This window comes from Narcine bancroftii, chromosome 2, assembly GCF_036971445.1.
Source record: "Narcine bancroftii isolate sNarBan1 chromosome 2, sNarBan1.hap1, whole genome shotgun sequence".
In the NCBI taxonomy this organism is placed as follows: Eukaryota; Metazoa; Chordata; class Chondrichthyes; order Torpediniformes; family Narcinidae; genus Narcine; species Narcine bancroftii.
In genome coordinates, this window is record NC_091470.1 from 46,350,572 (window position 1) to 46,422,660 (window position 72,089).

The following is a 72,089-nucleotide window of genomic DNA, read 5'->3' on the forward strand; positions in this document are numbered from 1 at the left end:
AGAGCTGCTCATTCACGTTAGAAAAACATTACGAAGCAGCTTCGATCAATGTCACTAGAGTGTAGGAGGAATCAGTTAGGTTTTGTATTTTCCTCTTTTCTAAATTTGTAATTAGTAGACTGCAAAAATGCATTTTGATTACATGATTATTTTTATATTATGCTAATTTTATAACATAAATTATGCTGGTCAGTTTGGATATATTTTTTATATCTTGAGATCGACATAATTTGTGTCTAATGTAATTTTAAAATTTCATCTTTTCATGGTAATTTCTCCTAGATTTCCAATAAATACTTGAAATAAGCATTTAATCTTTGCATCAATGTTCATTATAATCAAATGATACTTTATATGACTCAACAGCTTTCAAAAATGGAGATTTCAGTTGTGAAATATTAAGACAGCAGATTTCTCATTCCAAGATTGTGGAATGGCATAATAATTCTTAACTCACCCTTTCCATCTCATACTGGTTTGTGTCCATGAGCAAGAGAAGCTGGATCAAAAGCAGAAAGCAGAATCAGGCAGCATCTGTGAAGAGAGAAAGGAATTATTGTTTCTGGTTAACAAATATGTACTATGATGGAAGAGCTTATTTTACTCTTGCTTGCAGACATATATAGCTAATTTTAAGGAAACAGTTTAAATTTTAACTCATTAAAACTTATGAAATTTATCATCTTGCATTTCAAATCTTTGGCTTGGCTTCGCGGACGAAGATTTATGGAGGGGGTAAAAAGTCCACGTCAGCTGCAGGCTCGTTTGTGGCTGACAAGTCCGATGCGGGACAGGCTAACACGATTGCAGCAGTTGCAAGGGAAAATTGGTTGGTTGGGGTTGGGTGTTGGGTTTTTCCTCCTTAGCCTTTTGTCAGTGAGGTGGGCTCTGCGGTCTTCTTCAAAGGAGGTTGCTGCCCGCCAAACTGTGAGGCGCCAAGATGCACGGTTTGAGGCGTTATCAGCCCACTGGCGGTGGTCAATGTGGCAGGCACCAAGAGATTTCTTTAGGCAGTCCTTGTACCTTTTCTTTGGTGCACCTCTGTCACGGTGGCCAGTGGAGAGCTCGCCATATAACACGATCTTGGGAAGGCGATGGTCCTCCATTCTGGAGACGTGACCCATCCAGCGCAGCTGGATCTTCAGCAGCGTGGACTCGATGCTGTCGACCTCTGCCATCTCGAGTACTTCGACGTTAGGGGTGTAAGCGCTCCAATGGATGTTGAGGATGGAGCGGAGACAACGCTGGTGGAAGCGTTCTAGGAGCCGTAGGTGGTGCCGGTAGAGGACCCATGATTCGGAGCCGAACAGGAGTATGGGTATGACAACGGCTCTGTATACGCTTATCTTTGTGAGGTTTTTCAGTTGGTTGTTTTTCCAGACTCTTTTGTGTAGTCTTCCAAAGGCGCTATGAAGCAATTCCTCTGGGTACAAAGATGTAGGAGCTTTCAAAATATCCCATCAGTACAATTGCTTGAATGGTATTGAGGCATCCTGGGAAAAAAAGAACATTATAAATGGTCAGACTGCATGATTCAAATTCAATTACATCTCAAAGCTTTTAGTCATTTTAGGAAAAACTTCAATGTAGGCATTAAAATTAATCTAACAGGTAAATGATATCATTCTGAATGATGCTATTTTTAACTTACAAATTAAAAACCAACGCTTCAAATCAAAACCCTTTATCCCAACCCCTTTAATCACTCAACTCCAAACGTTGACCATTATTTTGCTTCCATTTGATGCTGCTAATTTGCGGATTTTTGAACCTCAGATTCACCTGAGTGCAACCACTCAAACATATTGGCATTAAATTCCTCTTTTACTCTTCCTTCAAACACTCCCACCACCACCTCCCCCCACCCCAACCCCTACTCTTTCCTGGCTCTCCACATCTCATTTTAAAAGACATTTTCATCAAATATCTCTTACAGACAGCAAGAAGACCCTTGGGGAAAGGGTTTCCCAAACTTAATTGTACAAGTTTGGAAGTGTAGCACTTAAACTTGCAAACAAAATCAAAATCCCTTCTTGATAAACTTCAATGTTCACCCTACTTCTGCATTGAAAGGAAGATTTATCACTGAGCATAATCTTGCAAGTTAAAATAACCATGTAAGGTACATACTCTGGTCCCACTGCCTTCCTTTGGTTACTAAATTGTCTTTGGGTGGCTAAGTGGAACATTCATTTGAAGACAATGGCCCATTGCTTCTCTAAACATGGAGGCAGGCTTCAAATTGGATCTTCAATGTTTCTCTGGAAATTTTAAACCAAGGTCTAAGCCACAGAGCCTTCCCCACCAGAATGATCCCGATAATAAGAGCAGGAGTAAGCTATATGGCCCATTGATCCTGCCCTGCTATTCAATAAGATCATGCCTGATCTAATCATGGAATCTCTCGAACTGTGTCTTAAATACATTTAATGAGCCAGCTTCTACTGATTCTTCTTTCTTCTTTGGCTTGGCTTCCCGGACGAAGATTTATGGAGGGATATGTCCATGTCAGCTGCAGGATCATTGGTGACTGACAAGTCCGATGCGGGACGGGCAGGCACGGTTGCAGTGGTTGCAAGGGAAAATTGGTTGGTTGGGGTTGGGTTTTTCCTCCTTTGTCTTTTGTCAGTGAATCTACTGATTCATTGAGCAGAGAATTCCACAGATTCATTAGTCTCTGGTTAGGAGAAGCAGTTCCTCCTTGTCTCTGACTTTAATCTATTCCACCAAATCAAGGCTACTTTCCCTAGTTCTGATCTCACTGACCCGTGGAAACCACCTCCCTGCTTCTATCTTATCTATTTCTTTCATAATTTTATATATCTCTACAGGATCCTCCCTCCACCTTCTAAACTCTAGAGCACACATGTCAAACTCTGGCCCGCGGGCCAAATTTGGCCCGCGATATAATTATATTTGGCCCGCAAGATCATTTCAAAAATGTATTAGAGGTGGCCCGCCCTGCAGCGAGAGCCGATGCTGTTTTTTGGTAATGTCACCCCCACCATCCTCCCCCTTCATTGCACATCCTTTCCCATTGTAACACGAGAAATTGTAACACGAGAAGTCTGTCGATGTCATCAGCCGGCAAGCCAGTTGGAAGGCTCCCCGCACAACCAGTCACTTCTCCCACCTGTCGAGCAGTGCGGCGGATGGGCGAGAGCCTGTGATTTCCTGTCGGCGCGACGGGCATGGCAGGCTGTGCACGGCCCCCGGGCAGCGCGAGCCCCACGCGACTGGCACTGGACGGCCCTTCCACAGCGCGAGCGCACTTCTCCCGGTCGCCACGGCCTTCAGCGCTTGCACCTGCACAGACCCCAGGGTCGGCTGGTTCGGCTCTGCAAGTGAAGAGAGATGGTGGCTGTCCGCAAAGGCTGATCGGCAGCACGCTGGGCCTGAGTGGGTGGGTAAGCAGGGGTGGGCAGAGGGTGTAGGTGAGGAGTAATGGGCAGGGGAAGTTATGGTGGTGTGAGGGGCAGTTAGAGGGAGGGATGAGTAGAAGGAGGGGTGGATAAGGAAGAAGTAAAAGGGGAGGGGCAGGGCAAGTAGGAGAGGGGTGATTAGAGGGTGAGAGACAGGTAGACGGAGGAACAGGTTGAGGGGAGAGGCAGTAGAGGGGCGTGTATAGGATGGGGTGGGTAAAGGCAGAGCGAGTGGAGTGAGGGGTGAGTAGAGGTTGGGTAAAGGACTGGTCAGGTGGTGGGTCGAGGGTGAATAGAGGCCTAGAGCCTGAGGAGTGAGCAGGAAATGCTGAGTCCTGATGCAGGCCAAAATGGACACAGCCTGTGAATGCTGACTACATCTCCACAGGGACCAAATATGTTTCCCTCAGGTCAAGCAAAGGGTGAACTTGAGCTACCTACTCCTGACCTGTAACATTATCCTCCTAAAGTTATATCCTAAAGTTTAACATTACATATGTTGAAAGAAGAGAAAACATGCAGATGTTGTTGAAAATTTTCAATAAATATTTAGTTTGGCCCTCGACTTAGTCCAAGTTTTTAATTTTGGCCCTCCGTGAATTTGAGTTTGACACCCCTGCTCTAGAGCGTATAGTCCCACTCTACTCAATCTCGCCTCTGAAACTAGCTCCTTCACTTCCTGAAGTGTCCCTTAATGAAAAGCCAATTTAAATGTTTTCAGTTTTTTTGTATGTCAGAGAAGGCAGGAATGTTTCTCTCAGCTAGCATTTGAGCAGACGTTTGATCATTCTCTGCCATGGAATTCTCTGGATTTCCAATGATAACAATACAGATCTCCTTCCAGGGACACGTCTCATCACAATAAAGTGGGGCACTGATGCTAAGATGACTGAAGCTTGGAAGTTAAGATTTCACTTTCAAGTAGATTGGTTTTGCTGGTTTTTCTTTTCAGAACTCATCTCTGTGACTTTGATCAGGAATTACAATTCAGACTGTGGAGTTCAAACTTCAGTATAGTGTTATGATGGACAAGTTTCTCTTGTGTCTTGGTGTGAGCATGCAGGCGCCTCAGATTGAAGAGACTGCCATCCGTGCGGTACCGGATGTAAACAGCGTCTTCATTGTTGGGGTCTTTCATGGCTTGGTTCAGCATCATGCTGAAGAAGATTGAAAAGAGGGTTGGTGCGAGAACACAGCCTTGCTTCACGCCATTGTTAATGGAGAAGGGTTCAGAGAGCTCATTGCTGTATCTGACCCGACCTTGTTGGTTTTCGTGCAGTTGGATAATCATGTTGAGGAACTTTGGGGGACATCCGATGCGCTCTAGTATTTGCCAAAGCCCTTTCCTGCTCACGGTGTCGAAGGCTTTGGTGAGGTCAACAAAGGTGATGTAGAGTCCTTTGTTTTGTTCTCTGCACTTTTCTTGGAGCTGTCTGAGGGCAAAGACCATGTCAGTAGTTCCTCTGTTTGCGTGAAAGCCGCACTGTGATTCTGGGAGAATATTCTCGGCGACACTAGGTATTATTCTATTTAGTAGAATCCTAGCAAAGATTTTGCCTGCAATGGAGAGCAGCGTGATTCCCCTGTAGTTTGAGCAGTCTGGTTTCTCGCCTTTGTTTTTGTACAGGGTGATGATGGTGGCATCACGAAGATCCTGAGGCAGTTTTCCTTGGTCCCAACAAAGCTTGAAAAACTCATGCAGTGCAGACAATGCCGCTTTAGTTGCCCATTCAGAGCCAGCTCTTCAGCGCTTGACGTCCTGCTTTGCGGAAACTGCCAAAATGTTTGGCCTGGAACTCAGCCTGAAGAAAACTGAGGTCCTCCATCAGCCAGCTCCCCACCATGACTACCAGCCCCCCCACATCTCCATCGGGCACACAAAACTCAAAACGGTCAACCAGTTTACCTATCTCGGCTGCACCATTTCATCAGATGCAAGGATCGACAATGAGATAGACAACAGACTCGCCAAGGCAAATAGCGCCTTTGGAAGACTACACAAAAGAGTCTGGAAAAACAACCAACTGAAAAACCTCACAAAGATAAGCGTATACAGAGCCGTTGTCATACCTACACTCCTGTTCGGCTCTGAATCATGGGTCCTCTACCGGCATCACCTACGGCTCCTAGAACGCTTCCACTAGCGTTGTCTCCGCTCCATCCTCAACATCCATTGGAGCGCTTTCATCCCTAACGTCGAAGTACTTGAGATGGCAGAGGTCGACAGCATCGAGTCCACGCTGCTGAAGATCCAGCTGCGCTGGGTGGGTCACGTCTCCAGAATGGAGGACCATCGCCTTCCCAAGATCGTGTTATATGGCGAGCTCTCCACTGGCCACCGTGACAGAGGTGCACCAAAGAAGAGGTACAAGGACTGCCTAAAGAAATCTCTTGGTGCCTGCCACATTGACCACCGCCAGTGGGCTGATATCACCTCAAACCGTGCATCTTGGCGCCTCACAGTTTGGCGGGCAGCAACCTATTTTGAAGAAGACCGCAGAGCCCACCTCACTGACAAAAGGCAAAGGAGGAAAAACCCAACACCCAACCCCAACCAACCAGTTTTCCCCTGCAGCCACTGCAACCGTGTCTGCCTGTCCTGCATCGGACTTGTCAGCCACAAACGAGCCTGCAGCTGACGTGGACTTTTACCCCCTCCATAAATCTTCGTCCGCGAAGCCAAGCCAAAGATAGTGTTATGATACATGTATGATTTTTCTTTATTGCTTTCATCTTATTTGTCAAACTGATTGGAAAGTAAATAAACAAAAGATGCATTTCCTTAAATATATTTTCAGTTCAGTCTCTGTTTAGCCTGTGTTTAATGCTGTGCAATGGTAGAAAGTGTTTGTCCAGTTGTTATATTAAAGAATGCCTCTTTAGCTTTTCCTCCATTCCATCTGTAACATTCAAACTGAATTGCAAACAGCAAGATTGCATCATTCTTTATAAAGTGCAGAGTCCTTTACTGCCAATTTTAGCCCAGCCCTTGGTGTTTATCTCAAGTGGCATAATGCCAATCTTTGGCATCTTTTTTCCAATCAGCTGAGAACGACACTTAATGACGTCTTGGTTTAATAGTATTTTGCAATTGCTGCGGATGAAGGACGAAGTTGGAAGTCGAGTGAAAGTCTTCGATTCTGGCCCATCTTTACAGGGAAAATAAACTGATCAGGCTGTGCATTATGAATGACAGGTAGGACTAAATGGAACAATATAACTTTAAACTTGGGTTTGTTTTGGCTGTTAACACCAATAGGGAGATAATCTTCTGACAAGACTCAGTCAGACCAATGTCCACAAATTTGATTTAACTTTTCCTGAACGAGAATCAAAAAACACAAACGCTCTATAAATTGTTGACCCCGGAAGCGTAATTAATTATACAAATTTTTGTAGATTTGTTGAACTGCAGTTACTGCTCTGAGATTCTGCAAGAAACACACTGCCACTCTATATCGAGGATATTAATTTGAGTGTAGCATATATTTCCAGAGCCCTTGTGAAAAGATCAAGAATCTCATCCTGTTGTGTTTTCTTTCAAGTAGCAGAATAATTCCAGTGCCATTGTTTGAGATGTTCCTGAAAATACCTCTCTATAGATGCATTTAACGTGGCTATTGTCATTGTTTAAACTAATATGAAAAATAACAATTTAATCTTCTTATTTACAGTTTTATTTAGGATTCCACTTTATTCACGGAGAACAGTGGGAAAGTAGAAGCAGAATTGCTGATTACACTAAATGTTAAAGCATTAACGATAACATAAGAGTGCTGTGTTTATTTTAAGTGCCTGATTGTTTCCATGTTCTCTTTCTCAACCTGAACTTTAACCTGCAAACTCTATCTCATCTGACGAACCATAACTCACAAAATGCCTACGTTGTTATCAACTTTCAGAGGATTTCCCTGTCTGGGAATACTTTGCAAATCTTCAGCTTCACCTTAAATTCCTCCATGACCTCATTCTGCCCTGTTTGAGTCTTGAGTCAATTTGCAGATGCCCATGCACTCAGTTACTAATCTCATTGATATGCGATTATTGCTTCAGAAATTGTGTCTTGTACTTGGACTTAACTACCAATGTTTGACCGCTTTAAAAATAATTAGCCTCTAGGATTTCTTAGACATTTGATCTCACCCATCTGAAATTTCAGTTGGCCATGCCTTTCTCATCTTTAATGCAGCTTTGAGTAAACACAGAAGGCTTAACTGTTAAAAATGTCTTTCTTATTGATTGACCAATATAGTCCTCAATCTATGAAAATAGTTTACTTCAATGTCTGTATATATTCTTTTCCATCTTCCCCTCCACGCTCCAAAACATTGTTTCTTTGGCTATGACAGAGGTTCTCAACCTTTTCTTTCCACTCACAACCTATGCCAGAGGTGCTCTGTGGTTAGTAAGGGATTACATAAGTTGGTATGAGACTGGAAAAAGAAAGGTTGATAATCACTGGACTAGAGAATAAAAAATGTAAAGGCAATGATCCAGACAGAGAGTGTACTAATATATGTTGCCAGCAAGTAAAATTAGAGAAAATCTTTTAACAGCTTAGTAAGAGCTTGGCATATTGCTCATTTCATTTGGTAATGATAAATAAACTAGTGTGGTGGCATGCCACTAGGCAGGCAAACCGGCCCCGCTTGTAATCCACACGGCGGAGCAGCCGGCCAAAATGGCGCCGTCGGGGGGGGATGGTTCCCCTTCTTCTCAGCACCGAGCTCAGAGGCCCACGCTGGGGGACCACGTGATGCCCGAGTGACGTCGGCGCCCCCCAGCGCGGTTCTCAGCCAGATTCGGGCTGGGAGTACAAGTCCAGCCCGGCAGCCAGCAATAAACCAGTTTTTTTTCTGCTCACTGAGCTCAACCCATCTGGTTGTGTGTTCCTTCAGTAGCAGTGTAGCTGCCGCTAAAATTAGTGACCCCGACTGGTTCAAATGTCTTTGAACCCAACATGAGCGAACATGGGATCAGTGCTATAGCGACTTTTGGGTTCAGGAGCCGGAGACCTGGTTCGGTCACGCGGAAGCTCAGTTTAATCTCCGCCAGATTTCGTCCAACACGACCAAATTCTACCATGTGGTTGCCACACTGGACCAGGCCATCACCAAATGTGTGCTGAACCTCGTTCAGCAGCCGCCCGCCGAAGACAAATATGGGACCATCAAGCGAGTGCTCACCGGATCCCTCAGACTATCCAGGCATCAGCATCCTGCTCAGATGCTGCACCTTGACGCCTTGGGGGACAGGTCCCTGGTGGAGCTGATGGACGAGATGCTCGCGCTCATGGGTGATCACAGCAACTGCCCACTCTTTGAGCGAATTTTCCTCGACCATCTGCCTGACGATATCCGGCCGTTACTGGCCCAAGAGAGCTTTACCGACCTGAGGAAGGTTGCTCAGAAGGCCCAAGTGCTATGGCTCAAGTGATTCCAGGAGGGCTCAGTGGTACAGCAGGTCACGAGGCACGGGCATGACCATGCCAAGCCTGCCCCTAGCGCCGCGGTAGAACACCTGGCCCCTACAGGTCCCACCAAGAGCATAACCAGGGGGCACAGCATCCACTCCGGGCCTCTGCTGCTACCACCAGCAATGGGGATCCAAGGCTCGGAACTATCATCAGCCCTGCTTGTTCCATGGAAACGAGCAGGCCAGCTGCTGTTAATGGTTGCGGCAGCTGGCCAAGGACACAGCCTCCTCTACCTGTGGGACTCAGTCAGTGGCCGGTGCTTCCTTGTCAATACTGGGGCCCAGATCAGCGTCATCCCAGCAACGGCCATCCAGTCCAGGAACCAACCTCGTGGACCTCCCCTCCGTGTGGTCAACACAACAGAGATCTGGACATATGGGAAGAAAGCGGTCCACTTCCAGATCAGCCGCCAAAAATTCTTGTGGAGGTTCACTGTCTCGTCCCTTCCAACCGCCATCCTGGATGCAGACTTCCTCATCGCCCATGGCCTCCTGGTGGACATTTGAGGTAGGTGCCTTTCCAGGCCATTCGCCTCGACGCCTCCCGCATAGAGTAGCCGCAGATGGTCACGATTAGCAAAGCCAGAGATGAGTTCCGGCGAATCCTGAATGAGTTCCCGGCCCTCCTCGGGCCACAGTTCTCCGCTGCCTCACCATGCCACGGGGTGTTCCATCACATTCCCAGGGTCCACTGGTTCACGCCAAGGCATGCCAGCTCCTACCTGACAAGCTCCAGGTTGCAAAGGAAGAGTTTTTGCATCTGCTGGAGCTGGGGATCATTTGGTGCTCCGACAGCCCGTGGACCTTGCTGCTCCACCTGGTCCCAAAAGCCTCCGGTAGCTGGTGCCCCTGCAGAGACTATCAACAGCTCAATGAGGTGACAATTCCTGACCATTACCCCTTCCCTCACATCCAGGACTTTACAGCCAACCTGCATGGTGCGAGGGTTTTCTCCAAGGTTGACCTGGTGCGCGGGTATCACCAAATCCCGGTGCACCTTGAGAACATACCCAAGACGGCCATCATCACCCCCTTCGGCTTGTTTGAATTCCTTCGCATTCCGTTTGGGCTAAAGAACGCCACTCAGACCCTCCAGTGCCTCATGGACTCAATGGGCAGGGACCTGGATTTCATCTTCATTTACTTGGATGACATCCTCATTCCCAGCAGGGATCGGGCATTACGCAAGGCCCACCTGTGTGCCCTCTTCTCCCAGCTGGCCGATTTCGGCCTTACCATCAACCCAGCCAAGTGGCAGTTTGGGAAAGAGTCATTGCAGTTCCTGGGCCATACCATCACGGCCGAAGGAGCCAAGCCCACCGCTACAAAGGTAACGCCGCTATCAAGGCGTTCCCATGCCTGGACAACCTCAAGGGGCTGCAGGAGTTCGTGGGTATGGTCACCTTATATAACCGATTCATCTCAGGAGCTGTGCACATCATGCAGCTGCTATTCACCCTCATCACAGCCAAGCACAAAACGCTCACGGACCCCAGAGGCCTGCAGTGCATTCGAGGCCACCAAGGACGCCCTCCCGGGCTACCATGCTTGCCCACCCGCACACCGACCTGCATATGGCGCTCTCCGTCGATGCCTCTGCCACAGTCATTGGCGGCGCCCTGGAGCAGCAGGTGAATGGACAATAGGAGCTGCTGGCATTCTTCAGCCAGCTTCTACACCCACCAGAGCACAACTATAGCACCTTTGACCATGAGGTACTGGGCATGTACCGGGCGGTGCGGCATTTCCTCTATTTCTTGGAGGGGAGGACTTTTACCATTTTCACTGACCATAAACCCTTCACTCAGGTGCTCACGATGGCAAAGGATCCCTGGTCAGCCTGTCAGCAGCGTCACCTCTCCTTCGTGTCGGAGTTTACCACCAACGTCCGATACAAGGTGGGGAAGGACAACATGGTCACCGATGCACTCTCACGACCGGCCATCTGCACGCTGACATCCGGCCTCGACTGACCAGCTTTCACGGGACCAGAAGTCTGATGAGGAGACGGGAGCCATCATGGCCCTGCGGTTCCGGGACCTCCCAACTCCTGGCGGCGAAGGGATCATCCTAGGAATATAGGAACATAGGAAGTAGGAACAGGAGTAGGCCAAAAATGGCCCATTGAGCCTGCTCCGACATTCAATATGATTATGGCTGATCTAATTTATGACCTAACTCCACCTACCTGCCTTCTCCCCTTATCCCCTAATTCCTCTATCGTGTAAAAATTTATCTAACCGAATTTTAAATATGTTTAATGAGGCAGCCTCAACCACTTCCCTGGTTAGACAATTCCAAACATTCACTACTCTCTGGGAAAAACTATTTTTCCTCATCTCTGTCCTAAATCTACTCCCCCGAATCTTGAGACTATGTCCTCTCGTTTTAGTTTCTCCAGCCTGCTCAAAAAACCTTCCTACATCTATCCTATCCATACACTTTATAATCCTATATGTTTCTATAAGATCTCCTCTCATTCTTCTGAACTCAAGTGAATACAATCCTAGACGATTTAATCTTTCATCATAAGTCAACCCCTTCATCCCAGGGATCAACCTAGTAAACCTCCTCTGGACCGTCTCCAAAGCCAGTACATCCTTCCTCAAATATGGAGACCAGAACTGGACACAGTACTCCAGGTGCGGTCTCACCAGTACCTTATACAGTTGCAACATTACCTCCCTACTCCTGAATTCAATTCCTCTAACGATGAAGGCCAACATTCCATTTGCCTTCTTAATAACCTGCTGCACCTGCAACCTAACTTTTTGTGATTCATGCACAAGCACTCACAAGTCCCTCTGCACAACAGCATGCTGTAGTTTTTCACCCTTTAAATAATATTCAGCTCTTTTATTTTTCTTGCCAAAGTGGATAACCTCACACTTACTAACATTGTACTCCATCTGCCAGACCTTTGCCCACTCATCCAGCTTAACTATATCCCTCTGCAGACCATCCACATCCTCATTACAATTTGCTCTTCCACTCAATTTGGTGTCATCTGCAAACTTGGCTACACCACATTTTGTCCCCTCCTCCAAGTCATCAATGTAAATGATGAACAGTTGTGGGTCTAACACTGACCCCTGCGGCACCCCACTTACCACTCTCTGCCAACCTGAAAAACTCCCATTTATCCCGACTCTCTGCCTCCTGTCAGACAACCAATTTTCAATCCAGGCCAATATACTTTCCCGCACTCCACTTTCCTGTAACTTACTGATAAGTCTCTTGTGTGGCACCTTATCAAACACTTTCTGGAAATCCAAATATACAACATCAACCTGTTCCCCTCTATCCACCGCACCCATTATATCCTCAAAGAATCCTAACAAGTTTGTCAAACAAGATCTTCACTTTCTAAAAACATGCTGCGTCTGCCTGATTGGACCCTTACGTTCCAAAAGTTTCATTATTTCATCTTTAATGACGGCTTCAACCATTTTTCCAACTACATATGTCAAGCTAATTGGCCAATAATTTCCAGTCTTCTGCCTCCATCCCTTCTTAAAAAGTGGCGTGACATTTGCTGTCTTCCAATCTTCCGGGACCTGCCCAGAATCCAAGGAATTTTGGTATATGACCACCAATGCATCAACTATAACCTCTGCCATTTCCTTCAGAACCCTTGGATGCACATCATCAAGACTAGGTAATTTCTCTGGCTTTAGTCCCATTAGTTTCTCCATCACTACTTCCTTTGTAACAACTATTTTATCAAGGCCCTCCCCAACATTCGCATCCTTAACTCCGCACTTGGGCATGCTGGACGAGTCTTCCACCGTGAAGACTGACACAAAATATTTGTTCAATGCCTCGGTCATTTCCTCATTATTTGCCTCCAGTTTTTCTTTCTCATCCTCCAAGGGTCCTATGTTAACTCTGGCTACCCTCTTCTGTTTTATATATTTATAAAATTTTTTGCTTTCTGTTTTTGTATTTTGTGCCAATTTATTTTCATAATCCTTTTTCCCATTTCTTATTACCCGCTTTGTAACTGCTTGTTGTCTCTTAAAGTTATCCCAATTTTCCAGTTTCACACTGCTCTTTGCAGCTTTGTACACCTGCGCCTTCAATTTTATACTCTCCTTTATTTCCTTTGTTAACCATGGTTGATTTTTCCCTCCCTTGCTGCCCTTTTTCCTGACCGGAATATATTTTTGTTGAGCATTACAAAATCTTCCACTGTTCCTCAACTGTTTCATCAATTAGCCTGTGCTCCCAGTCCACTCTGCCCAATTCCTCCCTCATCCTATGGTAGTCACCCCTGCTTAAGCATAATATATTAGTTTTAGATCTAACTATTTCCCCTTCCATCTGAATGAGAAATTTAATCATATTATGATCGCTATTTCCCAGATGGTCTCTGACTATTACATCATTTACTCTACCTCTCTCATTGCACAACACTAGATCCAGGAGAGCATTTTCTCTTGTTGGTTCCTTAACATGCTGCTCAAGAAAGTTATCGTGGATGCATTCTATGAAGTCCTCTGCCAGACTCCCACGACCAACTTGATTTTCCCAATCGATGTGGAAGTTAAAGTCCCCCATGACTACTGCCATATCCTCACTTACCTCTCTATTTACTTCCTGTGCCACTAAACTAACACCCATCAATGATTTTTTCCCTTTGTTATTCTTTATCTCTACCCAAATGGACTCAACATTATGCTTTTTAGATCTTATATCATCCCTCACTACTGCCTGGAGCTCATCTTTGATTAAGAGTGCAATTCCACCTCCCTTACCATCCTGTCTATCTCTTTGCACCACCTGATACCCTTGAAAGTTTAATTCCCATGTTTCCATGATGGCTACCAAATCATAGGCATGGGTACCTATTTGCGCCTCCAGTTCATTAACCTTATTTCTAATACTGTGGGCTCTTTGTCCTTTTAATATCTAGTGACTTCTGTAACCTTTTCTTTTGATTTTTCTGCCCACTATTTTTCTTTGTAATTTTCTTAACACTATCATTGACCCGAAAACTCACTGCACCATCTGATTTTTTACTTTCTCCTCCCAACATTACTTTTGCTATTTTACTTTTCCTGACCATTACTTTATTTTCCCTACCCTTTTCCCTATCACTCTGGTTCCCATACCCCTGCCAAATTAGTTTAAACCTTGCTCCACTGCTGTACCAAACATACTTGCCAAAATGTTGACACCTTTTGGATTTAGGTGCAACCCGTCCCTCTTGTAAAAATCATGCCTTCCCCAAAAGAGATCCCAATGATCCAAGAAGCCAAATCCTTGCCTTGTACACCAGCATCTCAGCCACACGTTCATTTTCCTTAACCTTACATTCTTTTCATTACTTGCATTTGGAACAGGTAGTAAACCCGAGATCACCACCCTAGCATTCCTGTCTTTCAGCTTTGTCCCAGCTCACTGTAATCCCTTTTCATTACGTCCTCCCTTTTCTTGTCAATGTCGTTTGTACCCACATGTACCCTCTCCTCTCAGAATATTTTGGACCCGATTTGTGATATCTCATACCCTTGCACCAGGGAGGCAGCACACCATGCGGGTATACTTAACTGGCTCACAGAACCTCCTGTCTGTACCCCTGACAATGGAGTCCCCAATAACTACTGCATTTCTCCTTTTCCTTTTCTTTTGCACCACTCTGCCAGGCTCATTGCCATTGACCTGGTGCCGTGGCCACCTTCTGACCGGTCATCTCCCTCAACAGAATCCAACACAACATAACTGTTGCTGAGTGGGATAGTCACTGGTGTGCTCTCCGTTTTTCTCGCTTTTTTCTTACCCCCCTGACGGTTTCCCACTGACCTGACATGGGTTCTGGAGTATTTATCGCCCTGAAAGTTGAGTCGATTAATTCCTCACTCTCCCTTACAAACCGCAGGTCATCAATCTGCAACTCCATATCCCTAATTTGCTCCCTTAGTAACTGCATCTCAGTACACCTGGTGCAGATGTGGCCATTTGGGAGGGTGGAGGTCGCCCATTGTTCCCACATCTGACACCCAGTACATAGCACTAACCCTATTGGCATGACTCTGAATACGAAGGCAAATAACTCAGCTTACCTTTTTTCCTTGCCTGCTTTCGCCGAAGCCTGATAAGCCAAAGCCAGGAAATCTCAATCCTTCACTGCTCCACTCACTCACTGAGCCTGTGTGATGTCTCCAGGGGCACCCCGCGGCCAGTGGTTCCCCAGCAAGTCTTCCATCACATCCATGTCCTTTCGCACCCGTCCATCAGATCGATGGTCCGTATGGTGCCAGAGCGGTTCGTCTGGCATGGGCTGCAGAAGCAGATCGCGGGCTGGGCCAGAACATGCACCCATTGCCAGATGTCTAAGGTGCACAGGCACACCAGGGCACCCACGCAAGAGTTCGAGCAGATCCAGGAACAGTTCAGCCACATTCACGTGAACATAGTTGGGCCCTTACCAGTTACCTGAGGCAACCATTACCTGTTCACGGTGGTAGAGCACACCACTCGTTGGCCCGAGGCGATCCCAATGCCAGACGCCTCCACGGACTCCTGTTCACGAGCACTGTTGCACGGTTGGGTCACTCGGTTCGGCGTTCCAAATCACCTCACCAGTTCACCTCTGTGTTCTGGGCACTACTCGCCAACAGGTTGGGAATAGAGCTACACCGCACCACGGCCTATCACCTGCAGGCCAATGGGCTGGTCGAGCGTCTGCACTGCTACCTTAAGTCGGCACTTATGTCCCGACTCACCAGTTCCAACTGGGTGGACGAACTGCCTTGGGTGCTCCTGGGCATCCACTCCAAGCCCAAGGAGGATCTGCAGGCATCATCAGCTGGAGCTAGTCTATGCCACACTACTGGCACTGGCCGTTGAGTTCATCAACGCGCCTCACAACCCCCAGCGGTCGCCGCATAAGCTACTTCCCCACCTCTGAGCCCACTTGAACTCCTTCGCACCCCCACTGCCGCCCAGACACAGCACAAGGCCATCTTATATGCCCAGCGAGCTGCACTCTGCAGAGTACATTTTTATTTGGTGGGGCCCGCCTGCGGCACCTCTGTAGAGACCTTACGAGAGGCCATACAGGGTTGTCCAGTGTTCAGGGTCTACATTCACACTGGACATCGGCGGCAGGCGGGAGCTATTTACTGTGGACAGGCTGAAGTCAACTCACCTCAACCCCACCGAACCAGTGATTGTGACCCAGGCCAAGAAGCGAGGCCACCCAGCTAAAAAGGACATTGGCGCCAGTTCTGGGGGGGGGGGGGGGCGAGAAACTGTGTGGCGGCATGCCACTAGGCAGGCGAACCGGCCCCGCTTGTAATCCACGCGGCGGGACAGCCGGCCAAAATGGTGCCGTCAGGTGGGGGGGGGGGGTTTCCTCTTCTTCTCAGCACTGAGCTCAGAAGCCCGCGCTGGGGGAGCACGTGACACCCGAATAATGTCGCACCCCCCCATTGCGGATCTCAGCCAGGTCCAGTCTGGGAGTATGTCCAGCCCGGCAGCCAGCAATAAGCCAGTTTTTTTCTGCTCACTGAGCTCAACCCGTCTGGTTGTTGTTCTTTCAGTAGCAGTGTAGCTGCCGCTACACTAGAACATTTCTCATCTTAAAGTCAAATTAACCAATTTCAGTCAGACCATAAATGAGAGGCCTGGCTTTATTCACTGAGCAGGATGCTATCAGTCTTGTTGGAAAGGTGCAATTGGTATTCACTTCAAATGGGCTCTTGTTGGTTGTGAAGTTTACTTATTGGCGTTGCACAAATTTGTATTCTTTATTAAGTTGAGTTTATTACATTAACTTTCGTATGTGTGCAAAGCTAAGGAGGCTGCATTTGGAAGTGACACGCTCTGCTCTTATGAGGGAAGGGTTATGGAGAAAAATGACTGAATAAAAAGAAATGTGTAAAAGGATTAAATCAAAGTTGAAGATTTTTTTTTATTACCATTGCTTAATTGTGTACATTTTGTATTCCAGAAACGATAATAAAATTGTCTTAATACTATTCAGAAGTGAAATATATTTTATAGAATGCAATCAGTGTTTGTGTGGTAAAGTACCAAAGGCCAAGTGTAGAAAAGAATGTTATCAGTTTCTAAATGATTTATATAGCAACATTATGTTAAATTTTGCTAGCTTAAATATGCAACAAAGTTGAAGAAAATCAGGATGCTATCTTGATCTCGGAATAAACGTGAGCTGTTAAAATGGATTGTGTGCAAAATGTTGACAAGCAAAAGCAAATAAAGAAAACTTATCCAACATATATAACTCATTAGTCTGGAATGTATGATACTTGAGAATTTTTAAAAATAGTTTCTGTCCCCAAGTCAAAATGTTGTCACTGAAGCTTCAGTTCAATCTAAGATTAGAGCACACAATCTGTTACAATGCTGGCTTGTTGATATGTTCAGTTAAATATAAAAGATTCTAATGGCAGGAAACCGTAAGCAGGTTACCCTCTCATTCCAAGAAACATAAAAGCTGTTGGAATCTTGAACAAACAAAGAATTGCTGGAGGAACTCAACAGGTCAGACAGCAAGATAATAATAATGAAACTATTGTCACAGACATTTTATAATGTACATAGGCATCAAAATTCACATATGCTGCAGCTGAACAGGAAATTTGCAACAAAAATAGCAATAATAATGTACTTAATTGAATTAAGAAGGGAATAAATAAAGGCTGCTGCAAAGAAACTGCTCTTGAAGCTAGAGGTGCTGGTCTTCATCTTCTGTACCATCCACCCGAAGGGAGCAGTGAGAAGAGGTTGTGACCAGGGTGATGGGGGCCTTTATGATGTCGGCTGCCTTCTTTAGGCAGTGACTCACTTCAATGCATTCTGTGGATGGGAGATCTGGATGGACCTGGCTACATCTCTTACCTTCTGGCACCTTCTGTATTCCTGGGCACTTGAAGTACCAAACCAGGCTGTGATCCAAGCAGTTAAGATACCTTCCACAGTGTTTGATAGAGTATCTGAAAACATGCCAAATCCCCTCAGGCTCTACAGAAAATAAAGGCATCGTTGTACCTTCTTGATGGTTGCCGCTAAAGGTCTTTTGTATTATTGGCTCCCAGAAAGTTGACAGTTCTGACCCTCTCCACCCCCATTCCATCCATGCAGACAGGTGCATAATCATTCAGCCTTTCCTTCCTAAAATCAATAGGCTTTTGTTCCTGTTGAGAGCACAGCTTCACTCAACCAGATTCCTGATCTCCATTCTGTATTCTCACTCACCAGTAATTCGACCAACAATAGTGATGTCGTCAGCGAACTTGTATATTGAGTTGGAGCTGACTTAGTGAGGCAGTCATGAGTGCATGGAGAGTGGAGTAAGGGACTAAGCACGCAGCCTTGGGTGGCCTCGTTGTTGATGGCATCCATGATTCTGTCTGACCTCCTGAAATTTTTGTTTACCCTGTCATTCTCCTCATATCAGAGAGACAAGAGACTGCAGATGCTGGAATTTGGAGCTAAAAGCAAACTGCTGAGAAACTTAGCAGTTCTTGAAGCAGAGTCTCATTCCGAAACATCAATAATTACTCCCCACCGACAGATGCAGTTCAATCTAAGTTCCTCCAACCATTTGGTTTTTGCTCCTTCCTTGCCAGTTTCAGTAAACGGAATTCTGAATGTATAGAATGGCTTTAACACTCATGGCAACGTTAACTCAGCAAATTTCAAATGAGAAGACTGCCTGCTTCTATAGCTATTTTTTGGTGTGGAGTTAATATCTTCTGGTGGAGAAAATCTGAGAGGAAATAGAAATCAAAACAAGCAGCCGTTAATGATATTGTTAATCATAGATTCAGAGAGCACTGGAGGATGTTGTACTATTGAATCTATTAACAACACTACAGGTTTTGCACGCCAACCCCTCCCCCTCCTCTCACCAAAAAAATCCTTAATTTTAAAGTTTGTAACCAATCTTACATTCTTCTCTGCTCCAGCAGAAATTGCGCTACTTTGTAATTTAAAATAATCAGCTCTTCGTTATTAAAATTTCAAAGCCAGAACAAATGACCACATCAGTTTTTCAGGAAATCCGGAATGTGAATGAAGTACAATATCCTGCTTTTCACAAAGTGCTTGTTACTAATGCTAACTCAAATTCTGAAATCAACCAACTTAAGCACATTCAAATTCAGTGACAAGTTTACTAATTTCACAGCTTGAAATCATAGAAGATTATGGTATAGGGGACGATTCAGCCCAGATATTCTGTGCTAGGGCTTGTGCTTATCCCACTGCCCTGCTGTGTGTTTGGAATCCTGTCGGTTCATTATTCTCTTCCCACTCTAGTCCTCTGGAAAATTCTTACAGAGAATCTGCTTCCATCCCTTTACAGAAGCTTTGTTCCTTTTCAAAAGTGTATTAATCTTGTTTCCAGTATGTTTCCAAATATTGGCCACAATATTCAAGAGAAGGCCTAAGTAATGTTTGTGATAGAGTTATAATGTATGATCTGTTTCTTTTATATTCTTTGTCACTTCTTATAAACTCAAATCAGACAAGTTTACTTAACCAAACCATTAGCTTATCCAACCACCTTCAAGGATTTACAGTCCATCTAAGTACAGCAGGATTTCTCTTCTCAGCTACACTTTACTATAAATGGTTTGATTCTATGTACAGCCTGGAGAGTCTGAGTTACTTATCAACCCAATGGGGAATGAATCAAACAGAATCAGACTCAGAAGGGCATTCCAAAGGTCTCTCTAGACTTCATTCAGTAATATCAATAGACCATCGCCACAACCCAGCGAGCAGATGATCACATGCCTTTGTCAATGTCATCCTTTAACAGCTGATGCGAACTACACTTCACTGATTTCCTTTTTCAAAATCAGAGATAGAAAAACATTATTTACGCTTGTACAATTCAGTTACAGATTTAGCTGGCTCATAGGGTCTTCTCATTCTCTCAGATCTTTGGAAGAAAGTTTTTTTTCTGACCAACATTTCCTGTCTATTTCCCTTGGATAAGCTCAGGATTGACTTTAATTTTTGTTGAATTTTCTGCTGCCACTTTTTTGGTACCATTTTTATGTTTTACATTGATACCTGGACTGGACTCCGTACGGCTGCAGAGAAGTGCTGGAGGTGAATCTACAGACACTTGGTGATGCTGGGGGTTGAGGAGGGGGGGGGGGGGGTAAATCTCTTCTGCTTCTCTTTCTCTAACTGTAGGGGGTGCTTCAAGCAATTTCTGCCAATGGCGAATCTCTCTGCCTTACAGTAGGAAAAAGCAATTCCGTGTAATATAACACCGTTTTATTTACAATGACAATAAATTTAATCTTGTATCTCAATCTTCAGTTTGGAAATTGTGACTGAAGCTTTGACAATTTGATATTTTTTTTTAAAGAAATTGTCTTTGTCTTCTTCTTCTTTGGTTTGGCTTCGCGGACGAAGATTTATGAAGGGGGTAAAAGTCCACGTCAGCTGCAGGCTCGTTTGTGGCTGACAAGTCCGATGCGGGACAGGCAGACACGGTTGCAGCGGCTGCAGGGGAAAATTGGTTGGTTGGGGTTGGGTTTTTCCTCCTTTGCCTTTTGTCAGTGAGGTGGGCTCTGCGGTCTTCTTCAAAGGAGGTTGCTGCCCGCCAAACTGTGAAGCGCCAAGATGCACGGTTTGAGGCGTTATCAGCCCACTGGCGGTGGTCAATGTGGCAGGCACCAAGAGATTTCTTTAGGCAGTCCTTGTACCTCTTTGGTGCACCTCTGTCACGGTGGCCAGTGGAGAGCTCGCCATATAACACGATCTTGGGAAGGCGATGGTCCTCCATTCTGGAGACGTGACCCATCCAGCGCAGCTGGATCTTCAGCAGCGTGGACTCGATGCTGTCGACCTCTGCCATCTCGAGTACTTCGACGTTAGGGATGAAAGCGCTCCAATGGATGTTGAGGATGGAGCGGAGACAACGCTGGTTGAAGCGTTCTAGGAGCCGTAGGTGATGCCGGTAGAGGACCCATGATTCGGAGCCAAACAGGAGTGTGGGTATGACAACGGCTCTGTATACGCTTATCTTTGTGAGGTTTTTCAGTTGGTTGTTTTTCCAGACTCTTTTGTGTAGTCTTCCAAAGGCGCTATTTGCCTTGGCGAGTCTTTGTCTTTGTCTAAGTGCAGCCTAAATGTCATAACATGGTCAAACATGAAAATGAATCTAATATTCAAAAAGCATGCACATTCACCTTAGCTATCACATAAGCAGTCTTTGGAAGGAAGATATGAGTAAGCGTTGATGTGACCCTTTGTTCTTTTTCCATTTCTGTATCATCCCGCTCTGTAACTGCCTGATCACATGCTGTTGTTTTGGATGACAATAATTTATTGTAGTTTTGTACTCAGTGGTCATCAATTTTGTGTATTGTTCAAATATAAACTCTGAGGCTAAAGGCAGGCAAGCTTCTGGCACTCCAATCCATCTCTCTTCCAGCGTTCTTGTCTTCCTCATCACCTTCCTTTAGAACAGTGGTTCCCAATCTTTTACTTTCCACTCACATACCACTTTAAGTATTCCCTATGCCATAAGTGTTCTGTGATTAATAAGGGATTGCTTAAGGTGGTATGTGGGTGGAAATAAAAAGTTTGAAAACGACTGTTTTAATCATTCCAAATTGATTCGTTATGTGCACAGTTTCATAACTCCAAAGGAAATGGGCCAATGACAATTTTTCTCGAGCAAAATATTTCAGTAATAATTGGGTCTAGAGCAGTGATTCACAGCCTTCCCTTCCTACTGCTTTACATAGGAACATAGGAAGTAGGAACAGGAGTAGGCCAAAAATGGCCCATCGAGCCTGCTCCGCCATTCAATACGATCATGGCTGATCTAATATATGACCTAACTCCACCTACCTCCTTTCTCCCCATATCCCCTAATTCCTCTATCATGTAAAAATTTATCTAACCAATTTTTAAATATGTTTAATGTGGTAGCCTCAACCACTTCCCTGGTTAGTCAGTTCATGATGATAATGTGTTTATTGCCATACACATACAATGTATATATGCACTGAAATTCTGACTTGTTGCATCTGAACAGGTATTTTTTAAAAAGATACAATTGCACAACTAACAAAAAAGACAGCTACAACAGTATATTTAATTTAATTTAAAAGAGGCTATGCAAAAAGAGATAATTAAATTTAACATTTTATTTACAGCATGGTGGAATCTGATTACAGTCATTTAAACCCATGCTGCTTAACTGCATCCAAATTTACCTACAGGTAATAGTCACTGTTATTTCAGCTTTTTAAAAAAAGTGACTGCAATAATATAATCTGTTGGAGCAGTCCATGAATAGTGTAACAAAGGGTTCAAGAGCCTGATAGCTTTTGGAAAGAACTGTTCTTGAACCTAGAAGTGCTGGTCTTCAGGCTTCTAGACCTTCTGTCTGAAGGGAGCAGTGAGAAGAGTTTATGACCAGGGTCTTTTTCGATGTTGGCTGCCTCCTTGAAACATCACCTTACATTGGAACAGTGGTTGAGAGGGTAGACCCTGTGATGAACCTGGCTATGTTTATTACCTTCTGGAGCCTTTGGTGTTCCTGGGCATTCAAATGATCAAACAAGGCTGTGATACAACCCAGTCAATACACTTTCCACAGGGCACAGTAGATATTTGACAGTGGATCTGACAACATGCCAAACCTCCTCAGACTCCTTAGAAAGTAGAGGCATTGGTGTGTCTTCTTCACAGTTGCCTCGATGTGCTGGAGAGGTCTCTAAATATGGACTTCCAGGTAGTTGAAGGTTCTGACTCTCCCAACCACCATCCTATAATGTGGACAGGTGCATGGTCCCTTGGCCTCTCCTTCCTCAAATTAACAATGCACTCCTTTATTTTTATGTTGCAAGCAAGATTGTTGTTCTGGCACCACCTGACCAGATTCTCGATTTCCAACCTGTATTCTGACTCTTCGTTTCTAGTTATTTGGCTAACAATGTCGGAGTCATCAGCAAATTTGTAAATTGAGTTGCAGCCTAACTTGGGTATGCAGTCATGAGTTTACAGGAAATAGACTAGGGGATTAAGCATACACCCTTGGTGTGCCCCTAGGTTAATGGTTAGTGTGGAGGAGTCCATGTCACCAATCATACTGATTAGGCAATGAAGAAGCTGAGGATCCAATTGCAGATGGGTAAACAGAGTCCCAGATTCTTTAGCTTGGTAGTAGGTTTTGCTGGTATGATGGTGTTGAATGTCAAACTGTAGTTGATGAATAACACTGCATTTAAGGCCATGATAGAGTCAAACAGTTGCCCAGACAAAATAACATTTCCTTGCCTCTCTTGGTCAAGTTACCTGGTCCATATACAAATTGATCTTGTACATGCTCTGAAAACATGTTCAAGCTGGTATGACACAACAATTTCCTTAATTCAACAATAAAGATGCTGATTTTTCCCTGAACTCTGATTGCAGAATCCAAATTTGTACCTCTCAACTGTTTCTGAAGGCACTGGGAAAAATGGCTCCATAATGTTACAATTTAATTAAACCAAACTACAAAATGCTTTAGATCAATCAACAGAAGGGATGTCCTTTTCCTGCTGATTTCCACATGGCTTCATTATCATACCCTCCTATTATATCTGTAACACTGTAGGCCTAGCCAATTTCTGAGTAGGTACTGAGTCCTTTGTTGACTCTTCAAACCTCACAGTGTGCACAGTTCGTGTTTGTGCTAACATTTTACACAGTTGTTCACAAGCTCCTCTTTGCTAGACTTGGAATGTTCTCCAATTTGTTGCCTCACTTTCTACAATACACACTTTTCATAATCTTGCACCTTGTCATCAAGTACTTTGTATGACCTTGTGAGTGTAGAACTGAACAGACCTGGAGCTGTGTACTGCATGGCTGTTTATTCCACAGGACTCTCAGAGCACATACAGCAAGCCCCTACGGACAGCTGTTGTAACCTCAGAGCAGTTAATCATGTGACTTTTTACTGAATGAGGTAACAGCCTTAAAGTCATAGTCACCTTTAAGCATCCCATAATAAAGACATTTTTTCAATCTTTCTCTAAGTTCTGCCACATTCTTTCATCAATGAACTTCATCAGTTGTGTGTCTGCCCATTTCACACCCCTAGTGTTGACAATTATCATTCTATCAGTCAAATTTTGCTATTATATGCCATGTATTTTATTGTATAGTTTGATGATTATTAAAATAATCTCTTGGAACCACATCTTATTATTCATTATTGCTTTGGCATGGTGTTTTAACTTCTGAATGCTCTTACATAATGAATGCTTAATATCTTTGATCCTCTAAAGCACGTGCTTTTGAATAGATGTTAATGACATTCTTTACTAAGTTTTGGATGTAAGGCTTGTACGTCTTTAAATAAAGTACACATTAAATACTCCTACAAGGTCTGAATTATCTTGCTGCAGCCTACATTTTTTTTTAAAGCTACACTAATATGATGAAAACATCTATATTTCTGTCCATGTTAGAATAGCTCATCTTAAAAAAGAACTGAAATGGAAAATAATTAATCTTTTGTCTTTAAATGTAGAGAAACAGTTTCACAAAAGGGAATTATTTATATGAATGTACAGGTCAATTTTCAGTAGTAAGAATATTTGCTTTCCTAACAAGTTTTTAGGTTAATTCTCAGGGTAAGACTGCCTTTTTAAAACATGTCATGATAATCACAAACCTCAGATACAAATTAAGAAACCCTACCTATGCCGTAAGCACCTTTACATCTAAATAATTAATCTACTGTACGATAAAGGCAATCTGATCATCATCAGAAAGAGATCTGATATTCTGTCTCAGTGTGGAACAGGAAACATTAGGAGTGGTATTTATTTATTTACTATGTTTTTGCAAGTTGACCTGCATCAATTTGAATAATAGGCTCATATAAAATTTATAACACAGAAGGAGGTCATTCAGCCCATCAAGTCCATCGCAAATACAAAAAAGAGTTTCCCTCCCTAAATCCAACTTTCTGCACTAATTCAGCAAGTCGTGGCTCTTCATGAGAACCAAAGGCTGTATTGGCTGCCTGATGCTAGTGCTAAGGATGTCTCTTCTGGACTGGAGAAAAATAGAGTGAGAAATGGAGGATCCCATTGTCATAATCCATAGAGGCATTAAGGACAGAGGTAGGATTAGGAAGGAGGTTCTACTGAGGGATTATGAGGAACTCGGAGAATCTCAATAACTTGTCATGATGTTGACGTTGGTGATGGCAAATCTATCAAACCACATCCATATCAAATGAATGTTGAAAAGTGCAGACTGGAAGATCAAGAGATTGAATATGTATTAATGAAAGATATTATTAGACCATCTACCTCAGATTGGAGTTCAGCTTGTGTCCTGGTGCCTAAATCAGATGGGGCAGTTAGATTTTGCACTGATTATAGAAATGTTAATGAGGTAAGAAAGACAGATGTTTATCCTATTCCTAGGGTGGATGATTGCGTGGACAAGGTTGAAAAGTTTCTTACTAAGATGGACTTAGTAAAAGGTTACTGGTGTGCTCCCTTAACAGAGAGAGGTAGGGAAATTTCTGCATTTGTGACCCCATCAGGGTTATATGAATACAATGTTTTACCATTTGGAATGAAAAATGCCCCTGATACATCCCAAAAAACGATTAATTCTGTGATTCAAGGTTTAGAGCATGTGGATGCTTATATTGATGATTTGTTTATGGGGAAGCACACATCTCTGAGTTAGAGAAATTGTTTGACAAACTTTCAAAAGCAAACATTATTGTTAATTTAGCTAAAAGTGAATTTGGCCATGCTACTGTAACTTATCTTTGTTATGTTGTTGGTCAAGGCAAGTTGGCACCTTTTCAGGTGAAAGTTCATACAATTTCTGAGTTTCCCATTCCCATGAGTAAGAATGCTGTTAAGAGGTTTTTGGGAATGATAGGGTATTATAGAAAGTTCCATTAAAATTTTGCTGATATCACCCTTCCTTTGACTAACCTTCTGCAGAAGGGTGAAAAGTTTGTTTGGACAGATCTTTGTCAGGAAACATTTGATAAACTGAGAGCCATTTTCTGACACCAGCCTGCACTTAAGTCTGTTATTATATGGTTGTGATAACATTGACCATCCAGTGACATGCTTATCCAAGAAATTTAATGAAAATCAAAATAATAATTCTACCATAGAACAAGAATTATTATCACTTGTACTGCCTTTGCAGTGTTTCAATATTTACATCTGCACAGCTCAGGGACCTCTTGTTGTGTATACTGACCGTAAGACCTCAGTGTTCTTGAGTTAAATGAAAAACAAAACTGGATGATTATTAACTGAATTCTAATTCTGCAAGAATATTATTTAATGCTAACATATTATAGACATGGATAATGTTGATTGCCTTTCAAGATGTTAAGTTTGCAACGTTGCAGAAAAATGTATTTGTCTGTATTATATCATGTAACAAGAGTGAATGTATTATTTCAAACTTTCTAGGTTTGCTCTTGAAGCACAAAATTTTCTTTGTTGGGGGAGGTATTTCATTTAGTGACTGTCACTTTAAGGGCTAGTACCAGCTGAAAACATTCACAACTGTGGAGAGAATTGAGTGGGGGGGGGGGAAGAGAGAGAGAGAGAGAGAGAGAGAGAGAGAGAGAGAGAGAGAGAGAGAGAGAAAAACATGATGGCAGATCTACCCTCCCAGAATTCTGTGTGGCAGAGAAAGGACTGTATGCATTGACCATGGAGGGGTTTCTCTGCCACATGGAATTCTGGAATTCTGGGAGGGTGTATCCGCCATCGCTCAATGCATTATTTAGATATCACCTGTGAAGGATAGGTGCCCCTCTCTCCGGGGATGCCTGGTGGTGAGTGTGAAAGGATGCAGAGAGCAGGTTAATAGTGGTTCAGTGTGAACGGCATAAATGGCTCCTTTAACTGGTTCATTGAAAGGCCAATTTACAAGTTAGCCAGTGTGACATGGGCTAAAAACTGATGTCTATGGCGAGGAATGGGCTGCGGCCAGCACAGATCACTTTGAATGATAGAATGGGTTTGAAGAGCTGGTGTTTGTCTCTTGATACTACTCACTTTCTTTTTTTTAAATTTTTAAAAATTTTTCACACTATGAACCATACTGACCAAAATGCACACAAACATTTCCCTCTTGAATATACACAGTGTTATTTTCTCCCCTTTTCCCCCTCCCTTCCCCCCCTCCTTCCCACCCACTAAACGTTCAACATATACAATGCATTAAACAATGTCATCACACAATGAAAATAAACAAGAAAATTATGTCATCTACTTTTACACACTGGGTCAGTTCATTTAGTCTTCTTCTCATTCTGTCATTTTAGGGGGTGGAGGTCCACGGTAGGCCCTCTCTGTTGTGTTCCATGTACGGTTCCCAAATTTGTTCGAATACTGTGATGATATTTCTTAAATTATATGTTATTTTTTTCCAATGGAATACATTTATTCATTTCTATGTACCATTGCTGTATTCTCAGGCTATCTTCTGATTTCCAGGTTGACATTATATTTTTTTTGCTACAGCTAAGGCTATCATAATAAATCTTTGTAAGAAGGAAACGGGAACAACAGTACATGCAATTTGGGCATGCGAGAAAGTGGAAAAGTTTTGGGAAGATCTAAATCAGGTATTAAATAAAATCACAAAAATCAACATACCAAAAAATCCAGAGATCCTTCTTCTAGGTAATATAAGAAGTAAAGAATTAGGCCTCGATTTGGATGAAGCACAATAAAAATTTATTATTGTTACGACTTGCTTGAATTCCAGACCCCTAACAATTTCTAATAAAGAAAAAAAAGACTGCTTGAGATTTAAATGCTTCCATCAATTACTTTAGCTCTACATGCTCTGGTATTTGATTATTCTTCTAAGGGAAGTACAATCTCTGTGTGTACATAATTTTAGGCAGTGCAACCAAGCCTCTTTAGTTCCAAAGAAAACAACCTTGCTTATCAATGAGCTATTGGAGGAAGTCAATGCAGCATCTATGATGAAAATGGTCAGTCAACATTGTGGGTCTGGAAACCTTCATCTTTGCTCAAGATATCAGGATCTGCATTTTTTTAAATGCTCTCAACCTTGTATATCAAATCTTTCCAAATGTTAACATTTTCCAATCCTGACAACATTCTGGAAAATCTCCTCTACTCCCTTTTCTGTGTAATCACACCTTCCCTGCAATGTGGTGATAAGAACTATCATTGAGTTCAAGCTGCAGCCCAAATAGTGTTAGATACAATTCTCGCATAACTCACCAGTCTTATCTTTTATGCAGCATCTAATAAAGCATCCTGTATGCTTTCCCCTTTTCAATATTCACTTATCATGTTCTCTTTAAAGGACCTCCATACCATTCACTATCTGCTACTTGTTGCATATTCATTCACCTTTTGCACTCCCCAAATGCATTATTTCTTACTTTATTGCGCAAGTGATTCATCCCTCCATCAATCCAAGACTTTCCTTTTCAAACTCAACTTATATTTGTAAAATTGAAAACACCTTTATCATGCCCTCCCCCCTTATATTTGAGTCTAAAGCATCGATCTAGGTTCCAGAAAACAGGAGTCTGTATGGAATACCAGCTATTCATATGAACAATTATTACCCTTTGTTTCTGCCATTGAGTTAAAATTTGTCCGTCTCTTTCAAATGTCTTGAGAGTTTATCTTTCTGAGAAGCTTTCAATATTGGAAACAAAAACACAATTCTCGAGAAACTCCGTAGTTCAAACAGTGTACATTATGTAGCAAAGATAAAGATACATAACCAATATTTCAAGCTTGAGCCCTTCATCAAGGTATTATTGGAAGATTTGTTAAAATTCCAAATGATCTAATTCAAACTCACTGCCCTCATTGAACCACCTCTGAAAATCTAGTCAGGTGATCAGGAATACAAATGAGTAATTTTCCACCACAAAAGTTAAACTAACTTGCCTGCAATTACTCAGCCAATTCCTTTGAAGCTATGGTACAATATAAGCAGTTGTCCTTTTATATGGCACCAATTCTGTACTAACAAAGGATTTAATAATTTGGTATGAACCTTCAGCAAATGAAATATAGTTAATACTCCAATGAACATAGCGTTAGCAGCTGCTTGTTAATGTTTGAGCTAAATTACTTCTTTAATTGTGAAACAGTTCCAAAAGAGTAGAAGCTGCTGCAGCCAGTGAACAAGGTGGGAGATCGAGCTGTAGTTGGGAGTTCCCTTGTTATGCTGCCATCAAATGATTCTCAACTCCAGACAGTAAGCAGTTGCTTTCCCATCTATAACCCCATATAGGTCTGCATACAGGATAGATGAAGTCGCAGAGAAGAAATTATCCTGTCACGGTAGGCACTATCCTCAAATTATCCTGTGAAAACAACTTCTGCTGGCATGTAAAGTTAGCCTTGCTTCTGCTTTTTTTATACCTAATGACAGAACTGGATAATAATTTCACAAAATATATGTATCTGTTGCTAGAAAGATTTATTTTGAAAAATGGGCTTATAATGGGCAAAGTTTTAGATTTTGAACCTTGATGATTTCCAGAAATATCTTAAATGGGAATGGATTTAATATTTCCTAATCTGCTCTCAAAATTTGAATGCTGATTGATACATTTTAAAGTTTATGAGGCCACTGCAATTTTGAACCTATATCTTCTGATCTCCTGAAGAATCAGCAGGTATAGTCAGTCATCTTAAAGCCAAGAATAGACTGGACAGGCCTAGCTGCGATCCATCCCATCCTGAAATTCCTGATCTTTGCCATTATACAGCAGCAGTGCGGCTGCAAATGTTTTTCGGCCTGATGCTATCCAGGAATTTCTGCTCCAAGTCCACAAGTGGACATTGATTGAGAGTGCTTTGGCTGAAATGTTCCTCAAAGTCTAATTGTGTACTGATCCTCGCTGTCAGCTGGTACTTGTTGATTAGCCAATTGGGGAAAAATGCCAGATGATAGCAAATGTCCATGGATTCAAATTCCAGCAAGTAGTTAAGGCCTTTGGGGAGAAAATATTGCCTTGAAGGAAATTCATTCAAACCATCAATGGCAGTCTTTAATATGGGATTATTATTGAAATGGTGAAAATCCAGCTGGAAGTCTATTTTTAGTTTACGCACTGAAAAAAAAGCATAGTTTTGAGGGATCCCTCTCAGAATAACTTAACTAATAAATGAGATGAATACCTGTCAATGAAAAAGGAATTATATTTTCCCCATTATGCTTTGTCAAATATTGATAACAGTAATTTTTTTTCTGATTAATTGCTTGCATTATTGAAGCAATTAACAATATCAAATGTCAATGTTCCTGTCCTTTTCTTTTCATAGGCAGTTACTCAGTGTCCTAGAGGACTTGCTTCCAATAGAGTTTTGACTTTCTGAGCCAGCTAATTAGGTCAATATGGGATCCTCAGACTCTGCCACATGTAGAAAAGGAGGTATTTAATGTATCAGGTGGTCCTTAGTTCTTAGCACCTCTCTCATCATTTTGTTGACCTTCCGCTTGCTTCCAACAAAGACTTGGATCTCAGCACCACCCTGGATCCTTTTTCATTCTGAGCAACTATGGACCAAAGAAGATTTTTTTCAAGGAGGTTTTAATGCTCAGTATTGTTCTGCCTACTTAATCTCTTGCTATGATTGGATTTAGAGTCATCTGCCTGCTTTGAGAGTCCTGTGTTGGGCACATGAACAATGGGTCTCCATCATTTCTGATTGACTGTGGCTTTAGCCTTCATACTGGTAATGTTGGCCCAGAAGAAAACATATCATATGAATTTCAAATTTGATGGGACCTCTGTGGAATTTTAAAAAAGCCTTGACAATACTAAGCAGAGAAGAAAATGTGGCAAATAAGACAAATTGATAAAATGTCAACCTTATGATTCTTGAAATTTTTGAGACATAATTTGCTGATCATTTATGGAATTATGATTTGTTATTACATCTATTACTGGCTCTACAGAAAAAAATGTTCGTGTTTTTATTTAGAAACTGGAAATTATGATATATAGTGTAATGTACTGTACTCCCTCAACAGCTCACCAATGTAAAGAGGATTTCTCAGAATCTCAGTGCAAGTATGAAATGTCATGGGGAATCCATAACTCCTGAGTACATTTCAGAAAATTTATACTTTGATAAATCTACTTATCGGAATTAAATTATAGATGTTATTTCTAATTAATGTAAAGATGAATGTATATTCTTGTAACAATGTACATACAACATTTAGATAACTATTATGTTGTCAGATCAATAATATTTGTTATTTTTTTCTGATCCTTGTGTATAAATTCATCCATTTAATGGACATTTTTCATTTTTATGACTGTTTCCAGGTCACATCTTGCTTCAGAATGCAGGGGTGAGGTATGTTTTCCATCATTTGAAAGCATCTGACAGCATCTGCTCTATAAACTAAACATAAGAGCTACACTTGTTCTATGTCCAACAAAAACAGCCCACTTGGATCTGAGTGTTATTTGATGCGGTTCTCTGAACGTAAAGAGATGACGAGGACGAATGCATCCCAAACCCATTTATTTGTAGGATATATTTTATAGCATGATTTCACAATATATACCTGCACAAGTCAAAACAAGTCATTCTAATTTTGTTAAGGTATTTAGTAAATTATCTGAATTTGTGTGCTGCTTTAAAAATATTGCAGGGATTGGAACAAGTCCACTCCAGTGTGTTAACTGGACTTGGATCCAAGATATAAATTAAAATTCTGATAAGTTTGTTTCCATGCAGAAAGAAGTTGGCCGTTCTTTCAGTTTGTGAATGATGAATATGAAAAGGAATGTTCCACCATTTTACTTCTGTTCTCCTATCATTCTGGTGCCTTCTTAGTTATTTCATCCTTCACCACTCTGCCTAATCTCCTCTGTTGTTTTTGTTCCTTGCCAACTTCCTGGCTGAAAATCTTTTTGCTTATGCTTGGTAGGATACAACTCCTACCTTTTAATCAGCTACATTTCAGATAATCCCTTTTCCTTGAATTTTTTGAACACTCATCATTATTGTATCTAACACCCTTACCTTATTCCTACTCCCATTGCCCTGACTCCAGGGCAATGAGTGTGTTAAGTAAGAGGAAGGCCTTCAAGGGCAAAATCTTGAGAGTGCAGAGTTTGCATATTCCTGTCAGGATTAAAGGCAAAGTTAATAGGCATAGGGAACCCTGGTTTTCAAGGGATATTGGCGATCTGGTTAAGAAGAAGAGAGAGGTGTATAGCAGGTATAGGCAACAAGGAGCTAATGAAGTACTTGAAGAGGACAGAAAAAGCAAGAAAATATTCAAGAAAGAAATCAGGAAGGAAAAAAGAAGACATGAGGTTGCTCTGTCAGATAATATGAAGATAAATCTGAAAGGTTTCTATAAGTATATAAAGAATAAAAGAATAGTAAGGGACAAAATTGGTCCCCTAGAGATTCAGAGTGGTCAAATATGTGAGGAGCTCATGTAATGGGGGAGATCTTCAACAAGTTTTTGCATCAGTAGTTACTCTGGAAACTGGCATAATGCATAAGGAAGGAAGGGAAACAAACAGAAGGGTTACGGAACAGATAGAGATTAAGGAGGAAGAGGTGCTTGCTGCAAATAAAGTTAGACAAATCCCCGGGCCAGATATGATATTCCCTCCGACCTTGAGAGAGACTAGTGTAGAAATTTTAGGGGCCCTGGCTGATATATTCAAAATTTGATTAGCCAGAGGTGAGGTGCCAGAGGATTGGGGAGGGTGGGGGTGGGGGGAGGGGTAACTCGTGTTGTCCCATTGTTTAAAAAAGGCTCCAAAAATGAACCAGGTAATTTTAAGCCAGTGAGTTGGATGTCAGTTGTAAGTAAATTATTAGAAGGAGTTCTGAAAGACAGGATATATAGGTATTTGGACAGTCATGGGCTGATTAAGGACAGTCAGCATGGCTTTGTGCGTGGTAGGTTGTGTTTACTGAGGTAGAGTTTTTTGAGGAGGTTACCAAGAAAATAGATGAAGGAAAAGCTATGGATGTTGTCTACATGGACTTTAGTAAAGCCTTTGACAAGGTCCCACATGGGAGGTTAGTTCAGAAGATTATGGCAGTAGGTATCCATGGAGAAGTTGTAAACTGGATTCATAATTGGCTGTGTGGGAGAAAACAGAGAATGGTAGTGAACAATTGCTTCTCAGACTGGAGACCTGTGGCTAGTGGTGTGCCTCAGGGATCCATGTTGGGACCATTGTTGTTTGTTGTCTAATCAATGATCTGGATGATAATTTAGTAAATTGTATCGGTAAGTTTGCTGATGACACAAAGATAAGAGGTGTAGTGGACAGCAAGGAAGATTTTCAAAGCTTGCAGAGGGATCTGGACCAACTGGGAAAATGGACCAAAAAATGGCAGATGGAATTTAATGCAGACAAGTATGAGATGTTGCATTTTGGAAGGGCAAACCAAGGTAGAACATACACACTAAATAATAAGGTACTGAGAAGTGCAGAGGAACAGAGAAATCTGGGAATACAGATACATTGTTCCCTGGAAGTGGCATTTCAGGTGGACAGGCTGTAAAGAAAGCTATTGACATCTTTGCCTTAAAAATCAAAGTATTGAGCATAGGAGTTCGTATGTTGAAGTTGTTTAAGACATTGGTGATGCCAAATTTGGAATATTTGCCTTTCTCTTCTCCTTCTAGTGTCAAGTGCCTGAAAGCAAGAAAATGTTGCTCAATGCCCCATGTTTCTATCCTTGGCCATTTCCTACTGCCTCTCTTTCCTAATCAAAATTCCTCTCAATTGTAACATTATTCATAACCACCACAAATATAATTAAGAATCTGACAGCCACACCTTGGTTCAAAGTACCAAGTAAACCTATTCTTGCTAAGTTTTAAGGATTGTTCCAACTGCTTGAACAATAATTCTGTATTCCTGGGTGCCAGTAGTAAATTTTTATCCCCTTTCTTGTCAACAATCTAATTTCCTTTCCTGAAAAGTACATTCAAAGACTATTCTTTATCGAGGATGGCAAAGTGTGGCAACTTTCTTTGAACCACACTTTATTGTCAAGGCGTATCACACAATTCAAGATGCTCTCAGAAGAAGAATCATCCTTTTCACATCTGCTCCATTAAAACCCCATAGAATCACTGCTAACTCTCCCAAATAGCAGCAGTATCAAGCTGAGCGCTAGCCTTTCCTCATAAGATAGTCAATGCTTTCCAATAAACCTCATCTGAACTACTTTCAATGCTTAAAACATAGAAACATGGAGGATAGGAGCAGGAGTAGGTCATTCGACCCTTCGAGCCTGCTCCGCCATTCAACAAGATCATGGCTGATCTTAAAGTTCAGTACCCCGTCCCCGGCTTCTCTCCGTAATCTTTAATACCCTTATACTGAAGAAATAGATCTAATTCCCTCTTAAATAGATTTAATGAACCTGCCTCTACTGCCCTCTGTGGCAATGAATTCCACAGATTCACCACTCTCTGGGTAAAGAAATTCCTCCTCATCTCGGTCCTAAATGGTTTGCCTATTATCCTCAAACCATGGCCCCAGATTCTGGATTTTCCCATCCTTGGAAACATCCCATCTGCATCCATTCTGTCCAGTCCTGGCAGAATTTTATATGTCTCTATGAGATCCCCTCTCAATCTTCTAAACTCCAGCGAGTACAATCCCAATTTGCGCAATCTTTCCTCATAAGTCATTCCTGCCATTCCAGGTATCAGCCTGGTGAATCGCTTCTGCACTCCCTCCATTGCAAGAACATCCCTAATGGAAGTAAATATCTTACTTCCATTAGGTAGACCAGTTTAGTACACATTCCTCTAGTACTGCAGATTCCATCAGTACACTGTCACAGAATTTAGTTTTGCTGACACACTCGAACATTATGTTGGGGAATTGTCACTTGGATCCATCATTGCATTTCAGCCCAACATATCCTGCTTCTAAATTGAAATGTAGAAAAATATTTCATAGCTGTTAAAAACAATTAAAGTTTTAAAAAACATTTTTAAAAGGAGCTGAAAATAAAAGTCTAAATCATCCAAGTAAACACAATGAAGAAATGTAGAGGTACTAACAGCTACCTTGATCCACTGCAATTTCCCCAGAAAATGACTAATGAGAGGTTTTTCAGCTTTCATGCATGAAAATCTTGAACTTGATGACACTGATAGTGGGCAAGAGGAAATACAGGCATTTCCATCCAAAATCCATCCGAGCACACATAATAATATCGTCTCACTCTTGTGGAATGGCAGTGGCAAGGAAAATCTTTGCACAACCTGATCTGAACATGAAGTGGATTGAATAACTTTAACAAGGCTGGTGTAATGAATGACCTGGGTTAATGTTTTCAATTCTGATGTTTTGTTTTTGTTGCATTAGGAAGTATATGTCAGTGGAAACTCAGCCACTATCGGAAGGTGTGAACTTCTGAATGTAAAGTCGACAACAAAACAGGTAACTTTATTTTGTATTTCTGCAAGATTAATGTGATTGATGGGGATGGTCACTTTTAATGAAAGGCTTTTGATCCTAGCTTAAAAGTGCTCTGAGTAATTAAAGGTTTCATTATAGTCACGCAATAGAACAATTAGAATGTACCATACATGAAATTCTTTAACTTTGTCTACTGTATGGAAGACAGAGCATTGCCCCACTTTGTCCAGTGCCCCTCACAGAAATGAGGCCCCAGCGAGGAACAAACTCGCAACCCCTGGTTTACAAACCAGTGCTCTAACCACTGAGCTGTTGGAACCTCTCAAATACAATAACACAGACATGCTGGAGGAACTCAGCAGGTCTTGCAGCATCCATAGGAGGTAAAGATACATTATCGACGTTTCTACCCTGTAAAACTGCTCTGAATTTGTTAAACCTTTTTTCTTTTGTTCTGCATATGCATTCGTCTACCTCACACATGTCAAACTCAGGCTCGCGGGCCAAATTTGGCCCGTGATATAATTATATTTGGCCCGCAAGATCATATCAAATATGTATCAGAGCTGGCCCACTGGCCGCCGTGCCAGTATAGCGCATGCACAGCTAATACTACAAATCCCAGAATGCTTTGCAAATGCGTTGGCACCAGCCCGTCAGCCCACTAATCCCCCCCACCTCCTCTCTTTACTTTCATTAACATCTGCGACCTGTCGCCCAACTCACGTGTAATAAACCCCTTACGAAAAATGGCCAAACGAAAGACAGAAAACAGGACCTTTCAAGACAGGTGGGAGGCAAACTCTGACCCCACAGTTTGATGAACTTGCATCTAAGAAGAGATGCCAAGTATCTGCTTTAGACCCAGGTGCATCAGAGTAAATCACAGTGGAGCAAGCTAAGCTTGGATTAATATTTTCTTTGGTTAACTTTGGACTGTTCATAGTTGAAAAATTGGATTTTCATTGAAGCAAGTTGTTATTTTTTTGACTTGTGAAAAAAATACATTTAAAAGGAGCTTAAAGGCTATAGAGAAATATTATTCATTGAATATTTTATTTCTCATTTGTTAATGCTTCTTCTGGAAAGAGTTTAACCAAAGCTATTATTAAACATTTATTTTAATAAGAAAAGCTTTAACATTACATATGTTGAAAGAAGAGAAAACATGCAGATGTTGTTGAAAATGTTCAATAAATATTTAGTTCGGCCCACGACTTAGTCCAAGTTTTTAATTTTGGCCCTCCGTGAATTTGAGTTTGACACCCCTGCTCTACCTGATCATTTTCTGCAAGTATTTTGTCTTCTGTTTGTATTTATAATTTATTTTCTTTTATCATAAGACATTTAAATAATTTATATAATGTTACTTCTATGTTTTTTCCTTGAAAATATTAAATGCAAAAAGAAAGTTGATGTTAATTGGCAAACTGACCTTTATGGTTTCTGCACCAATGCTCTGAATCTTTCTCATCCTCTTCCCTGCACCTCCAAACATCAAACTATCATGTCTATTAATGGTTTCATCTTCTGTGCAGGGTCCCCACCAACCCTGCCACCTAATCTTCTGCCAAAGGCACCTAATGAATCACAGGCCCTTTCTGCCTTCTACTGATCCACCAACAAGGCTATTGATCCATTGCTTTCACCTGTTCTTTCTTCATAAACTTTATTCCTTCCCATCTACACTTAATTTTTTATTGAGTTTCTTCCCAACTTTATTACCATTCCTTTAATGCTTCCTGGCTCTAAAAAAAATTCAATTTCTTGCCCCTAACACTCCTTGAATACCACCCATCCTCTTGCTTGGTTCTATTTATCTCTGAACACCCTCTTATTTTCACAGGATATAGGAACATTTTCATTCCACCCCTGCTCACTCCTTTGAGTATCAGTGCAGTTTCAGGGCCTGTATCTCACAAAATGGAGGAATTAACAACATAGAGAAGTGTAAGTGGTACAATGTGCTTGCCATTTCATGAACATAGTTGCTGGATGACCAAGGCAGTAGCCTAAATGTCCAAGGAAATTTAATATTTAAGAAAGACAAGCAAAACAGAGTAGGAGGTGGAATAACATTGAAAGTGAAGGATGCAGTCAGCTATTAATTCAGAAAATGAAGATTAGAATCAATATGGATTCAATAAGTGACACCACGGGGCTGAGCATATGGACTGGCCATCTAATGGCCATCAAACAGGAATGTAGGGGTTGGACTAAACTGGAAATTAAATATTTGTATAACAAGTGTATTTAAGTAACCATGGGTGACTTTGATATGTAACTCAACTGCCCAAACCAATTCAGCAATAATATAGTGGAGGAAGAATTCCTGGAATGTGCATGGAATAGCTCTTTGGACTAGTACACGGGGTGGCCAAACTTGCTTAACGTAAGAGCCACAAATGATAAACTGTAGATGTTTCAGAGCTGCAAGACTTGAAAAAATATTGCATACATATTTTTACTCTTACATGCACATTTTGTTACAAAAGTTTCATACAAATATTAAGAAATACATGTAAGTAATAATATTTATACATGTATGTAGTTTTTAAATTGCTAATTTGTATTAGTTTCAATAATCAAAAAGTACATAGCCAAATTTTGTGGACCAATTTTTAGGTTAAAATTAGGGGGTTGACTATTACACGCATACTACTTTCAACCGTGGTACGTACCTGATATGTGATATGTGAGTGAAAAGGAAATACTGAGAATCACTGTTCTAGACCCAATTATTACTGAAATAATTTGCTTGAGAAAAATTGCCATTGGCCCATTTCATTTGGAGTTATGAAACCGTGAATTAGGTATGATTAAAACAGTGATTTTCAACCTTTTTCTTTCCACCCACATACCACCTTGAGCAATCCCTTACTAATCACAGAGTACCTATGGCATATGGCATAGGGATTACTTAAAGTGGTATGTGAGTAGTTGAGAACCACTGCATTTAACAGACTACTTCCACAACCTCCATTATGATGCCATAGCCAGACATATCTTGGCCTCACCTCCACTTTCTTCTATGACACCATGACCAATTTCATGCAAAAGAGATGGAAGATGCATTGTAGCCCAACACTTTTTTCATGTTATGTGCACTCCAGATTTAGTACAGAATATTTGTTGTTTTTGCTGAAATCTCCTCTTTATTGATATTGGATAGATATTAGAGGACAGTGTTTATGGTAAACCTTTGATTCACAAGTATTGTCCTGGACATGTGGTCTTCACCCAACTTCTGACCTGAGATTCTTATAAACTTACAGTGAAACTCAGCATGTGCTCAAGAAACACCAGCTCATCTTGAATAAGCATATGGCAGCCTTCCAGACCAACTGGTGAGTGCAGTCCTTCAGCTGATTAATCATTTTTGTGCCTCCAACCTTATCACAAATTTTTCTCCTGTCCTGCATACCAAATCTGCATGATCCCCCCCTTGCATGTTCCAACTTTCCCTGTCTCATTTTTGCTTAAGATTTGTTATCTCTAACATTTTTCTAGTTCTGATGAATGGTTGTCAATGTGAAGCATGATAATTTCTCTCTATATACAAGCACGGTTTGATGTATAGTGTATTTGCAACATCTTCTGCCTTCTGATTACTGACAAACAATATTGTGCTATATTTTCCCACTTTGTCTAGATATAGGACGACCATTCCATTCTGACATTACTGCTCTTCAACTACAAGATATTTCCAGTAAAGTTTTACCAGTCATTTGAAAGCACTGCAGATGCCAAAATGCATAAAACAAATGTGTTAACAGCAAAGGTGAGCCACAAACAGGAGGTACATGTAGTATTTATTGTAAGGAGGTGGGCAGGTGAGGGGGTAAGGAAGGTGTACTTAGTCTTGAACTCACCATCAAGGAAGATTAATTAGCACCACAGACACAGTTAATTATTTTTTATATTTATAGCTCATTAATGGAAATCCAATCAGACCAAATATTCCTTGATAACATGATTCACAAATCTGGAAGTGAATTTGGCTCTAGAATGGCCCTTTTATCTTTTCACATGATCCTGTTCATCTTAATTGCTTTATCTTTAATTCTCTTTTGTCATTTATTCATGAGAATGGATGAAAAGATTTTAATTTGGCATACAGTTAGAAATCATAGCAAAATTGTTTGTGATAAAACCTGTCAAACATGCCTATATAAAATTCTGTTTCTCTAAGTAAATTGATATTTTTATGTTTTTCCATTCTCTAGGACCATTGAAAGTAATCAGACCTGTGAGAATGAAAGCACAAGAATGTTGGAGGAAGTCAGCAGGTCTCATAGCATCCATAGGATTTAAAGATGTATAAAATGGACAGATAAGGCCCGAACCCTTCTTCAAAGTAGGGCCCATGTCTGAAATGTTGGGAATGTATCTTTACCTCCTATGGACACTGCAAGACCTGCTGACTTCCTCCAGCATTCTTGTCTTTTTACTGCAATCACAGTGTTTCACTCCTGTGAGAATGAAAAGATAATTCCTCCAAAATTACTGCAGAATTTGTAGAGCAATATTTTATTTTCTTTAAAATTGGCAGTAATAATTAAAATATATGATAAGGATCAGTGAATTTGAATTATAAGTTAAATTCACTCAATAGTGCATTACTTTGTCCTCAACTATACTGAGGGATCAGAGGATATTTCATTAGATATTTTTCTCATTTTTGCTCACTTTGAATATGACTTCATTGCTGGAGGATGGATTGGGTAATCAGCCCTTGTGTTATTGACACCTCAAGTTCTATTCCTTTTGAACAAGAGTCAAAAAGTAGGTGTTGATTCATGGGTCATTATTAGAAACAAAATTACTCTCAGAACCTGCTACACAATAAGACTATTTGGATCATTGTATTTGTGTACTAGTCATTAATGAGCTAACAAACATAACCCCACATTGCTGCACTTAATTCAAAACCACCACCATATTTTTACACATATAACACACGCATTATATGAGTTTTTTACAAACCAGGTACACCCACTCCCCCATACATTATATGCGTGTGCATGCTATATGAGAATATTTTTTACACGTTGAAAGAATGCACACAATTTATAGCAGGCTTAGGAAAGTCAAAATGGCAATTTACAGCAACCATGGAAATGTTATAGCGAGTGTGGGAATGTAATAGCGGCAATGAAAGAATGCGCAGAATTTATAGCTGGTGTGGGAAATTTTGATCTAGGGCACTGCACCTTAATTGGCCAAACCCTGTCCCTGAGGGATGAGATTAATATATCAAGTGCCTCTGATCTGAGACAACATTAGGATGAATCTGCCCTATGGGCATCAGTTTTTTCATCCCACTCCATCAAGACAAACAATAAAATTCTCAATTGCATGCTATTTTTAACAGGATAGAATTTAAAGAAAGGCTTTTTAAATCATGATATAATTTAAAAAATCCTGCTTAACTCTAAAGCCTGTCTTCGATCCATTTAGTTAATTCCTCTCCAAAAGCTTGTTAACATGTTGCAGGAAAGATATCAACTATATATTGGGTGATTGACACCTCTGGGGGAAGTTGATTGGGTGGTAACTGTGGGAAATTAACAGTGGCAGATACTGGGACTATGGAATATGTTTTGTCTCAGGTCCCAAATAAGTGCAAATTGCTCTTGTAAATCGCAATGTAGAATATTATATCCGCATGTGCATGCTATACAAAAATAGTTTTGCTCAATTTATGATTTTCTGCACTTTATAAGCTTGTGCACATTATATGTATGTGAGCATAATATGAGTGAAAATACAGTACTGGGTTATACACTTCTTGATGTAAACATCCAAGAGTTTTTAGAATGTGACAAATGTTTCTGCCCTTCAGGCAATAGTTCCTCAACCACTCTATGGGTGAAAACAAAATCTTCCTCATCTTCCCATCTGATTTTTGCATCAATTACTTTTTGCTAAGGGGATTAGATCCTCTTTATTTATTCCGTCTAGATTTCTCATAATTTTGTCTAGCAGATTACCTCTTCCCTCAGCTTCCTATCTTCCAAATAAAGAAATATTAATCCATCTAAATATTCCAGTTCTGGCAAAATTCATGTAAATCAACTCTGGACCCTCTCCAAGCCAATAACATCATTCTTGTGAAACACAAAACTGCAGATACTGGGATCTTCACCAAACTAAGAGCTGCTGGAGGAACTCAGTGGGTTCAGGCAGCATCCATGGAGTAAAACTTGTCAGTCAACACTTCGGGTGGAGATCCTCTTGCCAAAGGAACCCGACCCAAAATGTTGACTAACCATTTCTACCCATGGATGCTGCCTGACCTGATGAGTTCCTCAACCAGCTCATTTGCTCATCAATCCTGTAATGTTTGTTTATTCCAGTGGTTCTCAACCTTTTTTCACTTACATATCTCTTTAAGTAATCCCTTACTAACCACAAGAATACCTATGTTTTGGATGTTAGTACCTATGTTAGTCAGTGAGAAGCACTTCCACCCTTTTTATGTAAAAAAACACACATTAGTTAGTAGTCCTTCACTACTTGTATTATCCCATTGCAAAGGAGAATTCAAAATGGAGGCCAGAGCATCTGGAATTTCTTTCCTTTTCTATTTTTAATAGACCAGGATATACAGGCATTTCATCTAGAGTTAGAATGTTCATTCTCTCTGTGATTTTCATGGATTTTTGGGAAGAAAATATTCTTCTGTGAAAATATATTTCAATATGAGAAAATTATTATTTACTTAAAAATTGTTCCTTATTAAATAATATTAATATTAATATTAAGTGGAGAATTTATGTATGGATTTTAAGGTCTAGTGTTGCATATTTTGAAACCAGCAGGAGTTTACGAATAAATGCCCTTCATCAATACTGAGGAAGAGATCCAAGTTGTCGAGAAATGAAAACCATGTTTCACACAGAACAAGATCAGAAAAAAGAGTCCGCTTTCGAGAATCAGATGAAATAATTTTCCACAGTATGTTTGATAATGTTTTAACTATCTCTTTGTTTATAAAAACCGAAGTTACAAAATTGAATGGTGCATTACTGGGAGCTGTGTTAAAGGTATAAGGCCCGAAGAAGGTAAATAGTCTTGCTCATGGTTAACTTTTTGTACAAAAAGCTGGTTAAATCAAAGAATTCATAGCCCCATAAGAGTTATTATCCTGCTTCAAAAAAGATTATTCCTTGAGGGTCTTGCTTCCAATTCACTTTCTGTGATAACTACTTTTTACATTTTTAATATTCAAATGTATTGATTGAGTTGCTCTATTTTCTTTGTTAAAATGTACACAATAAAACATATTACAGTAACATCCCTGATATCCAGAATTCAAGCAACCAGCAAAAAAATTATGGAAAATAACTAGGTAAAAAGAAATGGAAGTTTAAAATTGTAGCATCTCACAGTTAGTTCACCAATCACACAACACAATCTCAAGCAAGCAGAAAATTCACTTTTACGGCATTTACCAATCCCCGTAGGTGCTGGATACCAAGGTTTTAATGTATGTTAAATAGACCAAAGATAGAGCAGTGTACTGGGAATTTGCAGCAAATCTGGCAGATCTGCAACTTAATCATTCATCATCTTTCTCTTTCTAAATATTAGTTGATCTTTGAATATTCAGAACATCAAATTTGTTTCAGTTTAGTTATTTAACATAAAAGCATGATGTTTGTTACACTCAATCAAGAATTATGATTAGAGGATTAGTGAAATAACTTTGAATAACTTGCATATATATTCTAGGTGTGAGAGAACAAATTTACTAAATAGCTAACAAGAAAATAAGATTTTATGTTGACACATATCCAGTCTCTGACAGTGAATACATGCATGAATCTCATTAATGTTCTGATTGGGTTTTCCCAGATGATTTCACTTTGACATACATGTCAGAAAAATTTCTATATTCATCTTCAAGTTTTCATTCTGTGTGATTGATTCCGCCATTTAAAAAGCAGCATGAGTCGTAATCATATTTTCTTCTCTTTGTTATTCTCTTTTTGTGCTGAAGTGGGTATCTTGGACTGGTATCTTTGCTGGTGAGAAATTATTTGTCGTTGGCATCAATAAATGCTAAGAATACTGGGTGGCTTGTTTATTAGACTTCATTGAATTTTTCTGCAAATTTATTGTTGGCCACATCATTCTCTCCAAGGCCTTCTTACATCCAATTGGGTGAAATGGTCCTTTCCTGCCCATCCTGTCAGAGTCAGAAATACCTTGATAAAGGGCTCAGGCCTGAAATGTTGGTTATGTATCTTTATCTTTTCTTTATTAAGTAATCTGTGTGACCGCCTGAGTTTCTCCAGCATTGTGTTTTTTATGAAAATTACTGCATCTGCAGACTTTCGTGTTTCACTTCAGAATCGGAAATATACTCCTTTCTTCTTCTACTTGCTGTTTTCAACCACATCATTTGAAAAAGTTCAGATCTTATGTATGTGATGATGGCGCCAAAAGTCTATCCAATGCTTTTGATGCATAAAACTGTGTCCACCATACAGCATTTGAATACATTTCTTCCAATGAATATTTTGAAGACAATATTTATAATTTTTTTGTCCAAATCCAACAAAATTACTTTAAACCTTGGTGATCTCTTAAACCCATATCCAGTTTGTCACCAGGATTCCTTATTTACAGTTGAAAAATTATCACATTTGAAACATTTCCTGTGAAAATTCTTTTTTGTGCCTTTATTGCATTTGTATTGTCAGTTCCTGTGCTGCCCAGCTGGACTCACACATTTCACCTTCAGTAAATTTAAGCTCATACGAAACTTTCACCACAGCCATAACTTGTACTAACTTCTGCTCCTGTGATCTGTGTCCAGCAGTGATGGCTATAATTGATGGAAGTTCCACTAAAGTTTGCAGAAGTCATGTGGATACAATTCCTAAGGCATTCCATCAATTTTACAAGACATGCTCTGCCATAAATCAAAGCTCACTGAATGAGCACATTTTTGCAAAGAAATTGAAAAGATATACCATGATGCCAAGGAACTCCTCACACAAACCATCTGAGACTTTCATATTCATGAATCAATATTTTTTGGTATGGATAATATACTTTTATTGCATTGCATCATTTGTCTATTTGTTTGTTATGTTTTTGGCACAGACTAGAAGGGCCAAAGGGGCCTGTTTCTGGGCTGTAATGCTCTATGGTTCTATGATGTAAGGGTTCAGAAAGCATTGGATAAAGCAATATGGAACTAAAGAAGAAAGTCTGCAGATACTGTGGTTGAGTGCAATACACAAAAGTGCTGGAGAAACTCAGCAGGTCACACAGCATCCATAGGAAGTAAAGATAGTAAAATAAAAAGTTGGTGTGTCTCTCCCTTCCCTTTCATCCATCATCTCCTTTTCCCGCCCCCATCTTTTAAATTCTGTGCCACATTTGCGTATTGCAATAGGTCAATATATTTTAATGTTAATGATTATCTAGGATCTGAAATTTAATTATATAAAAATCTTAATGCAATCACTCAAATCCAATCTGCTTAAAAGAGAATAATGAAGGCCAAGATACTTTTGTTAAATGCCATTATCTTATTTTATATCTAAAAACCAAGAAGAAAGACATGCAGCCTTTCCGATTGATGCTCCCAGGAATAATAGGAAGTAGGAACAGGAGTAGGCCAAAAATGGCCCATCGAGCCTGCTCCGCCATTCAATACAATCATAGCTGATCTAATTTATGATCTAACTCCACCTATCTGCCTTCTCCCCTTATCCCCTAATTCTGCTATCATGTAAAAATTTATCTAATCGAATTTTAAATATGTTTAATGAGGCAGCCTCAACCACTTCCCTGGTTAGAGAATTCCAAACATTCACGACTTTCTGGGAAAAACTTATTTTTCCTCATCTCTGTTCTAAATGTACTCCCCCGAATCTTGAGACTGTGTCCTCTCATTTTAGTATCCCCGACCAGCTCAAAAAACCTTCCTACATCTATCCTATCCATACCCTTCATAATCCTATATGGTTCTATAAGATCTCCACTCATTCTTCTGAACATGAGCGAATACAATCCTAGACAATTTAATCTTTCATCATAAGTCAACCCCTTCATCCCAGGGAGCAACCTAGTAAACCTCCTCTGGACCGTCTCCAAATCCAGTATATCCTTCCTCAAATATAGAGACCAGAACTGGACACAGTACTCCAGGTGCGGTCTCACCAGTACCTTATACAGTTGCAACATTACCTCCCTACTCCTGAATTCAATTCCTCTAACGATGAAGGCCAACATTCCATTTGCCTTCTTAATAACCTGCTGCACCTGCAACCTAACTTTTTGTGATTCATGCACAAGCACTCCCAAGTCCCTCTGCACAACAGCATGCTGTCGTTTTTCACCCTTTAAATAATATTCAGTTCTTTTATTTTTCTTGCCAAAGTGGATAACCTCACACTTACTAACATTGTACTCCTTCTGCCAGACTTTTGCCCACTCATCCAGCTTAACTATATCCCTCTGCAGACTCTCCACATCCTCATTACAATTTGCTCTTCCACTCAAGTTGGTGTCATCCGCAAACTTGGCTACACCACATTTTGTCCCCTCCTCCAAGTCATCAATGTAAATGATGAACAGTTGTGGGCCTAACACTGACCCCTGCGGCACCCCACTTACCACTCTCTGCCAACCTGAAAAACTCCCATTTATCCCGACTCTCTGCCTCCTGTCAGACAACCAATTTTCAATCCAGGCCAATATACTTCCCCGCACTCCACTTTCCTGTTACTTAAAGATAAGTCTCTTGTGCGGCACCTTATCAAACGCTTTCTGGAAATTCAAATATACATCAATCTGTTCCCCTCTATCCACCGCACCCATTATATCCTCAAAGAATCCTAACAAGTTTGTCAAACAAGATCTTCACTTTCTAAAACCATGCTGCATCTGCCTGATTGAACCCTTACGTTTCAAAAGTTTCACTATTTCATCTTTAATGACGGCTTCAACCATTTTTCCAACTACAGACGTCAAGCTAATTGGCCGATAATTTCCAGTCTTCTGCCTACATCCCTTCTTAAAAAGTGGCGTGACATTTGCTGTCTTCCAATCTTCCGGGACCTGCCCAGAATCCAAGGAATTTTGGTATATGACCACCAATGCATCAACTATAATCTCTGCCATTTCTTTCAGAACCCTTGGATGCATATCATTAGGACCAGGTGATTTTTCTGGCTTTAGTCCCATTAGTTTCTCCATCACTACTTCCTTTGTAACAACTATTTTATCAAGGTCCTCCCCAACATTCGCATCCTTAACTCCGCTCTTGGGCATGCTGGACGTGTCTTCCACCGTGAAGACTGACACAAAATATTTGTTTAATGCCTCGGCCATTTCCTCATTTTTTGCTACCAGTTTTCCTTTCTCATCCTCCAAGGGTCCTATGTTAACTCTGGCCACCCTCTTCTGTTTTATATATTTATAATTTATTTTGCTTTCTCTTTTTATATTTTGTGCCAATTTACTTTCATAATCCTTTTTTCCCATTTCTTATTACCCGCTTTGTAACCCCTTGTTGTCTCTTAGTTTTCCCAATCTTCCAGTTTCCCACTGCTCTTTGCAGCTTTGTACACCTGCGCCTTCAATTTTATATTCTCCTTTATTTCCTTTGTTAACCACAGTTGATTTTCCCTTCCCTTGCTGCCCTTTTTCCTGACTGGAATATATTTTTGTTGAGCATTACAAAATATTTATTTGAAAATCTTCCACTGTTCCTCAACTGTTTCATCAATTAGCCTGTGCTCCCAGTCCACTCTGCCCAATTCCTCCCTCATCCTATGGTAGTCACCCCTGTTTAAGCATAATATATTAGTTTTAGATCTAACTATTTCCCCTTCCATCTGAATGAGAAATTTAATCATATTATGATCGCTATTTCCCAGATGGTCTCTGACTATTACATCATTTACTCTACCTATCTCATTGCACAACACTAGATCCAGGAGAGCATTTTCTCTTGTTGGTTCCTTAACATGCTGCTCAAGAAAGTTATCGCATTAGTCCAATGCACACTCCTCTTATTTCCTTAGTGCTTTACAACTTACTCCCTCTCATTTAGGTCCATGAAGCCCTTTCATTCTACACTACACTAAGGTGTAGTTCACAGTGACCATTTAATTTACCAGCATGCTTTTGAGATGTGGGTGTAAACCAGAGTACCCAGGAATAATTCAGACAGTCATGGAAAAAAGGTGCAAACTCCCCCAGACAATATGGAACCTGAGTCCTGGGCAGAGAGACAGAAAATTGAACCTGGGTCCTGGAGCTGACAGACAGAAACATTGAATCTGGGTCGTGGAGCTGAGAGACAGAAATGTTGAACCTGGGTCCTGGAGCTGAGAAACAGCATTGAACCTGGGTCCTGGAGCTGAGAGACAGAAACATTGAACCTGGGTCCTGAAGCTGAGACACAGAAATGTTGAACCTAGGTCCTGGAGCTGAGGCACAGAAACATTGAACCTGGGTCATGGAGCTGAGAAACAGCATCGAACCTGGGTCCTAGAGCTGAGACACAGAAATATTGAACCTGGGTTCTGGAAATGAGAGACATAAAAGTTGAACCTGAGTCCTGGAGCTGAGAAACAGTATTGAACCTGGGTCCTGGAGCTGAGACACAGAAACATTGAACCTGGGTCCTGGAACTGAGAAACAGCATTGAACCTGGGTCCTGGAGTTGAGAAACAGCATTGAACCTGGATCCTGGAGCTGAGAGACAGAAACATTGAACCTGGGTCCTGGAGTTGAGAAACAGAATTGAACCTGGGTCCTGGAGCTGAGAGACAGAAACATTGAACCTGGGTCCTGGAGTTGAGAAACAGAATTGAACCTGGGTCCTGGAGCTGAGACACAGAAACATTGCACCTGGGTCCTGGAGCTGACAGAAACAACATTGAGCCTGGGTCCTGGAGCTGAGACACAGAAACATTACATACAGCTTTCCACGTGATCCTGCTTTGAATGAAATCACTCATGGAAAATATTTCACTCCTCAATGGTGGCAAGACTGTCTTTATTCTGATTAACTATCTAACAGGAAGATATATGTTGAATAAAATTCTTCTGTAAAATAATAAATATGCTCTTAAAGAGCATATTTCTGTTACACTGATTAAGCTTATTCTTTGGCTTGGCTTCGCGGACGAAGATTTATGGATGGGGTAAAAGTCCACGTCAGCTGCAGGCTCATTTGTGGCTGACAAGTCCGATGCGGGACAGGCAGACACGGTTGCAGCGGCTGCAGGGGAAAATTGGTTGGTTGGGGTTGGGTGTTGGGTTTTTCCTCCTTTGCCTTTTGTCAGTGAGGTGGGCTCTGCGGTCTTCTTCACAGGAGGTTGCTGCCCGCCAAACTGTGAGGCGCCAAGATGCACGGTTTGAGGCGATATCAACCCACTGGCGGTGGTCAATGAGGCAGGCACCAAGAGATTTCTTTAGGCAGTCCTTGTACCTTTTCTTTGATGCACCTCTGTCACGGTGGCCAGTGGAGAACTCGCCATATAACACGATCTTGGGAAGACGATGGTCCTCCATTCTGGAGACGTGACCCATCCAGCGCAGCTGGATCTTCAGCAGCGTGGACTCGATGCTGTCGACCTCTGCCATCTCGAGTACTTCGACGTTAGGGATGAAAGCGCTCCAATGGATGTTGAGGATGGAGCGGAGACAACGCTGGTGGAAGCGTTCTAGGAGCCGTAGGTGATGCCGGTAGAGGACCCATGATTCGGAGCCGAACAGGAGTGTGGGTATGACAATGGCTCTGTATACGCTTATCTTTGTGAGGTTTTTCAGTTGGTTGTTTTTCCAGACTCTTTTGTGTAGTCTTCCAAAGGCGCTATTTGCCTTGGCGAGTCTGTTGTCTATCTCATTGTCGATCCTTGCATCTGATGAAATGGTGCAGCCGAGATAGGTAAACTGGTTGACCGTTTTGAGTTTTGTGTGCCCGATGGAGATGTGGGGGGGCTGGTAGTCATGGTGGGGAGCTGGCTGATGGAGGACCTCAGTTTTCTTCAGGCTGACTTCCAGGCCAAACATTTTGGCAGTTTCCGCAAAGCAGGACGTCAAGCGCTGAAGAGCTGGCTCTGAATGGGCAACTAAAGCGGCATCGTCTGCAAAGAGTAGTTCACGGACAAGTTTCTCTTGTGTCTTGGTGTGAGCTTGCAGGCGCCTCAGATTGAAGAGACTGCCATCCGTGCGGTACCGGATGTAAACAGCGTCTTCATTGCTTATAAGTATAAAATAAAAGACATTTTTAAAATTTTGCAATTAATCACTTGTAATAGTTCTCTGTTCCAGAAATGCCAATACTCTGATGCACTATTGAGAAGCATTGCTGCATGTCAGTAATTTCTTGATAAAATGTCTCAGATTCAAATGTTAGTCTAAAGGTGTGGTTCTTAAACTGCTCCCCCCCCCACCCAATTCACATTTCTCCTTAAGTATTCCCTATGCCATAGGTGCTCTGTAATTAGTAAGGGATTGCTTAAGGTGGTATGTGAGTGGGAAGGGAAGGATGAGAAATCACTGCTCTAGACCCAATTGTTACTGAAATATTTTGCTTGAGAAAAATTGTCACTAGCCCATTTCCTTTGGAGTTATGAAACGGTGCACATAACGAGTCAATTAGGTACGGTTAAAACAGTGGTGTTCAAACCTTTTTCTTTCCGCTCACATATCACCTTAAGCAATCCTTTACTAATCACAGAGCACCTATGGCATAGGGATTACTTGAAGTGGAATGTGAGTTTAGGGTGGCAGTTTGAAAATCACTGGTCTAAATTTTCTGAGCATCTTTGGTATGACTACAAAGATGGGTGAAGTGACAGGAAATTTGAATCTTCTCCTTGCCTTTTCATTACTTCAGGACATTTAAGGTGATGGAATTAGCCAAATGTACAGAATTAATGAGAATGAATGAAAGTTAAACGTATTAGAACACTGACTTTAAGGACCTCAACCCATTAGAGTAGTTTTGAAAGGGGTAGCACAAAGAGAAGCTCATTGGTATTTTGCTAAAACCACTTTCTAGTATGCAATTCAAATAACGTTTAGAGATACTGTATAATACTTTGGTGACTATTGCATCGAGTCCACGCTGCTGAAGATCCAGCTGCGCTGGGTGGGTCACGTCTCCAGAATGGAGGACCATCGCCTACCAAAGATCGTGTTATATGGCGAGCTCTCCACTGGCCACCGTGACAGAGGTGCACCAAAGAAAAGGTACAAGGACTGCCTAAAGAAATCTCTTTGTGCCTGCCACATTGACCACCGCCAGTGGGCTGATATCGCCTCAAACCGTGCATCTTGGCGCCTCACAGTTTGGCGGGCAGCAACCTCCTTTGAAGAAGACCGCAGAGCCCACCTCACTGACAAAAGGCAAAGGAGGAAAAACCCAACACCCAACCCCAACCAACCAATTTTCCCCTGCAGCCGCTGCAACCGTGTCTGCCTGTCCCGCATCGGACTTGTCAGCCACAAACGAGCCTGCAGCTGACGTGGACTTTTACCCCCTCCATAAATCTTCGTCTGCGAAGCCAAGCCAAAGAAGATTGGCTTTTATTTGGCATTCACTCCTCCATGGGATTGTCTTCCAAGTCAATCTATTTTATGCTCTCAGGGGTAGTTTACTCTTTGTCTGTCACTTTATTCCTAAGGTCTAGTTCTTGTTTTCACTTCTTTTTAAAGACCTTCTGGTGAGGGCACTCCAGATGGGTGTCACTGTCTTTCATGTAATGCAATTCTTACTTTGCAATTAACTTTTATCCTTAACTGTACTTGTGGGTCTACACACCATTTTTTAAAATAAAACAACTTGTATTTATTATAGCAGTCAATCAGTTAATATCCAAACCACAATCACATTAAATGCACCATTGTTATATATACAAAATAAACCCTTCGGCATTTTTATTTGTTCTGGCTTTGTTAAAATAACCACTTTCTGCCCTATGTATTATCAACTGCCATAATCTCTGCAGTAGTTGAACGTTTTTACAAAGCCCTTTCTTCCTTCTTTCTTATTGATTTATATAAATTGATAAACATATTTTAGAAAGACTGTCATTTTATGAGGTGTTTTGAATTTTTAATTGATGCTTTGAAAACTAAAAATAAAACTATTATTTGTGCAGACCAACAAATTCCACAGAGATCTGTTGCTGATTCATTATCCAGAGGAGATTTCTCGTGTCTTCATGGAGTCTTGCCACTTGTAATCAGTTAGAATTTTAGTTTAGATCTATAGAAATCACAATGGATAAAATTCCTAGGTGGCCCATGAGTTTTGCAGTCATACTTTCTTGAGTCGAAAAGATTTTCTACTTTTCCTTTAATCAAATTTTCTTTAAAATATCCAAACAAGGTGAAATCAGGTTTTAGACGATTTTCCATGTGGGGCTACCCACATTGTTGCCATCCTGCCAGATTGGAGCCTTAATCCTATTGGCATGTTGCTGGAGACTTGTTGCATTTGCTTAAATCAACCCTCTATTATTACAGAAGGTTTAATTGCAATGGACAGGGAAATCACAAACTGATGAGTGAGCAAGGGTCGACCTTGGAACTACACTGGGCAACAATTTTTTTCAATGGGTTTGCTTCCTGAAAAAAATTTGGGGGATTATGATAGATAACTTCAAGCTGAACACAAAGATAATTACTTCTACATAGAGAACAGCTTATTGTAATGTTGACCTTCATTGTTCTGTGCTGTTGATATTTTTAATAAGAGCTCGTGTACAGAATTATGTAGCAGTTTTGGAAATATATGTAACTAATGTTATAAATGTTGCATTTCAAAACAAGAATAATTTTGCTCTGACAAAATCAAAGCAGAAAGAGGAAAACATCAAAGAAGCAAGAACAAACAATAGTGTTGCTTCCAGATAAGTTTAAAGCTTTGAAACAAGAACCCATGCCCTTAAGTTTGCTGTTGTGAATTTGTAATCACTGGTTAAGATTAAATTCCGTTTATCGGAATCAGTCCTCCTGCTCAATATGTCCACAATCAAACAATTGGTTTGTTCTTTGTGTGTATTTTCCACAGTGGGCTCTGAACATCAGTCAGTTTGATAGACATAATTTTCTCAAACTTGAATTATACTTTAATGGTATAAAAGGATTCAATGCTTGTTTTTATATATAAATATACATAACCCCTTTGTTTCCTTTAATCAGTAACAGAATCTCATTCCTATTTGCCAACAATGGTTTGGAAAATATTGGTCGTCTTCTTACTGAGTCTGGTGATCGTATTGCTCCATTATAATGAGAGAGTGTCAAACATGTATGGACAACTTCATTCAAAACTCATCAGTAGTTACCTGGAAATGAAACGTACAGCTTTCAGCTGGGTGAACTGGAGTAGAAGACATTAACAGATCTACAAGTATCAGTAGCATCCAACAACTTAATTTCAACAGAATAATTTGCAACAACAAACAGGAAATATTCTGTCTTATCACTTGAAGACATTGAGTGAAAGAGGAAAACACTTTGAAATTAATGGTCATCAATGGGAATGTGAGAAACTTTAAAACTACCGTCTTAATTTTTGTTACCAAATTTTGTTATTCAAATGGCAGATTATTTCACAGCAATGTTTAAATTTAATGCAGCTTTCGTGATGGAATCAAATCAATGTAAGAAATACTATGGTATGAATTGGACTGGTATAAAATGTTTTTAGTTCAATACTGATAGAAAGTTTCCTTTTAAAATTAAAAGATCCCTTTCCCATTCTAAATTAATAATTTACAACTACAAATCTATTTTGTTTTATTTTTAATTGGAAGAGTAACTACTGTTCCCTGCAATAACTATTATATTTTCAGGTGCCTTAAGATCATTGTGCATCCTGAATATTAATTATTTTTTGCAGAATCCATAACATCCTGAAAGATCCAGCTATAAGAAACAGCAATATACTGTAACTACCACAAAAGCAGCAAAATACTCCAGATTCCGACAAATTCAAATAAAAAAAATCATTCATTCAACCAGGGAATGAAACATCAGAAGAAATCAATATTTCAAGTTGATGACTTTTTGCAGAATTTAGTATCAGAGTTAGATTCACATATACCGAGGAAGAGGGTGAATTTTACTCTGATCCTATTTTGAGCTTGCAAACATTAATTTTAGGAATTGGGTTTGCGGGGTTGGGAGTTGCAAGTAGAATAAAGAAATGTAAGGAGGGAAGAAAAGATCGTGAACATCGAAATCCCTGAAAGATGGGTGATTAGATAACAATGATGGAAAAATGTGACAAAGCAATAAATAAAAAAGTGAAAGTTGTGCCCAGAGAAATATATATAGAATTAATATTTTTTGATTTCATCTCTCAAATTAATTTATTCCAAACAGTTTGTCTAAAATTTCAACTTCTCTGACAGATGTAGTGGATAAGGTGCTGCCAAGCATTCTATTCCTGTGTATGTGAATGGCAAGGGATTGCCATACACTTCCTTTTATCTTTAGTTTTTGCTACTTACATCACTCAGAATCTGTCCTATTTTCAACCAGATTATTACTTTTAAAAGATGAAATTCATAGCTTTAGAGAAAAAGAGTTACTGCCATGATAAATAACAAATACCAAAATAGAGTAAATAACCAAAACACCAGTTAAACTTGGCACAGTTTATTGTTATTCATGAACATTTGAAATATTGAACGATTATTAAATTGGAAAATATTTGCCTTAAATTTCTGCTGGATACTTAAGTAAAATAATATAGCTCTAAATTCTATCTACTGAACAAGTAATTACATTTTCAGCCACAGTTTGTACAGTCTGATATATTGTACATACAATCATTCACTTTAATAAACAGAGCAATTTCGCTATTCAGGAAGTGTAAAAAGTACAAAATTATAAACATTTAGAAATAATTCAATTTAAGCTGAAACATTAAGACCTTCAATATTTTAATATTTTTGAATGCATTTAAATTAAATAGTGGTTCAAAGTGTCCTTTTTTAATTTTTAATTCATGTGCCATCTGAAATCAGAAGCATTTAATTACTTCCATTTGGATTTTTATCATTGAACCACGTTTTCACTTTCAAATAGAGCAGCATGCCACAATTCTACCTTTGATTCTGTGATGAGTTAATATTAACAAAGTTGTTTTATCTATGGGATCTGCTTTTATATACTCCAACTCCAAGTGAGACGTTAGAACTGTGACCCTTGCTCAAGCACCTTTAACTTCATTCTGGAAACAGTCACTTTCATTATTGATTTGGAATAGGGTGGTGATGAATTAGTTTGGAATATAATTAAATCAGAGGCTCTGAAACATTGAGACAAGAAAAATAATCAGTAGATGAAGGTTATACTATTCCGTTTAATTTTCCACACATGTTGTCTGACCTGCTGAATATTTTCTCTATGCTCTGCACCATTTTAGATTTCCAGTATCTCCAGTATTTTCATTGTAAATTCATTAAAGCACTTAAAGGAATTTGCCTAGAACTGCAGACAAATTCCCAGATTTTGTCTTTTTTTTTAACTAAAATAACTTGATAAAACAATTTTGAACTGAATTGTTTGATTGTCCTGTACTGAAACACAACCAAAAGTTTTGGTTTTGTGTCCTTTCCATGATCTGCAACTCAGTCGGTAGTGAAGTAACAATAACAAATGGGTGAATGGTGTAAGGAGTGCTATGATAATCTAATAGAGTAGGATATGGAAAAAAAATAGTGCAGGGAACAGAAAAACAGCCATAAAAGACAGTTCAAAGGCATCACTTTTTCCAAGTCTGATAACAAAGGGAGAGAAAGTTTCCTTGAATCATTTTGACTATCATAGCAAAAAAATTATCACATTTTACCCAAATATTGTTATACTTATGCCCTTCTTTCGATAGCTGTCATTTATCTCTGACAGTGACAGTCAGTGTGTCTTTGATTTTCAATTTATAGTGAAATATTGTAAAAGTATCTGGTGTACCTGCTGTCTTCATTTCAACAGTTTTTCTGAGCAACCCATATATTCTTGTATGATACTTAACTGAAATAAGTGAACACCGATCGCTTCCATCTAGTTATGAATGCACATAGCTCCACTGCATTTAAACATTTTAAATAAAATACATTTGAAGTGGTTGATTAGGCATACTAATGACATGGCAATTTGAAATCTTCATACATGTCCATAGTTGCTGTTTAGTTAGTGTTCATTGTAAAATTGATCAAAAGAAGCTGTCATTTTAAAATACCATGTATTTCCTTGTGATATAAAACTTGTATACGCAATACTTGTATCTGTATACATGCTTTATTATAGTGTGCAGTTAACTAAATTGTAGATGTTATGAAAGTTTCAGTCTTGTCCAGGATGTCGATGTAGACAAAATTAGATTTGCGGAAATAAAAATAAGATCTATTTTTAACTTCACTCCAATTTGTTTAGCAATAAAGAGTTAGATTTACTTAATTCTTGAATCTTATAAATAAAAGTATCTTTAACTAGTTTTATCGACCCCATCTGCTTTCTCCAAAAACTAGATTTAACTTTAAATGTACTGCATTTTCCTTCCTCAAATCTTAAATTCTACTTTTATATGGAACCATTTGCAATGGTTGTCAAAAGCTCAAAGCTTCGTGGCTATCTATGGGCTTTAAAGGTGGAAGGTTTGCTGATGAAGGAAGGATGAACGACCATGCTCTTGGGAAAACATTCCAACAGTGGTGTATTTTTCTTAAGGGTCTGAAATTACAATGGGAAGTTAAATGAGAAAAAAATGAGCTTTTTCACTCCACTGCTTTTGCAATACATCTCTTCACCAAAATAGCTATTTGTAGAGACTAGATTTTTTTTTAAACTTTATTTATTTGTTCAAAATAGAGATAATAAGTAACATATATAACAATAAACTAAACATGAACGATATATTTTATATATATAAAAGAAAAAAAAGAAAGAAAGAAAGAAAAAGAGAACCCACCCCCCCCCTTTCAGCCAACTCTCATAAGGAGAGCCATAAAGAGAGAAAAAAAAAGAAAAATTAAGCATGCATATTAAAATCTAATCAATGTAAATTAAAATGTAAATATTCTGAATATAACAACCACTTATTAATAAAAAAAACTATAATTATCACATGAAACGTGATTTTTTCCATTATTAAGCAATATTTCATCTCATTATGCCATCTATTAATATCAATCATATTTGTATCTTTCCATGTACTGGCAATGCATTTTTTCACTACAGATAATGCTAAATATACAAAAGCAAGTTGAAACTTATCTAATCCCAGACCTTTCAGTTGCAAACTACCCAATAAAAATACTGTCAGATCTAAAGGTATTTTAATCTTATACAGGTATTCCAGAAACAATTGTACTTTCTTCCAAAAAGATTGTATATATATATATAATATATATGACCAAACCGTGTGAAAAAAAAGTTACCACATCTAAAACACAAATCTGATTCATGAAAACCATCCTTTTTTAGTTTTTCAGGTGTTAAGTATAATTGATGTAAAAAATTATAATTAATCATTGCATAACATGCATTTATCAGTCTAGTTACACTATCATAACAAATATCTGACCAATCATCCTCAGAAAAAATAAAACCAATTTCTGCTTCCCATTTATCTTTAGATTTATCCCAACCCTTTTTATCCATACCATCCTGTAATATTTGATACATAACTGAAATATAACCATTCTCTGGTACCTTCATAAGAAATGTCTCAAATTTAGTCATTTCAGGTAAAATCATATCTCTACCAAACACATGCTTTACCAAAGATCGAATTTGATAATAAAGAAACAAAGAATTTTTATCAATACCATAACTGTCCCTCATCTGATCAAAAGATAAAAATTTACCTTCTTTAAAACAATCTCACAAATTTTCCACACCTTTAAATCTCAAGTATAATAAACTTTGATTATGTATTGAGAAAGAAATAAGTTGATTATTATATAACGGAGTCAAGACCGACAATTCACCACTAGAACCTATCATTTTCTTTGTCTTTGTCCATAGCTTCATTAAATGTTTTAATATAGGCACATTATGTTGCTGTAACAAATTTACATTCCATCTAAACAAAAATTGATGTATTTCAAATTCAAAAATATTTGCCATCTCAATTTTGGCCCAACTAGGAGGCCGTTCCAAATCCATCAATGAACTAATAAATTTAAGTTGGGCTGCTTCATAATAATTTCAAAAATGTGGTAAACGTAGTCCCCCTCTGTCATATTTCCAAGCTAATTTATTCAAGGCTACTCTTGAAAATTTACCGCTCCATAAAAACTCCCTAACCATTTTATTCAAATCTCAAAAAAAAATTATCAAGTAAATATGGAATAAATTGAAATAAATATTGTATTCGTGGAAAAAATATTCATCTTAATTGTATTTATTCTACCCAATAAATTAATAGGCAGATCTTTCCATTTAATCAAATCAGTTTTAATTTTTTCTATTAACGGAACATAATTTAATTTATATAAAGATTGATAATTAACATCCATGATCATACCCAAATACTTAATTCGATCCGTCCATTTCAAATTAAGAATGTTTTTATAAGATGAATAATCTCCTTCACTCACCGGTAATATTTCGCTTTTTTCCAGTTAACTTTATATCCAGAAAGATGTCCATATTGCATCAAACACTCCTTCAGATGGAAAAGTGATTTAGCTGGATTTGTTAGGTACACCAATACATCATCAGCAAATAAATTAATTTAATATTCCTCATCTAAAACTTTCATACCCTGTATCTGTGTATTCTCTCTTATCAACTGTGCCAAGGTTTCGATCACTAACGCAAATAAAGCTGGTGATAAAGGACAACCTTGATGAGTAGATCGAGTCAGTTTAAACAGTTCCGAAATCAAACCATTCGTCAATACTCTAGCTTCCGGTTTACTATATAAAGCCTTAACCCAACCAATAAAAAAAGGACCAAACTTAAATTTCTCCAAAACTTTAAACAGAAAATTCCACTCAACTCTATCAAATGCTTTTTCGGCATCTAAAGATATCACCATTGGATGGTCTAAAGATTGTCAAAATCTATTAATCAAACTAATCACACGTAAAATATTATCTGAGGCATATCTATTCTTTATGAAACCTGTTTGATCCACTCACCTTTCAAATCGCAGCCAGAGCTACCTGATAATTTGTCACGATTTAAGGGCGATCCCACCCCTGTGATGGTGTGATGAATGACACGTCATGCAGTCAGTTCCCTTTCTGTTTTAAATTCCTCCTAAATGCTCTCCTCAGCCATCAGTCACCCTTCTCCCCCCACGCCAGCAGTTGACTCCACCACCATCAGTCGCCCCCCCACCCCCGGTCAGTTGATCTCCCCACATAAGTTGCACCCCCTGTCAATTACTCCTCTCCCACAATGTGTCGCTGCTGTAAATGGAGGGAGTGGGAGCAGTTTGGGGGATTATTGGTAAGGAAGATTTCCGCACTCCCACATTGAGCCTTCACCATGAACTGGAACAGCATTCACAGTAGTGGTTCATCGCAGCCCCCCCATCTGATCAGAACCCCCCTCATCGTTGACGGCAATGGCACATCGCACTCCCCCACCCCCATTCACGGCAACAGCACATCGCATCCCCCCCGATCGCAGCAGCAACCACTCCCCCATTCGTGGCAGCGGCATATCGCGCCTCCCCCATTCATGGCAGCAACCACCCCCTACTCACATTCGCGGCAGTGGCACTTCAGCTGGGGTTTCCCTGTGACACACGCAAGCAAGCGCTGATGTCACCAGAGTAAGCAGGTTCGCCATTTACCCTTTTAAATCGCTGGAGCAGGACACCCAGGAAAGTTTTACTGGATCCCCTGACCATCTCTGGGGTAGATCTGGGACCCGCTTGGGTTTTGATCGGGTTGATCCAGTTGGATCCTTTCCAATAGCCACGTAGCTGGGTCATCAACTTAATGCAATTTTATATGGCAATTTGAAAGGGCCTACATGACTTCATTTTATTAATGGGTTTACAGCAAATTTCAAATCGACATTAACTCACAAAAACAGAACAAATGCTCCTATTTGCACATACAACCTGTCAAGCTTATCTGATATATATGTGAAGTTGATATTTTAAGTAGCTAAACTAGGCTAGGTAGTCATTATTTATTTGAATTCTGTAAACACACTGCTCTGTAAGAATCCAATGTCAGCAGACAAATTACAAAAGGCTGCAGACCAGCGAAGGTAAACATGTCCAACAAGCAAAGGTGGAGAATTTAGTAAAGAATCAACCCTGTTAAGAAGGTGCATTAGGAAAATTTATTTGGAGTAACTGCAAGAATGCCTGCTTATCCTACATTGGGCATTTCGAGCTCGTATTTTGGCCTTAAGACCGATAATGGAGAACAGACACGAGTGGGTACTTGGACAGATGGAAGTCCATAAGCGCTATTGCAACTGAATAAAAATTGCCTCAGCCCAATTTCTCATTCATGCCTTATGATTTAGTCCTAGGTTCCTTCATAGGTAAATTAAAACAAAAACACAAATGGATATTTTAGCTCCATAGCATTACATTGCATTAATTTCTCATGCTGGAGAAACTCAGCAGGTCAGTGTATCTTATGTAGCAAAGAAAGGTGTATGATCAATGTTTTGGGCTTGACAAAATGTAAGCAGGCACCTGAACAAAATGGTGGGGGTAGCGGCAGGGGGAGGAGCACAGGCAGTAGGCTAATAGGTGGATAAGGGAGGGAGGATACACCAGCAAACAGGGTGAGGGGGGGGCTAGCTCTGTGAATGAAGAGGTGAGGGGATGGAGAGCTTGAGGAAAGAAGACAGAGGGGATGGGAAGGCAGGGAGAATGGAGAGTGGGCTAGCAGAAACTGGAGGTCAATGTTAATGTCATCTGGTTGGAGAGTGTCCAGACGGAAAATTATGTGTAGCTTCTCCAATTTACTAGTACCATCCAGGTGGACAGTGCCCAGATGGAAAGCTTCTTCAATTTATAGGCACAGACACAATGGGCCAAATGACCTTAATTTTTTTTTAGTAATTTTCCTATAATTATAAGATAGTTTGGAGTGCTATTCATACCAAAATAGCACCAAAATAATTTTGCAAACATGTCTTTAAAAATAATGTGGTTATGAGGAAAGTATTCAATGCCAAAGCTTGTTGCTTCAGAAGTTCTATATCCAGAAATAAATTGTTTAAAACTCAAATTTTCTAACCCACAGGTAGTGCCATTATTTAGCCTGACACCTCTCACTGTTCGATTTTGAGCTGACCACTGATCCTTGTGTCATTTCTTATAGTGCAATTTTCTTAAAGGATTATAAATTGTTCTCCTTTTAAATTTAAGGCAATGATTGATCTTTTGAAAATGATGAACCTTACATTTTCTCAATTGTTTAACTTTTGACTGGTTTATGATTAACGGACCAATCCTGTGTACCTTAAGGGATATTGGTGAGTTTCTAACTGGCAACAGTTCATCGTAAGGTGGTGTTGATGCAAGTGATTTCAATCTTTTTTTTAAATCTGAAAGGGCCTGCATTATTCCAAGCCCTAATTGAATATTCAACGGTGACATCGTGGGTTATTAGGATTTTCCTCTGAATGGAGAAATTATGGGATCTTAATGCACATTTAGGGTAAAGACTGCTGTATCATATTTCATTTCACTTAATCAGCAGAATTGCTAAATATGGATCTGATCTGCTGGGTTAATAAATGTGCACAATGTATGAAAGATCTTTATGAGATTGCAAGAATTTTGCATAGTGATATATATCAATTGCTTTCGATTATGTATTAGTAATTTTTATCCTTAACTATTTGGATTTTTTTGCATTAAAAAAAAGCTTAACGTGGATGGTCGAATTAATCCAATCCATCAAGTATGTTGGTAGTGCTGCCAGAGCTGCTATAATGGTAGCCATGCTCCAGGTGTGAACCCACGGGGAAAGGAGACAGAACACATCCCCACTCCCACCCAGTCTGACTGCCGTCTGCTATGTACAGGCTTTAAAGGACCTGTTAAAGGAGCCAAAGGTGGTTTATTTTAAAATCCTGTAACTGCAGTGTCTGGGCCCAAGGTGGTGGCGCCTATGTTAGGCAGCGGCCATGAGGGGCTGCAGCCTCTGGGAAAGCAGGGCACCAGAAAAAAGGGACAACACCCCACATTTGAGAATGAGAAGCAGAGGAGTTGACCTTGGGATGGTGACCACAATTGTGGACCAGCAAGGGGCTCTGAGGCTGAAGTACACACAGGCTGCGGGCTGCTCGTGACTGTGCTCAGGTCGTGGATTGCTGGAGACTGATTTGAGATGGCTGAAGAAGTACCTGTCATGATAATGAATATGTATGAGATGTACCGGAAGTCACGTGGTATGAGAGAGAGATAAGAACACAAGCAGGAGAACAAAGGAAACGGGAAAATAAAGCCACTGAGGAGTTTACCTGATAAAACTTGTGTTTGATGTTTTATTAACTTCACATTTCGGGCCACAAATGTGACATTGGCGACGAGGATGAAAGAAACTTGAAGAAAATTAAAGACTAAACAAGATTACAGAGGATTACAGACAACTTCAAGGTGATAAGAATTTTCTCTTTCACTCAGTACTTTTGGGGCTGGAATATTTCCTCATGGCTGGGGCAGACGGTGACTTTCAAACACATAGTGGAATTGCTCATTTTGACCCAACGGGTGATGCAAGCACTGCAAGTGTGAAGTGGAAGGCATGGCTGGAAGAATTTGAATCCTACGCCGACAGTCGTGGCCTATTTCTAGATACCGGTACAGTTGAACAAAAAGCGCAGAGAAGGGCGTTACTTCTTTTCACTTCTGGTCCTGCAGTTCGGGAAACATTTAAGACACTTTTAAATACTGGAAGAAAGGATGAATACCGGAAAGCGGTAGATGCATTAAATGCACACTATGAAGTGACACCAAATGCTACATTTCAACGCCATTTGTTTCGGAGAACGAGACAAGAAGATGGCCAGACAATTGCTCAGTACGTGACGAGACTACGCCAGCTAGCTGTTGGATGCAATTACATGCCAGCTGATTTGGACAACCAATTATTGGATCAAGTTGTACAGCACTGCAGATCAGATAAACTCAGAAGACGTCGACTGGAAAGAGGGAGTGAGTTGGAACTCACCGATGCTTTAACCATTGCTGCTGCATTAGAGGCTGTTGAAGGGCAATTTCATACCATGACCCTGAAAGACAACTCAAGCCAGCAAATTAAGAGGCTCTCACATCGCCATAACCAGCCAAGATATACGCCGAAACATGATGTGGAGTGTTATCGATGTGGAAACCGAGGCCACTTTGGAAAAGACCCATATTGCCCGGCCAAAGGCAAAGTTTGCAGAAAGTGTGGAGGTAAAGACCACTTTGCAAAGAAGTGCAAAAGCAAGTCCAATGCAGACCAGAAGAGGAAGAGTACAACTTCCAAAGGCAAAGTCTGGGGGAAAGGAAAGTATCCTGGAAAGAAAGATACCATTTGCCAGATAGACGGTGACGATGATGATACCCAGGAGGAACAGAGTTGTTACCAATTTACGGTGAATGAAGTACATCATGAGAAGGTCCTAGTGATCATTGGTGGAGTGACAGTGCAGGTCATTGTAGACTCAGGCAGTGACAGTAATGTGATTGATCGACATTTATGGGAGAAGTTGAAAAGGAAAAAGATCATCTGTACCTCAAAGAAGTGTTCCAAGAAACTATCCATACACAGCAACCAAGCCATTGCAGACCATTGGATGTTTTACTGCAACTGTTGAAGCTGGAGATAAGTACACCGAAGCAGAGTTTATGGTCATAGAAGAGAGGGGAGAACCATTGCTGAGTAGAAGAACAGCGCAAGACCTGGCAATACTTCATACTGGAGCTTGTGTCAATTCAATTCAGTCATACGAGGATATGAAGCAAGAATTCCCCGCAGTCTTCCAAGGAGTAGGAAAGCTGAAAGGTTGACAATTGAAGCTAGCGGTAGATGAAACGGTCAAACCCAAGGCACAACCAATGCGCCGAACTCTGTTTGGACTTCGTGGGAAAGTCGAAGCCAAAATTAAAGAATTGATGGAACAAGACATTATTGAACCGGTGGAACATTCGACGCAATGGGTCAGCCCAGTAGTGATTGTGCCCAAACCAAAGGGTGACATAAGATTATGTGTTAACATGAGAATGGCCAATGAAGCTATAATTAGAGAACGACACCCTATACCAACAGTGGAGGAAATACTTCAAGAACTAACTACCAGCAAGGTATTCTCAAAAATTGATCTGAAATGGGGCTATCATCAATTAGAGCTGGATCCAGGTTCCCGAGATGTGACAACATTTGTGACTCACTGTGGATTGTATCGTTACAAGAGACTATCATTTGGAATTAATGCAGCTTCGGAGATCTACCAGTATGAAATCCATCAAGTGATTCAAGGCATTCCTGGAGTTGCCAACATTTCTGACGACATCATAGTCCATGCACCAACAAAGGAAGAGCATGACAAACGGTTGAGGCATGTACTATCTAGACTACAGGAGGCAGGCCTTACCGTGAATGAAAACAAGTGCCAGTTTGGTGTGTCAGAAATGGACTTCATGGGACACAGACTTACACGGAAAGGACTAAACCCTGCAGAGGCCAAGGTGAAAGCAATTGCAGAGGCACGTGCACCTTAGAACGCAACAGAGGTGAGGAATTTCCTGGGATTGGTCAATTTTTGTGCAAAGTTCATTCCTAATTTCGCTACAGTGGCAGAACCACTAAGGAAACTAACCAGGAAAGGCGTACCATTTCATTTTGGATCTGAGCAGAAGAAAGCATTCACAGTGCTGAAGCAAAGCCTGACAGATGCAAAAACTCTTGGATATTACGATCCGGCGGCATCAACCAAAGTCATAGCGGATGCCACCCCGGTTGGTTTAGGAGCTGTGTTGGTCCAGATGCATGATGGAGGACCAAGAATCATTGCCTATGCCAGCAGATCGTTATCAGATGTGGAAAGAAGATACTCTCAGACAGAGAAAGAAGCACTCGGACTTGTATGGGCCTGTGAGAGGTTCCATGCATATTTATACGGCATTGAATTTGAACTCATCACAGATCATAAGCCATTAGAGGTGATCTATGCACCTAGATCCAAACCATGTGCCAGAATAGAGAGATGGGTACTCAGACTACAACCCTACAAATATAAAGTAATCCACATAGCAGGGAAAGCAAACATTGCTGATCCGCTGTCCAGATTGGTGAAGGATGGTGGTCCACAATCCAAGTCAGAATTGGGAACAGAAACAGAGAGCTTTGTACGCTTCGTAGCTATTCAGGCAACACCGAAAGCTGTGACTACGAAGGAAGTCGAGAGAGAATCCGAACGTGATCCAGAACTCATGGAAGTAAGAGAATGCATACAGAGTGGACAATGGGACAAGTGTACTCACAAGGCTTACATTCCCATTAAAGACGAACTTTGTTGCATCGGACAGTGTGTATTAAGAGGTTGCAGATTGGTGATACCACAAAGATTGAGACCGAAGATCGTATCCTTAGCGCATGAAGGACACCTAGGTATTGTTGGTACCAAGCAAAACCTCAGGACCAAGGTATGGTAGCCAGGTTATGATAAAGACGCAGAGAGATTTGTTAAAACTTGTCACGGATGTCAAATCAAAGTAGGAGTAATCCGCCAGAACCGATCCGGAGTACGCAACTCCCGACAGGACCATGGATCGACGTAGCTGTTGATTTTCTTGGACCTTTACCGACGGGTGAATCAATTATGGTAGTGATAGATTACTACAGCAGATACTATGAGTACGTAGTGTTGAAGTCCACAACCACTGAAAAAACAATACAAGCATTAGCAGAGATATTCGCAAGATATGGATTACCTGTTACATTATACTCTGACAATGGTCCACAATTCATTTCAGAGACATTTGCGGAATACATGAGGACCATAGGTATCCACCATCATAAAGTAACTCCGAAATGGCCGCAAGCCAACGGAGAAGTAGAGAGACAAAATCAGTCCATTGAAAAACGATTGAGGATTGCACACGCAGAAGAACAAAATTGGCGAGAAGCATTGCTATCTTATGTGGCTGTCTATCGAGCAACGCCTCATGCAACCACTGGAAAAAGTCCTGCAGAAGCATTTTTTGGGAGAAAAATCTGCACAAAAATGCCAGAAATAAAGGAAATCCGAGACGACCAGGAGATGAGGGACCACGATGCTGAAAAGAAAGGTGCAGCAAAGCTGTACACAGATTCGAAACGTGGAGCCAAGTACTCAGACATCATGCCAGGAGATAATGTTCTAGTGAGGCATGAAACTGGTGGTAAGCTAGACACACCTTATTACCATCAACCCTATACTGTCGTATCCAGAAGTGGCAGTATGGTGACAGTCATGTCTCCGACTGGAGTCCTGTATAAGAGAAATGTCTCAGGTGTAAAAAGGTACCAGTCCAGAGATACATCGAGTGAAGAGGTTGAAAGGCCAATACGAGATGCTGAAACTGAGAGACCTGATGATGTTCCAGAGGCAGTTACCAGCACTCCTGATGAAGTGACTAGAACGCCAGAAACATCCGAAGTCGTGGCGAGCAGTACTTCCGACGCTGAGAGTGAATAACCGAGAAGCGACGACAATATCGCAGGCAGGCCGAAACGAAACTGGAAAGTGCCCAAACGATACGAAGACTTTGTGCCATAGTTTTAATAAGAACTTTGGGACAGTATTTTAATCTTATATCATAAAGTGCATGTATGAATGCTGTAGGAAGTAAACTTTATGTAGTTGAGTTATAGTATTACCATTAGTTACGATGTTTGTATGTTTCCGAGGGATATTGGTAAGTGAAGGTAAAGTTTATTTCAGATTAAAGGAGGTATGTCATGATAATGAATATGTATGAGATGTACCGGAAGTCACGTGGTATGAGAGAGAGATAAGCAGGAGAACAAAGGAAACGGGAAAATAAAGCCACTGAGGAGTTTACCTGATAAAACTTGTGTTTGATGTTTTATTAACTTCACATTTCGGGCCACAAATGTGACAGTACCAAGTATCGGAACCAAGTTGCGAGAGAGTGATGAAGGCTTCCTCATCGTGTCAGAGGTTTGGATCTGGAGCTCGGCATGCATATGCTTTGGACTGAAGTATGGCTCTGGGAGCATTAGAGGCGACTCCATGGAGAATCAATGACTCTAGGTCAACTCTCTTTTGCTTCTCTTTCTCTGTCTATAAGGGGCATCAGGACATTTCAGCTGATGGCAAATCTTTGTCTGCCTGATGGTAGACTAAAGGAATTTTGTGTCACATTTACATTTTCTGTTTTATTACATGACAATAAAAGAATCTTTTACTCCTTTTATCTTTTTTGTTTGTTCCAACTTATTGAAATTTCATTTTTAAATAACTTGCTGCAATTAGATAATGTCTTAAATATAAATAAATATGCCTGGTCAGTTTGTATATGTTCAATTAGTCTAAGGTTAATACTGCAGAAGCAAGAGTCACTATCTTGGAGGATCTTTCCTGGACCCAACACACTAATGGTGACCTGAAGAAACATATCACTGCCTCTATTTTCTCAGGAGTTTGAGGAGGTTTGATATGGCATCGTAAACCCTGGCAAATTTCAACAGATGTGTGGTGAAAAGTGTGCAGACCAGCTACACCATGGCCTGGTATGGGGACATCAATACTCCTGAGCAGAAAGCCTTGCAAAAGGTAATGGACACAGTCCAGGACATCACAGACAAAACCTTCCCCATCATCGAGAACATTTACAGGGAACACTACCATAAGAGAGCAGTAGCAATCATCAGGAATCTACACCACCCAACACATGCTCTGCACTCGCTGCTACCATCAGGAAAGAGGTATAGGTGCCACAAGACTCACACCACCGGGTTCAGGAACAGCTGCTACCCCTCCACCATTAGACTTCTTAACAACAAACTCAATCGGGGACTCATTTAAGGATGCTTGCTTTTGCAATTTATGATTATTTTCTCTCATTATTGCAGTTTGTTTACATTTCTTTATTTATATACATGTGTACGTTGAGTACATTTCTTCTTCCACTGCCAATAAGTGGTAATTCTGCCTCACCTGCTGTAAAAAGAATCTCAGGGTTGTATGTGATGTCATGTATTGACTCTGAGAATTCATCTGAAATCTGATCATCACAGAAGGGGTGGCCAAAGAGTTGCCTCTTAAAGAAAGACTTAAAAATTAAAAGTAATTGGGTCTACATCCTTGGACCCAACTCACCCATGCCCACAAAGTTGTCTTCCTGAGCTAGTTCTATTTTCCTACATTTTGCTCTGTATTTCCCTCAGCCTTTCCAAGTGATGTGCCTATCCAAACGTCTTTTAAATATTGTCATTGTACCCCGTCTCTTCCATTTCCTCAGGGTGCTTGCTCATATAGCCACCACCCTGTGTGGAAAACTTGCCTCAGGTCCCCTTTAAATCATTTCCCACTCATTCTCATTTGAGATTCCTCTACACTGGAAGAAAGACTATGATAATACGATTGCATCAATGCCCATGATTTTATAACTCTTTGCAAGGTCACCACCCAACCTCCTTCAGTCCAAGGAGAACAGTCCAACTTATCCAATCTCTCTTTATAACTCAAGACCTCCCATCCACACAACACGCTTTGTGATTATGGATGCGGCCAATCTTTTTTGTCACTATTTTTCCAAATTTACGGCATTTCATCTAACTGTATCATCCGATCACAAGGGATACTTATAATTCAATGTGTCACACTGATCCTTAATTTTTTTTCAGTTAAACTGATTATTAATCTCACATTTTCAGAATGCTCTATGAGTACAATCCATAGCGTTACGAGCCCAGAGGACCCCAAAATCCAGCAGCAATATTCACCAAGACAAATGGTTATTTAAACAAAAGTTACTTTTAATTATCTTTAAACATGAAAACAGAATCACACTTTAACTTATCACTATTGACTTAACTAACCTAACTCAACCCCCTTCTAATTCTAAGCGCACGTATATGTGATGTGTGTGTAAATTCAGAAAAGTTCTTTGGTTCACAGTCCAATCTCATTTCTCATTCCTCCAAGTTCACTGGTTGCAGGCAATTCTTGTACTGTGCACAGAATTTAACATTTATAAAGTTCACCAGGCTTTGATGCTTGAAAGATAAATGGTTACCGCTCGGTAAAGTTCTTGTCGGTTTTCAGAGAGAGATTTGTTGTATGCTGGACACCCATGACTGATTCCTTTTGAATCAGTCACTTCAGCTGAAGAAACTTGTCCCCTCAGCGTTCTCTTTATTTCAGGTCACCACAGAGTTCCTTTTTGTTTCCCTTAAGTGAAACATTAGACCTCTCATCTTGCATGAACCACAAGAGCTTTGGCCAGGCTAAACTAAGAACTCAAAACCATTCTTCCAAATGGGGTTTTCCACAAGCTTGCCAGCTTGTCCTGTTACAGTCCCAGTTGCTATTGCTGACTGTACAACTGCAGAATTGATCTCTGTCTCTATATCTCTACCCCAGAGAAAAAGCCTGTTTGACTCTCTCTGCTTGCAAAACCACATGACCCTCTTAGAACAGCAAGTTCCACTCCAGACAACCTGTGGCTTCCACAAGTTCTTTCATCTGTTGCCTTTTTGTAAACAACAATCCATTAATGAGGTCTCTTGGGCACTCTCCAAAGCTTTTTCAAAGGCTCTGGGGCCGATATGTCTAGCATTAGCAGAGCTCCAGCATTTTAAATAAGATCTGTTTTAAAGTGTTTATATGTGACCTACACTAAAAAACTTACGTTATCTCTCAAAAACATATCAATATACAATACAAACACAACATATTCTGTCACAATAGTCCTTTGTAATCTAAATTCTGAAACCCAGGTAACATTTTCATATAATTACTTCTTTCCTGTTGCTGTTGAATACAAGTATAAAATTAAGCCTCTCATTACATGACACAGAAGAAAAATAGCTAATGTTGATGTATCAAAGTATTTCATTATATTGAGGTTGAGAGGCGTAATCAATTATATTATGAGTGTCATCTGGATGTTGACCTGTTGTTGCATGTCTTCCCCAGAGCTGACAAAGGCCTGTGATAGAATTTTTGCACTGGCACTATCTCACCTAAGGCCAGGTGACCGGCGCACTAGCAATATCTCAAATTCCAGTTGCCAATCAAGTTTGTAGGATTAACATCAAAATTCACAACAATGTGTTAAAGGAGCTACAAATTGTTCCTCCCAGAAACAATTTTATGAATGAAGGAATACACAAAACTGCTGGAGGAGCTCTGCAGGTCTTGCAGTGTCTATTGAAGGCAAAAATATATGATCCCTTCATCAAGGTATGAGCAAAAAGCAGACAGACTCATGAATAAAATGGCAAGGGAAGGAGGGAAAAAGGAGTGGGGGGAGGAGCACAGGCCAACAGTCAAGAGGCCTTGGGTGGACATAGAGAGAAGGGCAGGAGAGAAAAGCTGAGAATTAATTCAGGCATCTGTCTTCTTTCTGCTTATCCCTTGATGAAGGTTGCGGGATCTGGTGAGCATCTGTAGACTTTCTTGTTTCACTTTATAAATGAGGCTATATTTATGTAATATTTTAATCATTAATCTATTGTCAAATTATAAAGCAGAGAAAATGTGAATGGAGGAGATGAAATGCAATATTATATTAACCTCCTCTTTGCTTCTCATTAAAAGATAAAACATTTTCATTTGATTCACTCTATCTAACCATACAATCCACCTTGGTTGACTTACAAATGTGAAAGATCAACACTGATTGATCATTCTAGATAGAAATTACAACTTGGCCAGGAAAAATATATCCTGACCTTTAATGACATCTATAATTAAATTCTACATTATCTAAGAATATTTCTGAGAGGAAATTAAGCAATTTATTTTTCCATAAAATCCTTTTAAAATAGTCTAGAAGTATAACATACTGTTACTTTCTGGAACCATACTACAGAACAGAGTTTGCACATTTGCCCTTGTAGGGCCAATGGGTGATTTCTTCCATCTTTTATAAGCTCAAGGGAAACATAAATGGATTTTTCCCACCCATATCTTGATCACTGCAGCTTGACAGAGAGTTTTTATTACGCTACAGCAGAGGTAATTGTGTACATTTGCTTCCACGGGGTGAAAAAAAAGACAACAGCACAGATATAAATAAGTGTATGAATTAATTTAATATTTTTATGCAGCACTAGGTGTGGAACACTAATGGTAAAAAAGGGACATTAATAACAAAAGATTTTTATGAGCAACACATGACACAATAAACTCTTGTCATTTCATACCACTAGGCCTCAAATTGCTGTTCATTTTATTAGCTCTAGATTTAGGTAGAACATTCACTAGTGTGAGATAGCAGCTGTTCCCTAAGAAACAATCATAATAATTTTCTAAAACATTGCAGATGAGCATTTCAAGCATGAGGTCAATGTAGTCTGCCACTAGAAAGAATATTCAGGTATATCAGCTATGCAACTTTGACATGTTGCACATGTTCAGCCTTCATGATGAGAATAGAAGCAATTTAACAATTTGTTCATTTCTTCTCAGTAGAATACTTTACAGCATTTGTAATATTACATATGCAATATAATGAGTACAAAGATGTTTCACATGGCTTTAACACTTTTTTTTAATGTGGATTTCTGGCACACAAAACAAAAGTATGCTATGTAGCTTGGTACTATAAAGCAAGTTAATTGTTCCGATTCTTGTGTAATGTTTTAATGTACCAGCTTTAACTGTGATTTACATTTTGAATTGTTAATATAGCAGTTGTTATGTCATGTGTTCTGACATATTAGTAAATCATTATCTTGAGACATAGGCACTGAAATAGCATCCATCAAAAGACACTGTTGTTATGTTACCTACCATTAAGCTGGAAGATAAGGCTAGAGTACGTATCCTACTTTACAATAATTTTCAGCACTTTTTGTTTTCCAGCATTGTTTTATTTGATCATCTCAGCCAAATTATCACTTGCTACATGTATCATGCATGGTTGGATTTAAATCAAGGCATTTTTCTCAACTTGCGCTGTTGCTCTCCTGGATGATCTTGCCAGTAGCAACTCCTTCTCATGGACCAGGCTGTCAAGGAGCTCCTTCTGCCTGTAGTTGTCGTACACTTTCAAGAATGCAAGAACGGTAATTGCCATCCAAGCAACCCACCCTGCCCAAAGGCCAAACTGCAGATAAAATTTGTAGGCATAAGACAGAATTTGCTACATATCAACCTCAGGACTTATTATTCTCCCTACTTCTGAAAGGAATAGGTAGAATACCTCTTTAAATCCGCAACTATAAAGCATCCAATACACATTCTAAAAATCATGAGGCATTAGTTCACATCATTGCCCTTAGTTATTTTTAATGAGATTAATAATTACACAAATATGCCATATTCATGCAATTTAAAAATCCAGATTACCATTTCATATATTTTTTTTAATTCTGAAACACCATTTCAGTATAAATCTGCCAGACATCCATTTCCATCAGTGCACAAGTGATCAGCCTACTGTTCTGAAGCAGCTTGTGAGCCAGAATTATTCTTATAACCATATAACAATTACAGCACAGAAACAGGCCATTTTGGCCCTTCTAATCCGCACCAAACTAAGTACTCTTCTCTAGTCCCACCTACCTGGACCCTGCCCATAACCCTCCATTCGCCTCCCACCA

The 72,089-nt window shown here is 40.3% G+C and overlaps 1 protein-coding gene and 1 long non-coding RNA gene across 5 annotated transcripts in view; one reads left to right on the forward strand and one right to left on the reverse strand.

Moving 5' to 3' along the window:
- Window positions 1-6,518: 6,518 nt before the first annotated feature.
- LOC138753487 (uncharacterized) lies at window positions 6,519-56,349 on the forward strand. 4 transcript variants are annotated; one of them, XR_011351198.1, is made up of 9 exons: window positions 6,519-6,618; window positions 27,416-27,519; window positions 29,184-29,233; window positions 31,234-31,264; window positions 35,278-35,352; window positions 38,607-38,678; window positions 38,984-39,112; window positions 42,156-42,291; window positions 52,522-56,349. It is a non-coding gene; the product is annotated as an uncharacterized lncRNA (long non-coding RNA). The 4 variants fall into 4 exon arrangements; XR_011351199.1 differs by lacking the exon at window positions 27,416-27,519; XR_011351197.1 differs by lacking the exons at window positions 27,416-27,519; window positions 29,184-29,233 and having other exon boundaries at window positions 42,153-42,291.
- A 14,247-nt stretch (window positions 56,350-70,596) lies between these two features.
- LOC138752328 (transmembrane protein 179-like) overlaps window positions 70,597-72,089 on the reverse strand; it is an 11,874-nt gene continuing 10,381 nt past the window's right edge. The window contains exon 4 of the mRNA XM_069915239.1: window positions 70,597-71,593. Coding sequence (XP_069771340.1) covers window positions 71,414-71,593 — 180 coding nt within the window. The 3' untranslated portion in view covers window positions 70,597-71,413. The remainder of the gene's footprint in view (window positions 71,594-72,089) is intronic.